The 63,154-nt window shown below is 29.2% G+C and overlaps 12 protein-coding genes across 12 annotated transcripts; 5 read left to right on the top strand and 7 right to left on the bottom strand.

Annotated features, from left to right (window-relative positions):
- Window positions 1-21,874: 21,874 nt before the first annotated feature.
- OCT59_000003 (uncharacterized protein) lies at window positions 21,875-23,316 on the top strand (the record flags this gene model as incomplete). Its single annotated transcript, XM_066138527.1, has 2 exons — window positions 21,875-22,139; window positions 22,259-23,316. The coding sequence occupies 2 exons, from the start codon at window positions 21,875-21,877 to the stop codon at window positions 23,314-23,316; spliced, it is 1,323 nt and encodes a 440-aa protein (XP_065988012.1).
- A 330-nt stretch (window positions 23,317-23,646) lies between these two features.
- On the top strand, window positions 23,647-23,979 carry OCT59_000004 (uncharacterized protein; the record flags this gene model as incomplete). Its single annotated transcript, XM_066138528.1, has 1 exon — window positions 23,647-23,979. The coding sequence occupies one exon, from the start codon at window positions 23,647-23,649 to the stop codon at window positions 23,977-23,979; it is 333 nt and encodes a 110-aa protein (XP_065988013.1).
- A 189-nt stretch (window positions 23,980-24,168) lies between these two features.
- Window positions 24,169-25,514, top strand: OCT59_000005 (uncharacterized protein; the record flags this gene model as incomplete). Its single annotated transcript, XM_066138529.1, has 5 exons — window positions 24,169-24,664; window positions 24,732-24,786; window positions 24,880-24,949; window positions 25,019-25,111; window positions 25,167-25,514. 5 exons carry the CDS (start codon window positions 24,169-24,171, stop codon window positions 25,512-25,514), a joined length of 1,062 nt encoding a protein of 353 aa, XP_065988014.1.
- A 5,362-nt stretch (window positions 25,515-30,876) lies between these two features.
- OCT59_000006 (uncharacterized protein) lies at window positions 30,877-31,846 on the bottom strand. The gene has a single exon (XM_025321902.2). It carries the CDS (start codon window positions 31,785-31,787, stop codon window positions 31,350-31,352), a length of 438 nt encoding a protein of 145 aa, XP_025167678.1. The 5' UTR covers window positions 31,788-31,846; the 3' UTR covers window positions 30,877-31,349.
- A 642-nt stretch (window positions 31,847-32,488) lies between these two features.
- On the top strand, window positions 32,489-36,116 carry OCT59_000007 (uncharacterized protein; the record flags this gene model as incomplete). Its single annotated transcript, XM_066138530.1, has 9 exons — window positions 32,489-32,970; window positions 33,047-33,202; window positions 33,287-33,969; window positions 34,036-34,404; window positions 34,476-34,901; window positions 34,987-35,168; window positions 35,231-35,340; window positions 35,425-35,911; window positions 35,991-36,116. The coding sequence occupies 9 exons, from the start codon at window positions 32,489-32,491 to the stop codon at window positions 36,114-36,116; spliced, it is 3,021 nt and encodes a 1,006-aa protein (XP_065988015.1).
- Window positions 36,117-41,511: 5,395 nt separating this feature from the next.
- OCT59_000008 (uncharacterized protein) lies at window positions 41,512-44,077 on the bottom strand (the record flags this gene model as incomplete). Its single annotated transcript, XM_066138531.1, has 6 exons — window positions 41,512-42,582; window positions 42,747-43,299; window positions 43,362-43,425; window positions 43,503-43,706; window positions 43,781-43,804; window positions 43,900-44,077. 6 exons carry the CDS (start codon window positions 44,075-44,077, stop codon window positions 41,512-41,514), a joined length of 2,094 nt encoding a protein of 697 aa, XP_065988016.1.
- A 1,546-nt stretch (window positions 44,078-45,623) lies between these two features.
- OCT59_000009 (uncharacterized protein) lies at window positions 45,624-46,689 on the bottom strand (the record flags this gene model as incomplete). Its single annotated transcript, XM_066138532.1, has 3 exons — window positions 45,624-45,951; window positions 46,045-46,051; window positions 46,215-46,689. The coding sequence occupies 3 exons, from the start codon at window positions 46,687-46,689 to the stop codon at window positions 45,624-45,626; spliced, it is 810 nt and encodes a 269-aa protein (XP_065988017.1).
- Window positions 46,690-46,757: 68 nt separating this feature from the next.
- OCT59_000010 (uncharacterized protein) lies at window positions 46,758-47,089 on the bottom strand (the record flags this gene model as incomplete). The annotated part of the gene is made up of 2 exons (XM_066138533.1): window positions 46,758-46,977; window positions 47,046-47,089. The coding sequence occupies 2 exons, from the start codon at window positions 47,087-47,089 to the stop codon at window positions 46,758-46,760; spliced, it is 264 nt and encodes an 87-aa protein (XP_065988018.1).
- Window positions 47,090-47,420: 331 nt separating this feature from the next.
- OCT59_000011 (uncharacterized protein) lies at window positions 47,421-48,735 on the bottom strand (the record flags this gene model as incomplete). The annotated part of the gene is made up of 4 exons (XM_066138534.1): window positions 47,421-47,587; window positions 47,663-47,833; window positions 47,927-48,452; window positions 48,538-48,735. The coding sequence occupies 4 exons, from the start codon at window positions 48,733-48,735 to the stop codon at window positions 47,421-47,423; spliced, it is 1,062 nt and encodes a 353-aa protein (XP_065988019.1).
- Window positions 48,736-48,859: 124 nt separating this feature from the next.
- OCT59_000012 (uncharacterized protein) lies at window positions 48,860-49,863 on the bottom strand (the record flags this gene model as incomplete). The annotated part of the gene is made up of 6 exons (XM_025328195.2): window positions 48,860-48,876; window positions 48,965-49,091; window positions 49,174-49,182; window positions 49,281-49,300; window positions 49,360-49,578; window positions 49,668-49,863. 6 exons carry the CDS (start codon window positions 49,861-49,863, stop codon window positions 48,860-48,862), a joined length of 588 nt encoding a protein of 195 aa, XP_025167671.2.
- A 645-nt stretch (window positions 49,864-50,508) lies between these two features.
- On the top strand, window positions 50,509-52,297 carry OCT59_000013 (uncharacterized protein). Its single transcript, XM_025321896.2, has 3 exons — window positions 50,509-51,637; window positions 51,721-52,070; window positions 52,150-52,297. The coding sequence occupies exons 1-3, from the start codon at window positions 50,617-50,619 to the stop codon at window positions 52,177-52,179; spliced, it is 1,401 nt and encodes a 466-aa protein (XP_025167670.2). The 5' UTR covers window positions 50,509-50,616; the 3' UTR covers window positions 52,180-52,297.
- Window positions 52,298-53,116: 819 nt separating this feature from the next.
- Window positions 53,117-56,951, bottom strand: OCT59_000014 (uncharacterized protein; the record flags this gene model as incomplete). Its single annotated transcript, XM_066138536.1, has 2 exons — window positions 53,117-53,985; window positions 56,933-56,951. 2 exons carry the CDS (start codon window positions 56,949-56,951, stop codon window positions 53,117-53,119), a joined length of 888 nt encoding a protein of 295 aa, XP_065988020.1.
- Between the last annotated feature and the right edge of the window lie 6,203 nt (window positions 56,952-63,154).

Raw genomic sequence — 63,154 nt, forward strand, 5'->3', positions numbered from 1 at the left:
CAAAGATAATATGTAAAAAGAACATAAAAGATAGTATATAGATAGAATAGAAAGTAGCATAAAAATTGTATATATAGAGAGCGGAATTCAAGGTGATTCCATAGTTCTCATCCACAGAACTCAATAAAAATATAAGTTTTATTTTTTTAATTATTTGTTAGTAAAGTTTAATGTTAATTAAAGGTAATAGGTTCGCCCTAAACTTTAATTAATGTTGGCTTAATTAATTTTAATTGAGTAAATGGAAATTTTAAGGTGAATTAAATATACACTTTTGGAAAGTAATAATTCGTAGCGAGAGCTATCGAAGTTTGAAATTAAAGGTAAAAGTGGATATAATTTGGGGAAAATTTAGAGAAGTTAAATTTTATTTTATTTCGTTTGACGTTTTATATTACTAACGTTATCTATGTCGTGAACCAAGAATGTTGTATGTTGTTTGTTGATTATGTTGTTTGTTAATTATGTCATTGATTATTTGCTTGTTCGTTTAATTGTTCGTTCGTTCGTTTATTCGTTCGTTCGACCATGGGAATGCCCGTTCGATGTGGCAACTCTGTAAATTGATGACAGAGGGAATTGGGGGATCTCATCGCATATACAAGAAGTTTACGTTAAAAAATGAACTTTTTTTGAGATCCTTTTAAAAGTTTGGACAAATATATAGTTTTAATAGTAAAAATATATGTAATTTTGCAAGAGAAAAAAGATTTTCTAAGGGTTTAATGGTAGTTATTCGGGTAGTTTTTGTATAAACACAAAAAAATTGATTTTTTAATAAAAAAAAGAATTTTTACTTCAATAAATTTTAATGAGAATCCTTTAACTAATAATAAATATTTTATTTTTAGGTGTAACTTTTCAAAAGAAACAGCTTTATTAAGTTAATAAGGTCGGTCACCCAATAAGAATTTTGTTTATTATTGAATTTATCAAATTTTCTCTATTTTTTTAATATGAAATAATGATAAAATTTTATTTATTATAGGAAAAAAAGAAGGGAAGAGTATTATTAGATTTATTTTTGAATAATATATTTGTTTTAAATTAAAAAAAAACTACAAAATTTTCATTATTTTTAGTAAATCCACTTTTGTCCAATCATGTTTTAATATTAGATTCCTATTTATTTCATCACGAAATTTTTTTATTTTAATATTCAAATTGTTTTTTAAATTAGAAAATAGTTTGTTTTGTAATTAAAACCATTGAAATAATAAAGAATTTATAATACTATTATACAAATATAATGAAAAAAAGGGAAATTTTTCTTTATAGATTCTGGGTTTATTTGAAAATTTATTTGAGTTAATATATTTTTTAGCTTTTTTTTGTTATAAAATTATATAAAATACTTTCTGTCTTAATTTGGAGTTTAAATTATTTACTATATTTGACAAATTTCAAGTTTTTCTCATTATTCCTTATTTTTAGCAAATAAAATGTACCAACTTTTAGTTAAGATCCACCTTAAAAAACAAAAAGTATTTGAAGAAATTTTTCAACACACTCTTAGATGTTATCAAGAAGTATTATTTTCTATATTTAGTTTGAAAGTTATTTTATATAAATGTGATGTTACATTTGAACTGCATTTTTCAATTTTTATAAAATTTAGGCCGGCATTATAAAATTGGCCGGAATTAAGCAAAATTTGGCCAGAATTATGGATTCGAAAATCATCAATTTTAACCAATAAAATTTATTTTAGCCGATTTTGATCTACATACATAAGTCTATATAATTAATAACTATACGGCACCATAATTTTTAATATGGCTATCATAATAAGAAAAATTTGCCCTTAAATTTTATTACATGCGCAGTGATTGCTAATATAAAATAAAAATTAAATAGAATTCAATACTAAATGATTGCTTGAATTAAAAAAAAGAGCGAAAAAAAATATTTATTTATAATATGATCTGACTCTATATCACTATTTTCAAAATAGTGTGAGACTAAAATCGGGTGAAAAACTGGATGAAAACTGGTATTTAAATATACAGATGATCAAGTATTTTTTTTTAATATGTCAGAGTGGCACAAAACCAACCAATTCGTATAATTACTAGAAAAAACGGGAAACTGATTAAGCCCATCATAAAAAAATTTTTATCTGAATATTTCCATTATTCCTCCGTAATTCCATAAAAATTCTGTGATAACATGAAACGATAAAACACGGATCAACATTTTTTTTTACATGGGGCTTCTTTAATGAGATTAGATAGATTGGTTTATATAAATTTATATAATTCTGTGATACTGCTTTAGCTAATTTAGTATTAATTAAGGTTTTAATTTAAAAATTAAGCAGTATCAAGGAAAATTCTCGCGAATTTTTCTTGATACTGCTTATTTTTAAAGTTTAAAGACCGATTAGTAACGAATTTAAGAAAAATTCTTGCGAATTTTTCTTGATACCGCTTATTTTTAAAGTTTAAATAAATTGAAATCACGATTTTTTAAGAAAAATTCTCGCGAATTTTTCTTGATGCTGCTTATTTTAAAGTTTAAAGACCGATTAGCAAACCGAAATCACGATTTCAAGAAAAATTCTCGCGAATTTTTCTTGATACCGCTTATTTTTTAAATAAATTGAAATTACGATTTTTTAAGAAAAATTCTCACGAATTTTTCTTGATACCGCTTATTTTTAAAGTTTAAAGACCGTAAAAAACTAAATATAGTGCATGTGATATTTAACCTCATTCCTTTTTTACATCAGCTCATGATTTAAACTTATTATAAATAGCAAAGCGTGATACTGTTAAGAATTTGGTCGATTTATTATTATACGATTGAGGTTGTGAACGGGATCTCAGCCATCTTTTATGAATCAATTAAATTCAAATCTTTTGACGCCACCAGTTCATTTGATTAGATTTTATAAAAAATTTGTTTATTATTATTTATTGTATATTTTATGCTGTACATATCCGGATGTAAACTAAAAATATTTGTTTTAATATTTTAAAATAATAACGGATTAATTAATTAACAATAATAAAAAATTTAATCAAATTATTTAATTTAATGATCAAGGCTTTTAATAATCAAGGCTTTTTAATGATCAAGGCTTTTTAACGGTCAAAGCTTTTAATAAACACGGCTTAATTTTAATTAAACATCCTTATTAGATTACAGATTTCTTCTTTTCGATGATACATATGGTACCTTCAGATATTGTTTTTCGAATGTTAAAGCTAAGAAATCCAGATCTCAGCCCATCATCTATCTATCTATCTAATTAAAAAAATTTTATCATATTTAGATTACCCGGTATAAATAATTTGAATTGTGTAACATTGAAAAGTGTGATATTCTTGCGTTCAAACTATTTCGTAATTATCATATCATAATTAACTAACTACGATAGCCAATCTTTAAACTAATACATTTATAGTTAATTAAAATTTTAACTGGATTTTAATACTAACAAAAAAAAAGTATAATTTCTCTTATGCGGTCATTTCCACTCTTTTAGTTACCACGAACCATTTCTATAATAATAATTTTTACTAAAAAACCGAAACTACCTTTTTAGTCTTTTTTTTATTAATTTTTTATCCCTCTTTTTATCATTATTGTTTCTTTTGGTTAACTTAACCAAAATTTTTTTATTCTTATTGGATTTTTTTTTAGGGGTTTTTTTTTAATCGGAATTTATCAAAATTTTGGATTTTTTTTTTAACCCAAAAAATATACCCTGTAAAAAATCTGATCCGTGTTTTATCTTTCCATATTTTTTTCCGTGAATGCATCATTTTAATGGAATTTATAGCCTTAAATTATGGAAATTTTCATCTCGCTAACACGGATATCCGTGAATGTATCATTTTCACAGAATTTTTATGGAAGACACGGAGAAATAATGGAAATATTCGGATAAAAATTTTTTATAGGGATAGTTTATTCTTTTTTTTGGTTTGGGTTAAGACTATAGAACTATGTCCTACGGCTTTTTGTGAGATTTTTTTTAGTCAATGATATTGTTCTGACTAATAAATTCGTGTGAAAATTTTTTTTTTAGTGAAAATTTTTGATTTAGTGAGAACTTTTTCTGTTTATTGAGATTTTTTTTTCGATTTAATGAGAATTTTTTTTATGAGATTGATTTTTTCAATATTATTTCCGACTAATAAATTTGTGAAAAATTTTTTTGATATTAACGAATTTTTTTGTGAGATTGTTTATAATTATATAGATATTTTATATTAAATCAATAATAAATTTTTTGATAAATCTATATAACTAAAAAAACTATATAACTAAAAAAATTTGTCTGACGTTTGGACTAGTTTTATTTGATTATATATAGATTGAAATTCGAAGAAAATAGTACCAACAAAACTTTTTTATTAAAAGACCAAAATACATATATATTTTATTAATTAGTATGCCTTTGTGTACGTGTACTCACTGTAAAGCTTTAACAAATGGTATTGGAAAAGAAATTCATAGAACAACAGTAATTCGTCATATGAAAAAAGAACAAGAGGAGCAAGAACTAGAAAATGCATACCAAAGTCTTCATTCTGAAGAAAATTATTTTGAAGAAAATGAAGAAAATGAAGAAGAAAACTCATATGAAGAACGCTCATCTCCTATGGAAATATTGGAAATATCTGACAATGAAGAAATTCTTATAGAGGAAGAAAATCTTACTACCTTACATAATGATGAGGCTTCTATGGAAATTCTCTCCAGTTTTCAAGATGAGGATGAGGAAATTGATGATTACTATCATAAAAGCGATGACCTAAACCATTATGATTCTCAAAGTGAATTAGAGTTTGATACCTCTGATGATAAAGAAGGTGAATTTCGAAATAATTATAATAATATTTTAAATTAGTAATTTACCAACTTTTTTTAGATAATACGACTTTTTCTAATGAATTGTTCGAAGGATTAAGGCTTTTATATGTGAAATCGAATTTTAATTTTTCTGAAGCAGCATTTAATAATATATATAAAGCCTTCAATAGAAATAAAATAAGTTTTAATAAAGTAAAAAGAAAGCTTGGTTCAATAGTAGGAATTGAACCAAAAATATATAATATGTGCGTTAATTCATGTTGTGCATTCGTAGGAGTTTTAGAAAATGAAACAAAATGTAAATTTTGTAAGGAGGATCGATATTATAGTAATGGTAAAGCGAGAAAAAATCTACCTTTTATTTCTATAATTGAGCGTTTAAAGCTTCAATTTAAAAACCCTGAAAGATCTAAAGAACTATTATATAGGCACAATTATACTTGTAATAAAGGAGAATTTGCTCATAATAACATAGGTGACATCTTTGATGGACAGATTTATCAAGAATTATTAAATGACGAATATTTTCCTGATCCTAGAGACATCGCATTTACTGCTTCTTGCGACGGCTACCAAATATTTCGTCAAAAGACCGATGATTGTTGGGTGTTCCTGTTTCTAAATAATAATTTACCTCAAGAATTAAGAGTAAAGAAAGAAAATTTAATGGTAACTTTAATAATCCCGGGGCCAAAACAACCTCAAGATTTTAATTCATTTCTCTATCCATTAATTCAAGAAATGAAATCCTTACAAGGTATATTTTAAATAAATGGTACGTAATAAATGTAATATTTATTAATAATATTTTTAATATTTACAGATGGAATCTCTTGTTACGATGGTAACAAAGAGGAACAGTTTACTCTACGTGCTCACATTCTGGCTTGGACTGGCGATATCCCTGCTTTTTCAAAGGTTCTATGTTTAACAGGACATAATTCATACTCAGGTTGCAGATTTTGTAATCTTCGAGGGACTTTAAATGAAACGAATAGACATGTGTATTATCCATTGCAACAAAATATTGATCCTAAACGATTACCAATTCGAACACATGATGAAATACTGAATAGCACAAATCAAATAGAACGTCTGGAGGGAGATCGTAGAGAAACTTATATACGTGACTGCGGTTGGTCCAATATTTTAAAATAAAAATAATTTCTTAGTAATTAATATTAATATATTTTCTCAATTTTAAAAATTTTTTGTTTAATAAAAAAAATTAGGAATTAAAGGAAAGAGTATTTTATTTGAGTTATCTTCTATAAATTTTCCACGTTCATTTCCAGTAGATATAATGCACCTTTTTTTCGAAAATGTTGCACCCCATATGTTTCGACATTGGATAGGAAAATTCTATCCAAAAAATAATGAATGGAACTCAAATGAATATACAATAAGTTCTAAAACATGGGTTGAAATTGGTGAAATCATGGAACGAAGTAGATCTCATATGCCACCTGATATTGGATGTCCTCCACGCAATATCGTTAAACATTCAGCTGGGTTTAAAGCTGTAGAGTGGGCTAATTGGATCATTTTATTCTCTTTACCATTACTAAAAGGGCGATTGTCGCAAAGGTAATAAAAAAAATCAAATTGTTGGCAGATAAAATAATAAAAAGTCTGCTGATAACATTATTTAACTTAAAATAATAGTAACCTCTTAGGATGGTCAAGATTTGTTGAAGCTGTCAAGTTATGCATTCAACCTCTAATAGAATTTGAAGAGCTAGATTTAATTCGAAATTTATTAATAGAATTTTACAATCATTATGCAAAGTAATTTTCTTATGAAATTTATATATGCCTTTTTCTTTAAACGATATTTTAATTGATCGCGTGAATTTTTTTGTGCAATAGTTCATATGGCGTTGGAGGAGAAAGATTACCGGCATTTTTAATTTCTTTTCATTATTTATTACATGTAATAGATTCGATTGAAGACTTTGGCCCTTGTCGTGGATTTTGGCAGTTTCCGATGGAGAGGTTTTGTGGAATGTTAATTCCACTTGTTAGCTCTCGAAAACTACCATATGTGAATTTGTTTAATAATGTGTTGATGCAAGAAAGATTTAAGTATCTGCAACTTTTACCAATATATAATGAAAAAGTTTTTTCCAATTTTAAAGAAAAAGAAAAAAAAACATGGCCGGTGCATAGAGTATATTCTAATGAATTATATGTTCACGAATACGAATTTTATTCACCATTTGTTAATTGTGTATTAACAAAAAATGAAGTCATAAAGTTAAAGCAATGTTATGCAGCTATATTTCAAAAGAATACTAGCGAAATTACGGTGATTTTATATTATAACTCACATAATAATATGTATAAGAATATTCTTTTTTAAAAAAAATAATATATAATTTTTTTTTATATAGGACATTAAAGAAAACTATGCTAAGTATGGAAAACTTCGTACAAAGGATGGTAACATTATATCATCTAAGTGGTGGAAAAAAGAAAATGATAGTAGTCGAAATGATTTTTGCATCGCTGTAAGAAATAAATATATTAATTATTATTATTGTTTCATTATATATTCAAAATTCAAAATATTAATAAGATAATTTTATTATATAGATTAATTTAACTGTTGACTTACAAGAAAGAAATTACCGTGCTCCTCTAAATTTGAGAGAAGAAGAAATTTTTGGACAAATTGAATATTTTATGGTTCATGAATTTCAAAATCAAGAGCGAATGTTTGCATATATTCGAAAAATCAAAAAATTAGAGAAAAATAGTAGTGTGAATTTAAAATTTTTTGATAGTTTTGGTCCTTTACAATATGTGGAAGTAATTGGTATTGATAGAAATGTCAGATTTTTTGAAGTACTCCTTGAAAAAAAAAATATTATTATATAATAGATAAATATGAAAATTGGTAATAAAAACCTTTACCTTGAAAATTCATATTATTAATTCTCTAATAAATAAGAAATATTTGCTTAAATTTTTTTTCTTTGAATTTACATAAATAAGAAATTCTCGCGAATTTTTCTTAGTGATCGCGATTAGTAAATTCACGAATTTTTCTTAGTGATCGCGATTTAAATTTACTAATCGGTCTTTAAACTTTAAAATAAGAAGTATCAAGAAAAATTCGCAAGAATTTTTCTTAAAAAATCGTGATTTCAATTTATTTAAACTTTAAAAATAAGCAGTATCAAGAAAAATTCGCAAGAATTTTTCTTAAAAAATCATGATTTCAATTTATTTAAACTTTAAAAATAAGCAGTATCAAGAAAAATTTGCAAGAATTTTTCTTAAAAAATCGTGATTTCAATTTATTTAAACTTTAAAATAAGCGGTATCAAGAAAAATTCGCAAGAATTTTTCTTAAAATCGTAATTTTAGTTTACTAATCAGTCTTTAAACTTTAAAAATAAGCGTATCAAGAAAAATTCGCAAGAATTTTTCTTGAAATCGTGATTTCAATTTATTTAAACTTTAAAATAAGCGGTATCAAGAAAAATTCGCAAGAATTTTTCTTAAAATCGTGATTTTAGTTTACTAATCGGTCTTTAAACTTTAAAAATAAGCAGTATCAAGAAAAATTTGCAAGAATTTTTCTTGAAATCATGATTTTTAGTTTACCGTATATGGAATTTATTTTTATTTTTATTTTTTTACCGTATACGGAATTTAATACGGAATTTATTTATTTTTTTTTTTAATACGGAATTTATAAAAACGTATATCAAATATATATAAAACGTATCATTTCCATATACAGATTTCTTATAGTTTGAACTTAAAATAAAAATTCAACGATATTAAGGAAAATACTCGCGAATTTTTCTTAAATTAAGCAGTAGATCGGTTGAACCTTAAAAAATAAGCGGTATTAAGGAAAATTCTCGCGAATTTTTCTTAAATTAAGCAGTAGATGTAGATCGGACTTTGAACATTAAAATTAAGCAGTATTTTGCGCTTTAAAGATTAAATACTATTAAGAAAATTTCGCGTGAATTTTTATTGATGATCGTAATTTAAATTGGACGTTAAAAATAAGCAGTAATAAGAAAATTTTACTGATCAGGGTTTGTACTTTAAAAAAAATTTATTAAGGAAATTGTCCCGAATTTTTATTAATGAATGCGATGTGGTATATGACGAAAGATCATATTCATGCCTTCCGAGCGTGTTTTTTCTTTAAAATATTTTTCGGTGACGTATTGTATCTGTTTAAATATTATGGAATTGAATTTTTTACCATTTTTATATTGGCGTCCATGTAACAAGAAGGGTTTAAGTTGATTCGAAAAATCTTCCTGATTTAAAATACTATGCGATAGTCTATTCTATCGTTTCACTTGATTTGGCGTTCGTTTGATATCAAATCGCAATTTGGAATATTCTTTATAATATACCCGTTTTGGTGTATCACTGAGTGATCGTAAGCAATATTAGCAGGATTTTCCATAACCTTCATTTTTTCTGTATGGTATTTTCGTAGTGTGACTTTATAACTGACATCTAACCTACTGGAGTGTATTCTTTTAAGTTGGGCATGGGGTCTACCGTATGTAGGGTTGACAACGCCGTATCTAGTATAAAGTTGTAAAGTTAATAAAAACAATAAAAACAAATACAATATCCAGTACAACTATAGAAAATATGTTATAAACGTATGAATTTAATATAGTATACACAGTCTTTAGAATAATACATTATATACGTATGGATTAAATATACCGTATCCTTCATTTATAATATTTTTTGTGAACAGTATACAAAATACTGATATACAGTAGAAATAGTATACGTTTCAAACGTATGAATTTAGATATCATATCACACAGTATGTTTACCGTATACTTTATTGTATTTTTTGCTAAACACATTTTGCGAACAGTATACATTATACTGTTATACAGTATATAAAAATACGAACCGTATCAAAGATACATGTATACAGTGTAAAAACTGTATGCATATTTTTTATAGGGCTGGGACACATTTTCTAATGAAGTAAATTCACGTCTCGAGTTGTATTTGGCCACACACCATCCCTCCGTATCTTCACTTTTAGCTCTTTTTTTAGACAAACTTTGGCATGCTCTTAAACGCTCTATTCTTGGAGGTGCCATTGATTCTCTTCCATTTCAACATGTATCCAATACTCATCACCATAAATATTCTCCGGAACTTACAATGCTTATTGCTATCAACAAATTCTTGGATAGATTATTGTTTAAATTGACCACATCTCGGACTAGTCGTCCTGCTCAAATCTCACAAATGATTAATTCTCTACCTACACAATTGATTCTATTGAAATCCCTTTTAACGGATTATACTATACCTATTTATAGTACATCACCACTTCCTGCTTTTGTAAAATTTTTGCGTTCACAAAAAGCTTTGGTCTCTGCTTATCTTTCCACGCAATTTCATCAACATCGTGTGGATTCCATTGAATATTATACTGCTCTTAGAGACGAACATTTCTCTATATCGCCAGGCTCCTTTATTTCTTCAGCCCTGTCAGTGGAACATCGCTCTATCGTTCTTGATAGAGTCTTGGTTGTAATTGACTCCAAACCCACATTACTTACCGAGCCTTCTGATATCAAACAAGCTGCCATCAAACATTTCCAATCGGTTGTTACTCCTCCTTTGATCCAATATTCCTTTATTGACGAATTTCCTCCGCGTTGGCAAAGAGCATATACTCCTATTTCTGATATCGACTCATCTCTATATAACTCGGTTATGTCTCCTATTCTGGATGAAGAATGGATGATTATTCTTCAGTCTATGCCCAATAACAAAGCCTCTGGCCCCTCTAAAATTTCTTATGAAATGCTCAAACATTTAACTGGAGAAGCTTTCAATTTGTCTTTTGTTTTAGCCAATGCCTGCCTTATTCATGGTGATATTCCTGCAGATTGGCGTGAAGCGCTTGTTTATCCCATTCCGAAGCCTCATGAATTTGATGCTCAATTAAAGAATACACGACCTATCACTTTATTAGAAACTGTTCGGAAATGTGTGGTCAAGGTCATTACAACTCGTCTTTCAAAAATCCTAGCTGATAACCAAATACTTCAGGGTGGTAATTTTGCTGGATTACCAGGTGGATCCACTGACATTCCTTCAAAATGCTTGACGCGATTATTCATCAACGCCGCTTTGATAAAACTGATGACCAAGAGTTATGGATTATTTCCCAAGACATTTCTAAGGCCTTTGACTCGATTGATTTAAATATGCTCAAGTTGGCTTTAATCCGTTTACATATCCTGCCTTTGTTGATAAAATTTATTATCAATCTTTTCACAAGACGCAATAACAAAATTATTACTCATTATGGTAATACTTCCGGTTATAGAGTTAGAATCGATATTGATCAGGGTGAAATTATTTCCCCGTTATTATGGGTGATTTATTTGGATCCTTTACTTACAACGCTTAATCGAGAAGCTTGTGATCCTTTTATTTTGAAATCCTCTGCTATATTGGATTATTCCCCGATTGAATATAAACAACATAACCTTCCTATTTCACATATCACATTTATGGATGACTCTACTTTGATTGCTTCATCTAAACAAGGAATTGAAGATCGCCTTTCCATTACAGCCAAATTTTATACTTTAAATAATACTCAAGCTAATTCAGCTAAATATATCCTTCTTTCTTCTGAACAATTTTCTCAAACTGTAGTGTTTGATCTTTTCCCATCTCCTTTAATCCCGACTTGTACCCTTACTTTAAAAGCTTTAGCTTTATCCAAGTCTTTTCATTTTTTAGGTGTCTGGTTTTGCCTCTCAGCTTCCTCTCGCTTTGTTCATGATCAAAGTACTTCCATGGTCAAAGACATGGCTGCTCTACTCAGTCCTAAAAAACTTTTGGCACAACATGTGGCATATCTTTATAACGTTGTCTTACTTCCAAGGCTAGAATTTCGCCTACAAACCACATTATTTGCTGAATCTACCATTAATCGCATGGTTTCTCCAATGCTTTCTCTTATTCGACAAAAGGCTGGTTTGGCCTCAGTCACTCCTCTTTCCGCGCTTTTCACATTGTTGCTGTTCTCTATTCAACAAGCATTTGGTCGATTTCTATCTTCTCATGTGGCTTCATGGCAAAAAATTTTTTCTCACCCTTTGCATAAAACCTTTGCCAATTATATGATTACTTATCTCCAAAGCTTCCTAGATTGTGATGCCTGTCCTTCTACTATTGACTTGGAACCATGGTCCCATACATTTTCCTTGCGAACACATTCTTTGTTTAATTCTTTATTATTCTTTTCTCGATTTAATATCACGTGGTCTTTATTGTTCCGACCTCTGAGAAAAGATCTACGTCTGGCAATTCCACTCTGGTCGATTTTACCGAAAGACTTATTCACTTCCATGAAAAATGTTCAGAAAAATTTTTGTACTCGTTTCCTTGCCCAATTGGTTACTCCGTGTGGCTCTCGGCTTCTTCCATGGAAAGATTTACGCTTTCTTAAACGAGTTTCAAACAAAGGATCTGTGCCTGCTTGGTTTACTTATTTATTTAATTTAGTTGTTATTTCTAATTCTTCTTCCTTTTTTCTTTTACCGCAATTTAGAATACCTAATTTCTATACTGTCACTTCTATCTGTTCTATAGATATTAGTCAAAATTATTTGTTTAATCCACAATGGGCTATTTCTTTTAATCGTGATACTAACTCTTTCCTTGTTGGCCGTGTGATCATTACCTATCCTGCTCCGCAAAATGAAGCTCTTATTTCACATTAAATTGCGTCATCTGTCGATGACTTATTATCAGAATTCATTGCATGCCAAGGTTGTGCCTCTGCTATTCCGCGATCCTCTACTTCTAAAACATTGCTTAAACGATGTCCCTCTGAAAAATGCTTCTCTTATGTGCCTTTATCAAGTCTTATCCATTACCCTACGAAGCCTCGTACTTATATACATGCGGATACTCATTCGGTCTCACTTTCCGCTTCGTTAGGCTATGCCAAATCTCTTTTACTATTTCATCTTTTTGCTCTAGTTCAGCTACCTCCTATGCTTAACCAAGTGTCTAGGATTTCTGATATCCAACTTCCTTCTTCGGTGTCTACACTGTATATTGATGGATCTTTCTTTCCTCCTTCTAGTCATCTGACACCTTCGATGGCTTATGCATGGACTGCTATCGATTCTGATAGTTTCATTTTTGAATCTCATTATAATACCATTCCTTCCCTCTTTCCCTCTGCATTGCGTTCCGAAATTTTTGCTTTATTGCATGGATTGGACTCCCTCCTTAAGTATTCCAAGATTACTGTCGCTACTGATTGTGCTCAATTAATTTCCTTATGGTCTACGTATGTGGATGCTCTGTTCATTTCTAAAATGCTTAAAGAATTCAACCACCTTCTATGGTCTTCGGCACGAGCTATTATCTCACAAAAGAATCTGGAAGTTACTTTAATCAAGGTTCCTGCTCACGCTGACGATTCTTTGAATAACCATGTTGATGACTTAGCGAAAGCTGCTCATACAGACTCACGTCTTTCTTCTATTTCGCCTGCATTTTTGGCTCCTTGCATTTTACAATTTAATTCTTTACCTGTGGACATGAATATCCGGAAATTCATTGGAGATATTTTTGACGCCAAGAGTCTTTTGACTCTTGCTTTATTACCAAGATTCAACCTTAATTCCTCTATTCCAGATATTGATTGGGCTTGTACCAAATTTTGATTTAATAATAAACAATTACAATCCTCCCATCGAAATGGCCGGTCTGAATTTTGTGCTTTCTGTATCAAGATTTTATTGGATATGCTTCCGACACTCACAACTCTTCGAAGATGAAAGCCTCATATTTATGATCCAAGTTGGCTCTATCCTCAGTGCAACTCCTCTGCTGAGACTTTAGACCACTTATGGACTTGTCCTTATATTTTACCTGAATTTAGTCCTTTTAATACTTTTAAAACACTTCTGCTGGACCTTAGAACCGTTTGTCTTGGAAAATTTCTCTCCGTGACTCCTTTGAAATCTTTACCGGACTCCTTTGCTGTGGTATTTATGGCTATGGATTGTTGGGAATGTGACCCTCCTTTAAATTCTTGTCTGCGACTTGCACGTGGACTTATACCGATGTCTCTTACTAGTTTTCTTGAAACATATTTTTCATCATCCACTATTTGTTCTATTTTTGATACACCTTTACATGATTTTCATTTTGATCTTTACGTACAAATCTGGCTGTGCCGTTCTGTTTTCTTTCATTATTGGGAATCAGCTCAAGGCATTACCAATAAAATGAAATCGTCCGCTATTGGACCTTCTTCTACTTCTCATCCTTTCTCGCAAATTTCTCCTGTAATTTCGACACCTTCCTTGGCGACAGCTTCCTTGGATTCCTGGGTTTCTTGGGTTTCCTCTTACATAATCCATGGGGGATCTTGGATTTCGCATTTGGATTTTTGGCGCCGCTTAATAGTTCAGCCTCTACTTAGGATTTCTTTTTGGTAACGGATTGGATCTTCGGATATGCTGGATAGTTGACTCACACTGGCCTTCGGGTAAAGTTGGGGTATGCGTTTCTGTAATAGTTTAGTTTTTCTTTACTTAATTTATTTTGTTTAGATTTCTTTACTTGTATGAATCGTGAAGCTAGTTTTTTTTATTTTTTATGTTTAATTTTCTATATTTTATTTGTAATATTGTTCGATTTGAGTTTTGTACTTTTCGTTTAAAAATTTATAATAAAAGATAAAGTCATAAGACTGTTTGCTCATAATCACCAGATATGGACTGTCCCAAATGTGTGACTATAAAAAGAGTTGACTGTATTTGAGCTGTGTAAAATTTAGCATTTTTATTAATAAAATTTTGCCTTTCAACCCTTCGTCTACTAAAACCTAAGGTCCAGTACTTGTTTTAACTTCAACTTGTATATTGTAGTGAGAATATTTTTCAGAAGTTAATGAATCGAATAAATTTGAAAATAAATCATTCTCATCTACTTCTTTGGCTAAAGGTCCAGTTAAAATTTTAACGTCTTCATTAACTTGAACAACTATAAAAATCATTTTTATATTCTTTTTAAGCAATGTCGTGTCATGTAAAACAAAGCTGCAAGTACATACCTTGATAAACGTGACTTGAATTTTTATATCAATATAAAAATTAAAGTTTGAGTATTATTACAATTTAGAAGTAATGTGAAAATTGAAATCATATGTTATATTACCGCATTTTTATTGGTCAGTTATTTTATCACATGATTTTATTTTTTTCTGATTTTTCCAAAAAATTGGGGAGGAAGGTGATGTAAAACAGATAATTAAATTGGTTCAGCCTTATTGCCAATAAATCAAAGTATAATTTTTATTTTTATACTTTAGTTTTAAATGATAAATTTTTCTTTTCTTCATTTGGATTTATATTGTCTTATTGATCTAATAATATGTGGTTATCCTGGTTGTTCCTTAAGAAATATTGAATGTAATTTAGTAAAATCAAATTTAATGTAGGAGTTTTATTGAGGCAATTAATAAAAGTATCAAAAATTTTACATCTACGTCCATCTATTGAAATTTAAGCGAATGCTATCATTATGTAAACAAGAATATATTTCGAAGTGAGTAGGATTTTTTAAATGTATTATTAGCGTTAACGTTAGTAAAATTTTTTTTCTGATGACTTTTATAAATTTGCGTTACTTTTTTTTGAAATTAATGCATCACAACATTTTATCCTTTTTTCTTGCAATTATTTTTGGGACATATATCTTTTTGAAATTTAAGTTGCCAGTCCTTGTTGCATAACTTGCATTTATTTTTAAATTTAATTTCTTCAGATGCTAAATATTTGTGACCAATTTGCATAGTTTTTCCTCAATTTGAAAATTGCTTAATATTTGATTATTTATAAAAGATTATTAATAATACAATGATACAAATAATGCAATAAACTTAATTTGTAACATTTCGTAAATTACAATATTATGTATTATTTAAAATGTATTTATAAAATCATGTTTTATATTATATTATTAAATTATTTTTAATAATACATTATGCAAGCGCTGATCACATTTCGGAAATTTACTCGCCCGGCAATTTTTTTATCTGCAAAAATGAGCGCTATAGCATTTATAATGACATTCTAAAACCTACTGAAGAGTGTAGTGAAAATATTTAAGAATCTAATGCTATGCTCTGCGAAAGTTCCAAGATGAATTGATTTTGAAAAGATCAAGCTTGCAATTAATTTCTATGATTCTTTGATTATTGATCGAAAATCTATTAACCAATCTAATATGTGATCAAAAATTAAGTACTTTAATCAATTTATTGAACAATTAACCTTAGTCACCTTATTTTTCTTTTTTAAAAATGTCAAATAGTAAACCTTTTAAGGGCGCATATTAAAACTTTACTAAGCACCAGGCATGTTGTAATTTAGTAATAAACTAATAATAGGACCCCGAACAATATATATAAAGGTAGGTTTTGAGTTTGCTTAACCAACATATAAAAATTTTTCCTATGTGAGATTTATTATTGCTTATTTGATAACATAATTTTTAAATAGTCAGATATAATTATGCGTAGCAGAGTATTAAATTATTAATAGTCAGATATATATTTGCGTAGCAGAATAGATTTTTTTAATATATATATATAATAATATAATATATATTTACATTTTTCACATTAAAAAAATTTAATAAAATATGTAAACAAAGTTATAAACATGTTTGTGTAAAAAAAATTTACTATTTTTAATACAAAAAATAAGTTAATTGTATACATAATACAGGAATCATTTTTAGACGTGATTGTGTAATGTGTTTTTGATAAAACAAATACGCATCTGTGTAACATTAAAATTATAAATCATATATGTGTCTATAACTCTATGTAACAGTAAAAAAATATATATTGAAAATGAGAGCAAGAAAAATAAGTGTTTTTCTGTTTTTTTATAATTTTACACTATAATTTTTGTAATAATCAATAAGTTATTTCATTTTTACTTAGAAAATTTTTTAAAAATATTTTTTTTGACAAATTTTACAGTAAATTTTAAAAATAAAAATTCCGCGTATTGGTAGTATTACAAAAAACATGAATAAATCCATAAATATCTATTCAATCATGATAAATATTTATATATAAGTAGATTCGAACCTGCTTAACAACTTTACTTAAGAAGATTTTAGATGTTTCCTTTGACTAAAGTACCTAAATTACGCTCTGAAGTTACAGAACAGATATACGAAATATTAATAAGAAACATTTATAAGTTGTAATATTACAAAAAAATAATAATAGCTTTATCCATACATTATTTCAAAAATTTTTGTTTTTTTAGTTTTTTTTATATACATATTTTATAAAAAAAATTATATATAAATATATATCACTGGTCAAAAACTAGGATAAACATAGCATGAGCTTGAATTTTATTAATTAATGCCGAAGTAACTTTAGAGAAACACAGAGTGATCTATAAAGTACCGCAACAAGTGCAGAACTAATAGAAAAACAAAGAACAAATAATCTTCCGAAATTACAAATATGTAAGAAAAGCTAAGATTAAAAACCCCACCCTCTCTATATAAATAACTACGGCTACTCCCCCCAAATATATTTCAAAATGAGTAAAGTCGACTATGCTATACGTAACCCATCCAGCGCCGTACCCACTCCTAGAATCGGTAAAGAACCTCCGAGCTACCATTAGCACTATCAGAAATACCTAAAATTCAATTTCCCCTATTTGACTACATACTATGGATAACAAACCTATTTCACAAAGACTCAGAACTTTTTAGGCCGTCAGGAAATACCCAGCCCGATGGGGAACTTTTTAGTGTCGTGCAATCCCCTAAGGGACACCCACCTCATTACGAACGATCCCAAACGGAGGACACCCACCTCATTGCGAACGATCCTTCGACCTAAGATCTACCTAGATAAGTCAATCCAATGATAGTCCAACATGTGACCACCATGATCGGCATATCACAAAAACTGCGGTACCCAACCTGTCACCCCCCTTATCACCCGAATGATGATCGATTTTGAAAATTAGTAACACCAAGCCACCATGACGATCAAATTTTCCAGTATCCCCCACCCCCCAAAGAAAATAAGGTTACACCGAAAAAAGCGACCAAGAAAAACAAAAAGCAAAAAATAAAAACATAAACCTCAGGAAAACTCGAAGTGCAATGAGAAAAACCTGAGTAAAAAACACCAAGCATACACCTCATCTCCGTCTCCTTATTTTAGAAAACTAACTCCCCAGTTAACAACATCAACTAGCAAGAAATACGTTGGTCAAGAGCTCCTTCCAAAAAATACCAGTCCGGCCTGCGAACCACTTGGCCAGTTAGACTTTAAAGGCGTAGGAACCAAGACGCACTACTTTTCAACCTTTCAGAAAGCCCAGGGGAACGTTCGTATGGAACTGCCATCTTACAGTATTATTGGTAACTCCAAGACTCATGATAACGGTCCTAACTCAATATAAGTCATAAGAAGTCCGGGCGAAACTAAAGACCTCGGTAATAACTTCATATAACGTCGAAAAGTCCTTTTACTATCACTCAAGGCAAAAAATCCTCATATTTTTCATCCATAACTTCATGGGAAAAAATGGGCAGAGCCCAACGGGGGAGAAAGTACGATCATCACTACTACTGGTCAAAAACTAATATATCGGGTAGCAGATATATATCAGATATGTACCTGATATATGTAGTATTAATGCTGAAAATCGGGTACCCGATATGTGTAAAATATGTGTAAATATATATATCGTCTACATATCATTTACATATCATATACATATCAGTACCCGATATGTATACGATATATATATTTACACATATCTTACACATATCAGGTACCCGATTTTCAGCATTAATACTACACATATCAGGTACATATCTGATATATATCTGCTACCTAATATATTAGTTTTTGACCAGTGTATATGTCATAAAATAAATTGCTTAGCAGTGTAAAAAATTTATGGGTTAGATAAAAGTTTGCTTAGCAGACATGAAAAATATTTGCTTATTGACCTTAGTAAATTTTGAATTTTTTATCTGATTTATATATATATTGTTCGGGATCCTCTAATAATGCATACAGTAGAATCACACAGATAAATACATTACTGCGCCAATCAGGTGAACATTCACTAATAAAGTATTTTATTTGGATCATTTATTCATTTTTATACCATTTATCATATTATGTCGACTAAAGATAAGCACTAAAATAAATACGATTTTGCAGGTCAAAGTTAAAAGCGAAAGTGAACCGAAAAAGTCAATAAGAATTAGATGTTAAATGAAATATCTACATTTAATCTAGTTATTGAGTAAAAAATGGTTCTCTTTTAAATAATATATTAATCATAAATGGAGTCAAATCCCAGCTCATTTGATTAAGTTCAGATACTATATTATTAGCAAAGTAACGCCTGATTGCAGCGATATTTTTCTTCCAAATAAGTACTTTAATCAAATTTTCACTTTTATGATTTTTATTAACAAAATAAATAAATCTATTTAGAGTTTCCTTTAAATAAAAATAGAACTTATCGAGAATACGTGCAGCTTGCTTTAATTCTTCTGTATTAAATTTCAAAAATGGGCAAATTTCTTGTTGTTCAACAACTGATTCGATGCAAATTAATTTTCTAAATCATCGGTAGTTAGATCTTCATGAAACAATTCATTAAAGTCAGGAATTTCTTTATTACAAAAATTTTTTGCCAATTTGGCTAAATTTGTTTTAAGTTATTCATAATTTCTGTAAAGCACTAATTAAAAATTTTTTTCTATACCGACTAAATTTTTTTTAACTATTTTTTAATCATGAATTTTTTGAATTGATCTTTATAAATAATTTTTTTAAATTGTTACATGATTAATTTGGTAATGTTACTTTTAATTATGGTATTATGTTATTTTAAAAACAATTCTATTAATTTCGATTGAAAACATTTTTTTCTGAGTCAATTAGATAATGAGAAAATTTCAAAATTTGAATGTTCTAGTTTCATATTTCAAGCAAACTTAAATTTTATTTCTAAACTTGAATTATTTGATCGCATTCAAATTTTATTTGTTTCACTAATGCAAGTAGTATTGCATAAAGTATGCTTGTGACAATATTTAAATTTGCAGTTTAATAAAAAACAAAAGCCATAAAATTCAATTTCATTTTCCTTTATTTCATGATTTTCCAAAATACAGTCACAAGCACTACACCTTTTGAGTTTATTTTCACTTAGTATTCTCCTATAATTGTGATGTTTTGCTTCTTTCATATTTCATATGTTTCTTTATACTTTTTTTTTCCTTAAATAATTTATCATGCATTGTGTATTAGTATTACTAATTACGAGTGATGAGAAATTTATTTCTTTAAAAACTTTTATTTTATGTCACTAAATATAATGAGTTGTATAATCAAATAATACAAATATAAATATTATTACTAATACTTTCATTGAAATCTTTGAATTTCAACTCAATGTATTATTTTTTTAACATGTATTATTATAATTATTATAGCATTATCTTAAATAAACATAAAATTATGATCAGTCAAAATTTTATCATGCATTGTGTATCAATATTACTAACTACGAGTGATAAGAAATCTATTTCTTTAAAAACTTTTGAGAGATTTATTTTATGTCACTGAATATAATGAGTTATATAATCATAAATAATACGAATATAAAATATTATTACTAATAATACTTTCATTAAAATCTTTGAATTTCAACTCAATGTATTATTTTTTTAACATGTATTATTATAGTTATTTTAGCATTATCTTAAATGAACATAAAATTATGATCAGTCAAAATTTTTATTAGTATTTTCATTAAATTCATTGAATTTTTTAAAAATTATAATATGTATTATGCAATGGAATTATAATTAACTCACTAATTATTTAGTCGCTAAAGCAATAACATGAATTATTGTAATTATTTTAGCATTGTCATTAAAAGGAATTAACAATAAAACTGTAGATTTATGATCAATCAAAATATTTTATTAGTATTTTCATTAAATTCATTGAATTTTAAATAATTATAATGTGTATTATGTAATAAAATTATAATTAATTCACTAATTATTTAGTCGCTAAAGCAACATCATGTATTATTGTAATTATTTTGGCATTATCAATAAAAAATTAAATTTGATTCCAATAAAAAACGTAAATTTATGGTCAATCAAAATATTTTATTAGTATTTTCATTAAATTCATTGAATTTTCTAAAAAACTATAAAGTGTATTATTTAATAAAATTATAAATAACTCACTAATTCTTTGGTTGCTAGATCAATATAAAATGCAAAATAATTCGATTTATCTAATACCAAACGGGTACATTCCAATTTTGATTGAAAAATCTTTATTAAAAAATCACGAAAAAGCAGTAAAATCGGTCGATAAATTTATGATGCCTTTATATGTATGGGATAGATTTAAAGTAAATAGTATAAAGAAAACACCAAATGCGTTTATTTTATTTAGAAATGAAAAATTTAAAACTGTGAGGATGAGTAATTCAAATTGTTCATCACGCGAAATTTCAAAAATAATTGGAAATATGTGGAAACAAATGTCAGAAGAAAATAAATTACCATATCAACGAAAAGCAAATGAAATAAAACACAACCATGCATCAATTTGTAAATATAATAAATTTTTTAATAATTTAAAACGACGTGATTACAAAAATTATAAAGAAAATATCTCATCGATAAAAAAATTGCTTTATTTAATTTAAAAGTCATTTCACTATTGTTTCAATAATGCAATTGATATATAATTGATGACTGGAACACATAATCTTTAGTAATTATCACTTAAGAATCATTATTCTTGTGTATAAAATTTGTATAAATACATAATTTGTGTTTCATTCTAAGAAAGTTCTTTAACAATTCATATAATACATTAATACGACATTGCATCAAAATCTATAAATATTTAAATAAATCATAAATTGTCGAAACTAAATTTAAAAAGATGACTTTAACACCGCCTCCCGAAAAATTTTTTGCAACAATTAATGATATTCCTGATGAAACGACAGCAACAATTAATGAGCTTCTTAATGATATTGATGCACGTCAATTCTTTAATACTGTAGTTACTACATTAAATAAATATAGTATAGGTTCGAATAATTATCGTATTGTACCTTCGGTATCAGCGTCTTCTTATTATGCATTGCAAAATCATGGTTACATACTTCCTAAAAGCTCTTTAGATATCAAAATTAAGTTTGGAGGTAAAATGAAAAAGTACAAAATAATGTTTGATGACAAGAAAAAAAATGAAAAAATAACTCAAGATAAGGAAGATGATCCGATTGCAAAAACTATTATGTACCGATGTACGATATTGAAGGTCTACCTGTACTTGCAGAACTATTAGCTAATGCCGTCATGCTAACTGATGATACAGTCAAGCAACGATTAACTTGGTTAGAATCAAATGAAACTACATTTAAAACTAACAAAAGAAATGAACAACAAACAACAATTGAAGGTCAAATAAAATGCTTGATTGAAGATCTGACAGATTATTGGAAAAATGATCAAACAATTGGATGGCAAAAATTAATACGAAATTTTATACTTGGATTTGAAATGCACTCGTATTACGAAAATATAGTATCCAAAAAAAGCAATAAAAAAAATAAAAGAAAAAATGCATCTGACACTAATGAATCTAATTCTGTTAAACCAAAGGAATGGGATTTTGTCAAAAAAAACGTTGAAATTTACTCCAAATGCATAAACACAATAATGAAAAGTAATCAAATAATTGACGTAATCAATAAGACCGCAAAGGATTTGAATCCTGATACAGAGGATTATAATTTTCAAAATGCTGTCAGGGAAATAACATCAAAAATTAAAGATAGCATGAAATTTTCGTATTTATTGTATTATTTTGTATTGATGTTCAGTTACGTTGCATTAATTTCTCCACCAACAACAGATCAAGCCAAACTACTTAAATATCTAAAATTAAAAGATTTTAATGAAATAATCGAAAAATTTAATCATTTAAAAAGCAAACCTTTAGGAAAAGATATTATTCAAGTTAATAATGTTCATGGAAAAAATATATTGAACGTTATTTTAAATTGTGCCAAAAGACTTAATATAAATAATGAAAAATTAAAGAATGGTTTGATTATGATTAATAATAATTATTTGTTCAGAGTCTATAGTGATCCTATAAAAAATAGCAATGACAAAAGTGCTAAAAAAGCAAGATTAGCCTTTAATGCATTCGGGACAGATACTGAATCAGCGACATCCAGTTCGACAAATAATAGTAGAAATGATCGATGGAGGAGAAATGGAAATCAACGTCAGAACGAATTAGAACATTATAAAAGTCAATTCGAGGCACTCCAAAGCGAGTTGAATAATATAAAAGCTGATAAGAACTAATCGCGGAAGAATTGCAAAACCGGAGAGGAAAGCAAATAAGTATTTGAATCGTGTAAATCATGACGAAGATGAATTATTGCATTATCCGCTTGAAGAGTATAACTCAGAATACGATAGCAGAAATATAATAGGTCGACACGAGGCGCAGCATGCTGTATCAAATATTTATGGTGTGCAATTAGAGGATTATTCATTTGGTGGAGAATTCAATCCAGATCAAAAGAGTGATATGCATAATAAAATAGTAACGAACTAACGATTATTAATGGTTTAAATCAGGAAACAATCGAAGAAATAAATAATGCAGCAAATCATATGATACAAAATGAAATGGCACAGTTAAGCATTCCACACGAAGACAAATCAATTATTTCCAATTATCAAGTTTTATTTAAATTTGTAAAAGATAATAATTTTGAAATAGTTAGTAATAAATATAAAGAAAATTATAGCTCAGCAATCACAGATTTCCGTGAAAATATAACTGATCAGCAAAAGAAGATTTACGATGATACGGTAGAACTTTTGAAGAGTAAATCAGATGAAAATCCTTATTTAAGATTCCGTAGTGAATCAGATATAGATCTTATATTAGGCAATGAAACTATAGAATTGTGTACAAATCAGAGGCATTTTACAAAGATTCAAAATCAGATGACATGAGTGAATCGGATTAGGCATGATCTGCAAAGTACAATTCAACAATACTTCTGAAAAAACAATACGTTTAAATTTATAAATAGAATATTTTTTCACTTCCTTTTTTACAAATTTTTTTCTGAATTTTATACAAATATTATATTTATTTATTTCAGTATATTGAATAAATTTATTTAAATAAAAAAAATAACTATGGATACTGAAATTTTTAATTTGTTAAATGATTTCAACGATCTAACTATAAGTAATGACGATGATGAAGACTTTGGAGATGTAGAATTAAATGAAATTTATGATGAGACCCTGAGTAATCTGCCGGATAAGTACAATGACTTAGTAGAGGCAGTTTTCGAAATTATCAATAAAGTTCCCACATTTACTGCAGAAATAGTCGATAACGTTATTATTCTTGATAATATTTTATTTGGATTAAATCCACAATTAGACGATGACAATGTATCAATTAAGGCAATACTCCGATTATCCGAATTTCACAAAAGAAAAATCCCACAAAGAAGTGATCCAAGTTGGTGGGAAGAGAAATGTTCCAAATTCGAAGATTTAATGATCCATTTGTGCTCTACAAGCAATGACTTCAAAAATTATGATAAAAATGATGAAAGTTTAATTAGGAACGAAATTGTTGATTTTGCGAGTAAAATAGTACAGAAAGAATACGAATTTAAGGGTAAATAAATATCTCATTATTACTTTTTCTTGTTATTTTATAATCATGGATATTCTCGCGAATTCAGAAATTAGTTATGAGGATTATGATAAACTAAGATCCAAATTATTTGAGTTCGCAAAGTATAACAACTATCATGTTGAAAGAAAAGATGAGGAAATGTAGGGATTAACTTTTTTATATTATTTTAAATTACTTACTTAATTCTTTTATAGTGAACATTTATGTAAGGAAATTGAAAATTTGCAAGAAGATATCATTGATTATGACAATAAAATGAAATCGGTTAGCAAGTTAGCAAGTTTTCATGTTTTTTTTATTGAATAAATTTGCAATTACTAATTGTTTTTATAGGCTTTAAATGATGTCAAAACAACAAGTACTATGTACAATAATCTTTTATTGCAATATAACGATCTCGAGAATTCCTATCTTACTCTAGATAAGGTACAGTATACAAAGCAAATCATCTAAAAGCATTTTTTTCATTATTTATATTTAGGAAGCGATTGAAAGGCAAGCGAAAATAATGCAAGATTTAAAAGATAAAAAAGATAAAATTTCAGGCTTAGAGAAAAAATTAAATGATAGTTTGAAAGAAAAAAAAGTAATTCAAAGTGAATGTAATCGGCTTAAAATTTTGAATTGTAATTCCAAACTAATAAGTGAAAAAAATGCTCGAATTCAACAACAACAATATGAAGACATAGTTAAAATTTATCAATCTGAAATAAAGAATCTTGAAAATATTCTAGGTAAGAAGAGTAATGATTATGAAGATATATTGTCTCGATATAACATACTTATTGATGACTACGAGCAGTTGAAAATGCATAAAGTAATCAGTTAATCACTTGAGTATAGCTTTTTTAACAAAAAATTTTAGGAAAGTTATAGTTATATTGGAATAAATACCAAATCCTTGCATGGCGAATTGCAAAACAATTACTTCACGTAAGTTTAATAAAAATTACGATTATTAAAATAACAAATTTATTGATTTATTTTTTATTAAAGTTGAAAACCAAAAGTTGATTAAAAAAATCAACTTGTTACAAACGAAAAATAATGAAATGAAAAGTAAGTTATTTTATCAGAATTTCATTTAAATTTAGCATTCTAATTTTATGGATTGAAACCTATTTTTAGATACAATTGAAAGAAATACTAGCCGTTTAAATAAAATTGAAATTTTAATTTCAAACATTTATAAAGATTTGAATAATAAAAAATAAGTAACTATTTGGGAGGGTTAAATATGCTTAATTGACCTCAATCAGCATGTTGTAATTACTAAAAAATGCAGTAAAAGTGAAGATAATAAAATGCATTGCAGTATAATAATAATAGAAATCAAGACATACGTTACCGTTAACGTTAAGGAACAAATCCCATAACTTTCAATATTTCCATCACCTGGTTACCATAGGCAACGGCTTACTTATCGATGAAGACGGTTAACTTTACCACTTGAAAAAATCTATTAACCTACTGACATGTCTATGAATCATATTTTTTGCTTACTAGGCTATGATTATAATGAATATTTTTGACTAAATATATTTCACAGCACAATACAATCAATACAGTAGATTCGCAAACAATACTGAGATCAATAATACCGCCGACATAATCGGTTATATAAAAATATTTGCTAGTTACGTATAGCACTCAAATAAAATGAATAATTTATCAATCATACTGCTTCCTTTTTCTTTTTTACCCTTCAGTGAGGCATTAACACACTATAGCAAAGTAAAGATAAACTGCGGAAATTACTGTTATTTAGTAATAATCGCAATATTGGTTGTATCAGCAATATTATTATATGCCTGTTGTTATGCTTGCCTAAGACAATTTTTTATAAAACATAAAGTAATCATCAATCAGTGATCATAATAGAAATTTATGCATGGCTCGATGAACTAAACACATTACACATTTGATCATCATCAAAAAGTATCGATTTAGTTTCAGGAAACTTTAAAAAGAGTTATTTTATCAATTGATGTATTAAACCCAAAGTGTGGATTTAATCATTGTCTTACAATACTTTAATTAAAAAAGTAAATTTTGTTTTTCATATTTTATTTATTTTTAAAATGTAATGGTTGTTTCAAATTGACCCAAAGCGTGGATTTCCATGGATTGTTAATCATTCTATTTTTAGTCTAAAATTTTAAAAGCGTGGAAATGTTGATCATTTTGAATTTATAAATCACGTAATATAATGCTATAAAGGTACTACCATTAAAAGCCTTCACTGTCTGTGAAGTCTAGATTGGAGTAGACACATACACGCGCATCATTACCACTTTGACAACAAGAACACGGTTCAGTTAATGAACTTAAGTCTATTGTACTGAAAACATATGTGAATAAAATGTCTATATAACAATTCGGTGACAATTGTTATTATTCCAAAACAAAACAGTATGTTTCTATTTTAAACTTTACTTTGAACCCAATATTTAATTTGACTCAGATGGGATGCAACATCTAGCAAAAACAGAGTATTAGAATCAAAAATCAATAATTTTAAGTTTCGAAATTATAACTTCAAACCGCTTTTTTTTTAAAAAAAAAGAAACGTTAACGTTTCACTTCTTTTGAGAAATGATTATCATATCCTTGACTTGAATCGCATCTTCATTATGAAAATACTAAAATATATACAGAATGGATTACGTTAAGGGTGGCGCAAATGTTAGGCCGTGTTTTCTTGAAGGGTTCAGCATTAGATTTTTGAAACTGTGTACTTTGGATATTTTGATGCACTATAAAGGAGTGCTATTTTTATTCTTTGTTATTGTTTAATCGAAACGTTTTCTTTAATCTTTTTATTATTCTCTTTTTTAGATGATCAGCTCTCTATACGCGTAGAATTTCAACGGGAACCGGTCTCTCTTAATTTTTATGGGAATCTCGTAGGAGTTTTTACTTAAAATTTATTCGTTTAAAATTAACTTTATAATATAAGAATATTTCTTTGAAGAAACGTTTATTAATTTATTAACGCTTCTATTTTAATCCTTTTTTTAGATGGACCTATGATATCGATGGAGAGAGAGTAAAAGTATCTTACTAAAATGGAATCGGATGATGTTATCGTAAGACCGTTAAACAGAAGAAGATAATCGACCAGGGAAGCGACCGGACAATTCAAGGTGGATATCGATTTTTATATTATTTTTTTTTTAACGACGAAACAATCGTTATTTTTCTTTTCTTTTTAGGCGATCTATACATCGGATCTCTGGAGGTGGATATTTTTTTTTAAAAAAATAAAGATTTCTTTTTAACGAATCGATTATTAACGTTTCGTTACTTTTCTTTTTTTAGGTGGTCGGTAGAAGTGTGTTAACGAACTATTTCTTTTATTGAAACGTCGTTTCATTTTCTTTTATTTTAGTAGTAGTTCGGACTTTTGATAGATTTAATATAGATTTTTCAAATGTATTTTATTAATTATTATTGATGTAATAAAACCACATTTAATAATAAGTAATCTAACTTTATATAATTATCATTTTTTAACAATACCGATGATGATTGTTAATTTATCCATCGATACTACTCGACGAGTCCGATTATTATCGATATATATTATGTAACCCTCCCGATATTGGCTAAGCACCTTACGACATTTTTAGCCTTTCTTATTATTATTACCAAAAGAATCATTGTAACTGTTGTATCATGACCATAATTCATTTGAATGCACAAAATTATAAACCGGTTTTTAAAAATATGTAAAAAAAAAAAAAAAAAAAATTTTATTGAATATTTTTTATTGGGTTAGTTTAAATATTTAATATGTAAAATTAAAACATTTTAAAAAAATTTGGAAAGTTTGGCCAATCAAATTTCAAATTTTAATCATGTGGTGGTGGTCAAGAACGAAAAAATGCAAATTATTTTTAAACTTAAAAGTAGGAATAGGGAATGACAAAGAACCAAGAAATCATAAGAATTTTTGTTTTTATGTTTAAAAAAAGTATTCATTGATGTCATTTAAAAATATAAAAATAGTTAGATCCTGTCCTGTAACACTAATAATAAATCATGCCTATCATGTCATGATTGTTGATCAATGATATGTCAAAAATTTTTAATTCATTTAAAAGAAATAAAAGAAATAACACTATTTACTCTTTGTCGGACTTAATGAGATATTTAGTCCGAGAACTTAAACCAATTTTATCTACTGTAATAAGTTTACACCTTTTCATATTATGCAAGAATATAAATAAATATTAAATTATATATTACATAAGGTAGGATCTTATCGATATCATTTTTACATTATCCATTCGGTAATCAAGAAAGAATTTTAGAATTCTCATTTGGCTTTGTTGCATAACTAGCAATAAGACTGCCAAGAATTCTTGTTTAACCAACAAAAAAAAATCATATCTTTTTTTTTATAAGATTTTTGTAATTTATTGGTTCAAATTAATTGATTATAAAGTTCAATACATTATGAATCTTTTTTTGGTTGCTATTGTTTTTTTCTTTTTTTGCTCTCTATAAATATTAAGTGTTGCTAATTTTGTTACTAAATTTTATTTCTGTCTTTTCAGATTATGGTTCCGGTGATATTTTTATTATCATTAAAGAATTGTTATTAATGTTACACGTGCATCTGACACAATACATTAACAAGAGGGCCTTAAGTAATCCTTGTTTCTATACTTAAATCGCAAAAAATATATATTTAAAGGATTTAGTTATCATTGTTCGACATATGAAGATCACATGACAATATGCGCGTTGCGTCATTGAAATTTTTGCAAATAACAAGATAAAGATAAAAAAAGGGAAATTTTTTTTTTCTTTTCGCTCCGGATTCCATTTCCTAGTTATTTAGACTATATATGTTTATGAATATAGGGTTTCCGGTTATTGTCATGGCTATACAAAAAAAACTTTTTTCGATGAAATAGTTTTTCATTGATTGATTAAGAGAACCTACATTGATTAAAAATCTTTCAAATTTCAAAATGATTGTCTAAAAAAGTTCTTTTACTTTAATAATTTCACCTGTATATGCATTAAAACATTTTATCCACTCTATTTTTTTTCATTAGGCTTTGTTGCATATCTAACATTGAAAATTGTGTTTACAATGATACCAAAAACGTTATGCAAAATGACAAAATGACGAAATTAGAAATGATGTAGATCGGAATGAAATACAGTATATATCCGTATCACATATGGCAGCAATGGCACAGTCGCGTTTTTAGGAATAACTCGAAGAAAAAAAAATATATATATCAATAAAAGTGATTTAAAAATTCTAAAAGAGTTATCATATTTAGTTCTTTACATATAAAAAAGTAATGATATAGAAAAAAAAAAATTTTTTATTTATATTTTAAAAATAAAACAATTAAGTTTAATGTCATTATTTATTTTTAAGTTTTTGAACAAATAATAAAAAGAAAAAACGATTGAAACTTCTAAAAAAGTTAAAAATCCTTTCATTTCGGAGTTCACGTTAAAAGAACTCCACAACATTGTTACAAAAATAGAATTAAAAGGTGTTATTTTTTTTTCTTTTCTATTCGAATGTCCAAAAAAATCTTGATTAAATAAATTCGGAATATACCCTAAAAAAAATGTGATATAAGATTGTTTTCATTCCCCTATTTTTTAAAATTCTAACACAATAAAATAAACCAGTGACACATGAAATCTTGTGAAATTGAACTAATAAACGGGAATTCCGTCAAGAATGCAACCTTGGAAAAAAGAATTTTTTTTTTATCGTCTCATTCTTTATGTATAGATAAAACATAAAATAATTTTATTAGTGGATACGAATTTTATATAATGAATTAATGGTACAGCATATTTGTAATACGATCAACATCATTTACGGTAAATGACGTTTTTGGTATCATTAACTATAAACATAAATAATTTCTATTGTTTCATTCCTTCGGTGTTATTGATGCAGCATTATTATTAGTTGTGCAAATGAAATTTCTAAATTCAAATTTTTCCTTGATTACTAAAATATTGATATTTATAATATTATTAAAATGAGATTGTAAATATACAAAAATGTTTAAATTTACGGCCCAAATATCCGAAAGAACATAATCTTATTAATGTATCACATCAAATTACGTACATAAATGGGATTTAACAAAAATCAATGAGTTTACTTTTTCAAAAGAAAAAAAATGCATGTATTTTAATTTTCAATTTTATTTTTTATTTTTGAATCTTCAATGTAATTTTGTAATAAATAAAATTAGACAATTATGTTTTTCAAATTATAAAATTCAAATTTTAATTGTAACGGTTTCTCTTAATTATGAATGTTTTAAATAATTTTACTTGTTTAAATTGACCTGACACAATTTTAAAATTAACATGTGGTTAACAGGGACATAATTTTATTTTATTTCATTATAAATTCCATTAAGTACGAGACTTTTTTAATATAAATTCTGCTACAGTACACATTACAAGTAGAAAAATTTTCATAATGTAGAAGATAGAATTAAAAATTCGTGGTAATAAAAGATCCGTCCTCGATAATAAAATTAAAATGTATTTTTGTTATTGCATTATATTCTCGAATTTGTTAGGGGGATATTAAGGCATGCTCTATGTAACAAATAAATCATCTATACCCCAACAAACAAACCAACGTTGTACAATAGTATATTTAAAAGTTTGCCGCACCATTTTCACCGTTACCCTGAACCATTGTATATGGGTCAAGAACAGGATGGCTGCCACAAGTAAGTTGAAGATCGCTAAATGTATGATTGAAAGGACGAGTAGAACCATCCTTATTAATTTGTACATTTAATCCCTTTGTGAGATCAAAGATGACTTTATTGTTTTTAACAATCGTAAAATTGTAATGACAACCATGTCGGAAACCTTTAGAGAAAGCGCCAAAAACGGTAGTTCTGCCGTCTTCGTGTTGAAAATACGTAACGGTACCTCTGAAAGGACCTGAGAGGTGAGTACTGTTAAAATTCGCAAACGCCGTTGTGCACTCACACCACCTTTTATTAAGGGTGGGTGAGGCGGAAGAGATGGTAACAGTGAATAAGAAAATATAGGCTAAAAAAGTCAAATACAAAAGTTTGTTCATTATGAAATGATTTTTTTGAAGAAGAAATTTTATTCTTTAAAATAAATATTTTGTTCGATGAGGATATGAAGATGAAAATTTTCACCCTTTTTATATCTTCAAACAATCCGTGAGATCATTAATGATAATGCATAATATGCGTCTTGCGTCCTTAATTCTTTTATTGAATCTTTTACTTTTAGCAATTGGTCTAGAAATTTGGGGTCCATAAATATATTTAATAATAATAGGGAAGGAAATTCTAAAAATAACGATTGTAGGTTCCACTTTTGCTTTACCCGCATAAAATGTGATTATATCGAACTGGTTTGAGCAACACATGTCGATCCTACTATCACATACATGATTTGCATTTCCAGATATGTTTGTAAGGTAAAAATTGTCAAAAACCGGTTTAAACCCAGTTCCAAACTATGCCAAGAAAACTTTTGCCAGAATAAATCTATAATATTAAATCAATGAAAGTCCTTTTTCTTTATTTTAGGGTCTTTTAATGTTTGCATCCCATGGGAGGACACAATATAACCACTTTTGGAGGAAATTAAACCATATCACGATTAGTAAAAAATTTTTTTATTCATTGCTTTCACGGACGGAATACAGGTAAAATTACCGAAATTTCCATTTGATTTGAATTTAAGATTATATAAATTCATGCATCATCTCAAGCCCTCACTGAGTTGTCAAGGCATTCCTCCAATATGAAATTAAATTTACTTTTATCAATTTTATCAATAATTTTATTTTCAACCTTAGTAACTTCAGATTCTAATATAACATATACGGAAAATGTAAATAACACTCAACTTCTAGTATATAAGTTAATAAATTATGAAGATAATACGGTAGTTGCTCAAATACTTCGTATAAATAATAAAATTGATACAAGTTATGGGAGACTTGGATACTTAGATAATTATTTATCACTACGCATTTTTTATCCCAATGGAACTATTAAACCAATCGATCTTTCGATCGATGATTTGAAAATACAGCCTTTGAATTTTCATATTTTCTCATATAATAAGGTTGAACCTGGCCTTGGAATTCGATGCCCTATTGAAATTTACGCCGTGAAAAGTAATTTTATATTAGTAACTTATATAGTGGCTGAGGATGCAAACAATTCTTCAACGTATTATGAATGGGCATTGACACTCGACTTTAATGGAAATATCCGCAGGTTAGGGAAAACTGATATAACCTTTTGGAAGGAAATGAAGCATATAATGTACTTTCTTTTATTTTTCTTTTTATAGTAATTTTAAACTGGGTCCTAGTTTCCTTGACGCGAAATATGGTAATATATGGCTACCAAACGTTGCTCAATATATACCAAATGCTGATAATGAGAAGGGATTTCTACGTTCAGCATCTAAGGGTATTAGCGATGTTAACTTGCAGCAATTGATAATGTAATTTACCATGTTAATAAGAATAAAATAAAAAATTTTAATGTGTAGTTTTAATTTGTAATTTTTTTTTTCTTTTTTATGAAGAACTGAAGATGGGATAATTAACCAGCTTGCGGAATTGGATATACCTTTTCCAGCAACGAATAATTTAGTTTCAACAATTGCGACATTGGACGGAAATTACGCGATTATTTATTCTAATAATACGAATTCAACAACAGACCCTCAGAATCCTCTTCCGACACAAGGAGGAATTTATGCTCAATTCATAGAAATTAAAGAAAATATAGTAAAATATGAACCGGTTGTCCTTTATCAAACTACAATTCCATTAGTTTTTAATTATCTCATCTGTAGTATCAATTATGCAGGAACTGGTCATGTTTGTGTATCAACTTTTACTCTAAACAATCAAGACAATTCAACCATTTATTATTTAACAGTACAATTTCTTTCAAGAGGGTCTGTGTTTATTGCCACTGCTTCTAAAACTGGTCAAATCCAAGGAATCTTACAATATAACGTTAGATCATTACGTTACGGAGGCTTTTTCTTTTGTGGTATACAACAATTAGTTCAAACTAATATTTATGGTTATGTTTTGGAGGACAACGGTAATCAGATTCCTTGGAACCTTATAAATCCCACTGTATCAAATATTCGATTCACTCATGTAATTTTACCAAACAACACACTTGTGTTTCCTCAACCGGAGGGAGGTCAATCTTGGAATTTGATCTTTACTGATTTACCTAAACTTCAAAAAGGTAAAATAACAACTAAAAAAAATTTTTTTTAGCTTTTCTAACTTTACAAATACTACAAATATCTAGATGCTGGTTATGAGAATATAGTTATCAATGCCACAATTCCAACAATTGGTCAGCTGATTGATGCAACCACAACTAACTTCCTTATAATCACGTATAATCAACAAATTGATTTAACAAATGGCACAATCACCATTTTCCAAAGTAATGGTTCTGGTCCTGGGATTATACGTCAAATCGTTAATGGCATAGAAAATTCAAAATATGTATCATTTATTGATAGTAATACTGTTAATATTACAGTAATTGATAGTACATTTAATAATCTTGGTGCAACATACTATGTTAAGATTACAAACGCTTTTGTATCGAGCCACTTCTATTCTGAGCCTCTTTTTGGCTTAAGTCATGATACTTGGCATTTCACAACACGTAAGCAGTTTTTCTTCTATGTAAAATGACAATCGAATTTCATTATACAAAATTAATTAATTTTTAATTAGTCGCAAATGAACAAGAAGAAGAAAGTAAAATAAGTAAAATTAAAGGAAAAATTCAATGGTATATGGATGACATTAGTGGACAAGTCAGACTGAGCCAAGACGGAACCGCTTTTTTTGACGGACTTAATCGTAACCAACGAATAGAATTTTTTAATAATTTAACACAAGAAATAGCCAATGCACTTGCTATTACACCGGGACGAATAACTACCTCTTGGAAATTTCAAATTGACACCTCACTTCCTAACGATCAAAAAAAATATCTTTTATCCATTAATATTAAAAAAGGTAGCCATCCGACGGATAGACGAGTTGATCTCGTCGTTAAGGATTTAGACACTATGATTAAGAATATGGAGATCACTACTTTAATGTCTGGATATTCTTCAAAATACTTGGATCCAAATTTTGGATATGAAGGCTTTCGTAAATATTCACTTTTTTTTTTGAAAAAGATTTCTGACGATAATTGATCAAATTAAACATTTTTTTTTTATTAACTTGTAAACAGCTAGATGGATTGACGAAAATAGAAATAAAATCATCATAACATTTGCGGGCTTTGTGTTTTTGACTCTGCTTGTCTTTTTGTCTATAATTTATGATAAAAAAAGAGGTCAAAGTTTTTGTAGTATATTTAGTATATTTCTTTCTGATTTAAAAGATTTAAGAAATGATAAGAATGATCATAAGGTAAAATAAAGTCACTACATTTTAATCGAGAAAATGAAATGCTAACATGTAACTTAATCTAGGCAAACCATTTAAAAATTTATAAGTATGGACACATTATTGCATCATTTGTGACGGACCTTCTTTTCGCTACAGTCGACTCTAAAAGTATCCAAAATATTTTTTATGTGAGGTAATTAATTTTTGAACAAAATTAATTCTTATTTTTTAAAAAAATAGAGTTCAAAATACTTACGATAATAAATTTTTTTCCAAGTGTTTTCTTTATAACATTTCCATATATTGTAAGGTTAATATTTTGTATTAGATTTATACTTGAGGAGACAGTCTCAGAAGTAGTAGTTCCGGTCGATTCAGAAAGAGGAGTACCGACCAATTCAGGAAATGAAGATTCGACCAGTTCAGAAAAAGATTGCATTCAGAAAAATTCAGGAAATGAAGTTTTGATCAGTTCAGAAATAGATCCAAAACAGAAAAATTCAGGAAATGAAGTAGTTCCGATTAGAATTTGGTTAAAAAATGAAAATGATGATAGGTCGAAATATAGAGTTAGAAAAATCATATTAACAGCAATAATAATAATAGCAGGAGTTGATTTTGCAGCTTTAGATATACTTGAATCAAAACATGAATGGTTTGGATTTAAATTTAATGCGAAGAAATCTGAAAAATCTCAACGTATAATCGATAAGGGAGATTCATTTGTTAACTTTATTGAAGAAATTCCTAAACTCGTTATTAAGGTATGTATTTTTTTTTTTGCATAACTTTTTTTTTAAAATCAAAATTCAAATAAATTTATTACTTTTTTTTTATTAATAGGCTTACCTTTTGAGTCAGGTGGTTAAATTTAGTTACATAACAGTACTTAGTTTAACATTTTCTACTTTTTCTATTATAAAACTCTTTAGAGAATTTCTTATAAAAATATTTTATAAGACAGTGTAGGAATTTTGAAATGAGAGAAATAAAAAAATAATGCAAGTTAATAAAAGAGTTTTTACGTTTTTTATTTAACGCCATCCAATTACATTTTCTAAATGTTTTCACAAATAAAAATTCTGGGATTGTTGTTATATTTGCCTTTTAAATATTATCATAAAACTACATTAGTGTTTCAAGAATCTTTCGTAATCATTTAATGAATCACATCTAATATGAAAATTTGAAAACTTTATTTCAAATATGAAAGTGTCACTGAAAATTCGCTGCGTCACACTGCACCGTCAACCTGAGACATGAATTTGAATGTTATGTGTGCTACTGGATATAACGAATCGTCTGTTCTAGAGGATTTAGTTCGGTATATAGTGAATTCGTTATCTAAAATACCGAACCTGTCCTAGATAATTCTGGCCGACTTTATAAGTACCGGCCAGAATTATAATTTCGTATAACATAAAACCAATCATAAATGATAATTCTGGAAAGCACTATAAATTTGGCCCAAATTAATTTAATATCACATGACCGTTCGGTATAAATAATATCTAGGGTTAGATAAATAAACGGGGGGTCCAACTCAAATGTTACACAGACTGATCAGTGATCGCCATTCGCCAGAACTGAAGCCATATGTAAATTACTATGTGTTACTATTAAAATTAAATATTACCCCATGTTTAAATTGAAAGATCTGCCGATAATCAATATAATCTATGAAAAAAAATGATAAATCGGTAATGACGAAATGTGAAACTACACGAAAATATATTTTTTTTTTTGAAATATTCTGTCTATATTTTTTAAAATTTTGGATCGGCTGTTTGAAATACCTCAAAAACATATAAAAGTTTATTACACACTTGAAAATAATACATAATAAAAGAAGAAAAAGCTATTTTAAAATGTTTTACGTAAAAATATTTAGTATATACTTGTTGAAATCTCGAAAAAAAAGGATATAATTTTAACTTTCTATCATAAAAGAGCAAAAAACATATAAAATTAAGAACAAAGCAACCAGTGATCTAATTTTAATGAAAAAACTTCGCCTATATAGAGCTAGCATATACAATCTTGGCTTCTGGGATCGGCTGCTTTTCTATGTGTACGTGTTGAAAAAATAAAAAAAAAGTGAAATTTTAATATGAAAATTCGTTTGTGTAACCAATTTATGAGAGTGACAGTTCTGGTGGTCAATGATTTCAATCAGGAACCTTAATAGATATTCTGATTTACAAATGACAAATGTATAAAATAAAACTTAGATGTTGAATAATATCTTCGATTCTTGATTGAGTACTTTAATATTTCCATTTTTTAGTTTCTATTTTACCTTCTTTTGCCACGTCACCTATTTTTGCAATAAAAATAAAAATTAAATAAACGTTTAAACAAAAAATTCTTTTTATTTTTAAGTGTCTTTTCTTCTATGATATTATCACTTCAGTTTAACATTCAAATAACTTCATTTCCTGAAAACATTTATTCAGTAAAAAATGATTATTATAAGCAACAAGACAACTTTACTAATAAAAATTAGCTAATTTAAAAAATAAAAACAATAAATAAACAAATGTAATAAATAATATTTCGGCAAATGTTCATATGACGAAATGGCTTCGGTGAAATGTCCATTCGGCGAAATGCCCTGATACCGCTGAAAGGTAAAAGTTTCAGCCTAAACTAACCTCCCTTACCTAACCCAAGATACTCCAACGTCTACGTTATCTTTAAGGATAAGTATTTCTGCCTAAACCAACTTCCCTTACCCTAACCCTAATATACTCTAACGTCAATGTTATCTTCAAAGATAAGTATTTCAGCCTAAATTAACTTTCCTTACCCTAAGATACCCTACTCCAAAGATGATTGCTTGAGAATATAAGGAATTTATAGATGTTAATTCAAATTAATAAATCCTGTGCGTGATCATCATTAGATATGTAGATTTTATATGAAAAGTCTAAATGAAAAATTTTAAGGAAGTAAATTAGTACATATTTAAAATAAAACTAATAAAACTAAAAATTTACACAAATCTATATAAAATTATTTTACACATAAAATTAGATTCACATGAAATCCATATTGGATCTTTAAAACTATATCCAATATAGATTTTTACGGTTACGGTACATTTCGCCGAAGCCATTTCGCCGATAGGCATTGATAGTAAAGTACTATTAGTTCCGAAGCAAGAGAAATAACGAAAGAATTGGAAACTGACAATACTGTATGTCGTGTCAAATTAGGAATCACTAGGATTCATATTCGCTTTCAGCTTTTCCTATCTGGTCGAGAGTTTACAATTGTAATTTTTTTACTTTTATTTTATTAATATATAAAAATTTAAATAAGATCACCATTTTCATTTCGGCGATGCATTACTTTTGACTATCATTGTATACACGAGTCAAGAAAGTAAATCGTATAAGGTCAAGAATGCAATATTTGCATGATAGAAATATTTATTAATTAAAAAAAATTATAGATGTAATTTCTTTACAGCGAAAAAATAAAATAACTAATACATTCACTAATAAATAATTTAACTCAAAAATTCAAAGTGACCAAACTTCATTAGTCAATAGCATGAGTCAGTAAGGGCACTACAATAAAGACCATACGCGCAATCAAAATCAGTTTCACATACTTCATCATAACCACAATCTCTATTGAAGCCACCAGGTGTACAACGTTTCATGAGAAGACTAGATCTAACTACAAATGAAAATGTTAAATGCATGAGAAAATAGAAAGATAAAAAAACTATAAATAAAAATAATTAATCTCTTACCCTCATGGAGAGGCAATGCATGAACTGTCAGACCATGGATGGTACAAATAAGAATGATAAACAAGAAAATATATTTCATTGCAAAATATTGAGAATTTTTGTTCTGTAATATTTTTTTTTGTTCGGTAATATTTTGTTCGGTAATATTTTGTTCGGTAATATTTTGTTCGGTAATTTTTTTTTGTTCTGTGTTTTTTTTAATCAGTCCCTGTATATATAAGAAAAAGCAGAATATGAAGACTATATCATTTACAGAAATAAAATGAAATTTTTTATGAGAAAGCCAATTTAAAAATTATTATGAACAAAGATCAACTAATTTTTCTACATTTTACAAATGACCAATTTAATACCTAGATAAGTAATTATTTAATTATTATGAACTAATTTTTCTCCATTTTACAAATGATCAATTACATGTGATATTTTACAACGTGTTTCGGATTTCAAAAATTATTACGGATCCGTAGATAAGGAAAAAAAAGTAATTATTAATTTATTTTCCTTAAAACATGTTCAATATTTCAAGATTTTACCTTCCATGGCCGGTATAAGAACCGTAGCAAAAAAAATGATAGTGAGCGTTAAAAAGATAGGAAATTTCATTATGCGTGAAATATTTCGATTAAAAGTTTAAAATTGTATTTAATCATTTACTAATATTACAATCTTTTTAAATGGGATATATATATACATATTTTTGGGGATCACTTAAAAATCCTGACACCCATAATATCAACAGTCTATAATCTCGTCACCCAAAATCCCAATAAATGCAAATCCCGATTGAATCAAAATCCTGACCCTGTCTGAGATTCGATCAGATGAATTTGAGATTATTAGCAACAATAATAATGGTATTTATAGTGATGTTAATGAACAAGCATTGGATTTAACAGAGACCGGCAAGTATAACCTTTATGGTAATCGGGATGGACCAGTTAATCCAAACTATTGATATATTCACATGGTACACATATGTATAAGATGTATGAGAAATGGTGCTTTGATATACGTTAATATGTACAATCTCGTAAATCCATTGGATTCCTATTTTTATACTTCATCAATCACCTATGGTACAATTTCGCAAATCCCTGTTTAAACGGATAGATTGAGAGTTGACGTGTCTTATGAGCCAATTCCAAAAAATGAAAATCTAACAAGTGCATCCGGGAACTTAAATACCTAGAAAGGTAATATGACATCCATTTATATCAAATGTTAAAATGAAATTATATGTTTATTAACTTGTATACTCCACGTAAACTTTAGATACAAAAAATAAACTTATCTAGGTAAAGGAGTTATTCGTAATTGTCTTTCTTATTTTGGAGAATATATTGCGTCCAAGAAATTTCTAAATATGTTAACACTACGTCATTACTTTTATACTACCATCTTATTTGCCGGATACTTAGTCATACCGAAATTATTGTACAATAAGTTTGAGCATTCAACTTACGATCATTGATTTGTAATTACAAATTCTCAACTACGAGACCATGACCTGAAGGTCACGATTGCTCTATTTCATTGTTTTCGACGATATAGTGAACACATATATACAGATGGATTATATTATCAATAATACTACTATTACTAGTGTCTTATTTCCTGCACTTAAACGAATCACTTTGGAATCCCATCTAAAACTGGATTCATTCCTAAAGAATTTTGTAACATATGATATTTTTTGGAAATACATAATTCATGTTTACAAAAAAAAATGTGTACGATTTTCTGGATATCACACCCCCTCGAAGAGGTGAACGAAGAAAAATAGGGGTTTCTATCAAAGAGGCGGTTTACTTTTCATTTCAATAATAGTAAGTATTTATTGATTCGATAGTTAGTTGGGTATGTGTCCAAGAAATTTTCAAATGCGCTAACATTATGTCTATTATTCTACGCCAAAAGCAAGAAGCGAAAAAATAATTAACATACTTTTATTGCAAAACAGAAATAACCAAAGGAGGACCACCAGCTAATGACCATTAAACACAGAAAGAAGATAATATATTGGGAGAAGTGGGTTTATATTGATGTGGGAAGGAAACGTAGTACAGTGACACCTCTCTAAGTGCACCCCCCTTGGGACCATAGTAAAAAAATAGTAGAATGTGCACTTAGAGAGGGTGTGCATTTATAGAGAGTAAAATATTAAGAGCTCTTATAAGTTGGGACCAGGTCCACCGTGCACTTAAAGAGAATTTATATAGTGCGTGCACTTATAGAGGGTGCACTTATAGAGGTGTCACTGTAGTATTGACAAATCTGTTTGTTATATTTGATGATGGGAAGAAAATAATTGTAAATGCCCATGTGCCAAATAAAACTTATATCTCAGTTCAAGTTATGCAAGTGAACAAAAAAAAACCCGATAATTATAAGCGCAACCATAATTTAATGCAAACGTACATAACATTTTATACTTTACACATAAATTAAAATTAATACTTGTATTATAGCAATAAAACTAATCATTCTTACATTAAAAGATTTTTTTTTTTGTTCTACTTTAAAACATTGATATAAAGCCTAAAGCAAACATAACACACCTACAAGAAGACTAAAGCTTGATTCTTTCAGAGCATATCCCTAATTTTCGATTAAATGATCGGGTGCATATATTTCAGTGCCTTGTACATCAAATGGGAAAAAGTCTAATTTTTGCCTTTTATCCGCCCCTGGGTTCACATTATGAAAATGATCCTCACTAATATATGGCCGTTTTGCAATAACAGTATCCATAGAAACATCACCAATACCCTTAATAGTATTTTTTAACCTATTTATATCCCAAAAATTGGGATTGATATCCCTAGTAAGAGAAAATGTGGCTCGTGCTGAAAAAACGGGGCCAAAGTAGCTCTTAAAATTGTCTTTTGAGACGATCAGAATTTCTGGTAAATTTTCACTCCCCTCGTATGGTTGTGTAGTAAATATGATCGTTATGTCTCTATACTCTTGAAGCTCAGAATGTTCGACGCTATTAAAATTCTTCTCGTCTTCATCACTAACATTTTTCTCAGTCATCTTCTTTGAGCCATAATCCCATTGGTTTTGACCCATTATGAGATAAAAAACTCCAGATACATCTTCCATAACATAAAATATGTCTGAAGATTCAGCAGAAGTACCATTAACAACAACACAATGCCCATTATTCCAGGGGATCTCTGAACCATGCGTCAAATTTAAATTTAATGGAAATTGCTCTCTCGACTTATATATACCGAGCTCTTTCAATTTCATAACAATATCCAAGTTTTCTTTCGTTCCATAAGCACCAGGATGTAGATTTCGAAGGGATAGCTCATTTTTCCCCATTTTAATGGCCAGATTGACGTAAAAGGAAATGTGATGTGCTACAAATAATTCCCATTCTTGCCAATACATATTATTATTTACATCAACAATCTTTAAGATATCATTATAAATGCAAACAAAAAAAAATGGCATTTCAATAAGGAACAAATTTTGACCGCCATATGGAGAGAGAGAAAAATGCCCGTCGGTTTGCAGATCTCTGACTGTTGTCCCTTTATTATCTAAGCACTTATTTTTTTTAACAGGGATCCCCTCAACGCAATGATACAAAAGATTCATGAAAAGTTCCTTTTCACCGTAAACCTTTCTATTAATGGCGTACATTTCTTGAAGATCACTCTTAACGATTGAGAAAATTTCATCACAATCATAATTTAGTTTCTCAAAGAATTCTTTTCCATTATCACATAATGTTTTAAAACATACGTCAAGGAGTCGTTCAAGTGCACGAGGCAAACCTCCAGTATCTATCAGAAGTTGTAAAAGTGGAGCCACTTAAATACGTGTTTTGTTATTGGTGGTGCTACGCCTTTTGTTTTGGGTGCTGCGTCTTTTTTAATTGGTGCTTCAAAGTTTAATAATGTTGTTGGTGCTTTAAATTTTGTCGCAAAATGGTCCATAATTAGAATCATCGATTTAATGTCCAATAATGGACAATCAACAAACTGAAATGAGATACCCGTAACTTCTCTTTGTTTAGCAATAGCTCGTGGTGCTGTTCCTGAGAGGAATGGTTGTATAAAAGTAGAATATTCTTCAGTCGTGAATTTTGTAATGCAACGGATCATATTCCCAAAGAATTGGTTTGTTTTATTTTGTGCACCCCATTTATCAATCATTTGAAATTCATCAATATGAAGATACAAGAATAATTTTTGATTGTTGGAGAACTTCAAAGATTCATAGTAATAATAAATGACGGAATCAAAAATGAAAATATCTTTGCCGTACTGAAGAGCTCTAGAGCGGAACACTTGGAATGTGGTGTCGTATTTTTTTTCAATGAAGAATGCATAAGCAATCCACAATCCAAGAATTACCTCTAATTTAAGTTCGCTGTCATATCCACTAAGGTAAAAACCATTCCCGAAATTCATATAGAGATATTCAAAATGTACATCGCCCCATTCTTCTGGAGGTTTTTGATGTAATCAAAAAGTTCTATTCCAAATCGAGTTTTTCCTATTCAAGGAATTTCAGATACAGATGGCAATCTATATAAATCATTTAGAAAAGACATAAGAAACTAAGAAACTTACCTATCCCGGGGGCTCCTGCGCTGACGATACACCAATAATTCGAATTGCTTCTCTTTCTCCTAACATTAGCTACTGCGGTTTCTTTAATTTTAACCGTCGCCTCTCTAAAGTCACGTTGTTGCAGTGGCATGTCATTTGATTCGTAAGATGATTTAGGCTTACGCTCTTTCAAATCCTTCGTAATTTCTTTAATAATTTCTCCAACTAAAGAGAGGCGGTAAATTTACATTAAAATCGGTATTAGAATAGTTCAAGCAATAAAGATTGTGCGCGCTTACTGGTTTTCCCGGTTTTCAAAGAACCTAATTGTTTGAAAAAAAAAAATCATGATTGGGAATGTGATGTAAACAATAAAATCGATTTTTGTTTGAGAGGTAAAACGTTGAGAAGCACTTACCAGTGATGATGGAGGTGATGGCGATGATGTGAATGTTAGACGGTTTAAAATTTTTATGATCTAATTCATCTTGAAAATATTCTTCAAACAGTTCTTGGAGTCCCATTTCTTTTCCACCAAGTTTTTGTACAATGTCTTCTTCGGTAGAAACATTTTTATCTTTGATCTCTCTTTTCATGACATTAACTTTCCAAAGTTTCCCTTACTACAAATATCATTTTTGAGAAGTACACCTGTAAGTTCGCTTAAGTAGACTTTTTGTTGATGATCACCTTGTTGAAGAAAGGTGCACTTTTCAGTATTATCATTGAAAAAGGAAACCGGAATTAGAATATCAGAGTTTAGAAGTAAACAATTGAACGACTGTGCCATTTCGATGATATTGCTAATAAGAGTGAACAAATGTAAGTCAAAAAGAAGTAAGTTGAAGTAAGTTAAAAAAAGTTGAAAGAGTTTTTTGGAGGTATATATACTTGTAAAAACTTCATTTTGACTAGACGCGGTGGCTTGTTATAAGTTTATCAGGCGAAAGAAATGAATCGCATCTCATGAGTAATTATCACGAGTATTTATTAATTACTATTACGCAATTTTTCGGTTGTACAGTTGACTATATTTGACTAATGTGGCTTTTTGTATAAAAAAAATAAAACGCAGTAACTCTCTTACTCCGACGCAAAAGTATCGGACTTGTCCTCGTGGTATTTTCTTGACCTGATCAAAAATGCAGATCTATGCATAACAATAAATGTATTTTTCTTGACCCGATCCAAATAATGGAATTTTCTTGACCCATAAATATAATCAAGTATTTTCCCGAAAAAAAAATCCGAATTTTTCGGAATTCTATGTACACTTCCGAAGATAAAAAAATTTGCCACTGAGAATTACCCTTTTAGGCTGATCTGTGGCTTGTGCTTAAACCATAATCATGTGTTTTTCAGAAAGAATATTCCGAAAGTTTATATTAACTATATCTGGTATATTATCATAGTTTACTCCTGAACGCTAAAAAAAAAAATATTTTCGATTTTAATTTCATATAAACGAGCAATTATAATGTGTGTACTTGGTCTTTGATATTTTTCGTGGACTTGTAACTTGTGTATGACCTTTTATTTTAATTTATTTGATCTTAATACATGGGCAATAATATGGTCTTTCGCGTCTAATGAGCAATTTAATTCATGTATAGCGGCCTCTTATTTTAATTTTTAATGGGTAATGTTAATTCATATTCTTATTTGATTTTAATACTTTTTCATGGACAATTTTAATTTATGTCTTTCCATTTGATCTCTAATATTTTTCGTAGGAATTTTTATTTATGGTGATGGTCTGATTTCTAATGAGCAATTATAATTCATATATAGTGGTCTTTCTATTTGATCTTTAATATTTTTATGAGTAATTTTAATTTATATATGGCGGCTTTCATATTTTGATCTTTAATACCTACCCTTTCGTGAATTTAATTTATGTATGATGGTCTTATTATTATTTGATCTTTAATATTTTTTTTGTGAGCGTGCGATAGTCTTTTCATTTAATTATTCACAGATTTTTAATTTATATGTAATAAATGCAATTTTTTTTTTGGAAAATATCATTTATTATATAAAAATATGCACAATTTAATATTTTACGTAGTTGAAAATAAAATGTTTATTTTGTATCACTAATATCAAAATATACAATTCACCAACCTGATACATATATTATTTCTAGTCTAGATTTTCATGTTTGTCCTTTCTTTCCAATTCTTTATTAATCCAATTTTTAATCACTGTTAATGTTGTATCACATTTAGGTATATCAATATTATTGTACATACGAGATACCATTGATTGATTAAAACCAATATCATTAAGAGAAATATCCCTTATTTCTCGAGCTATTCTATATTGACTTGGAACATCAAGGGTTTTCCTATAATCTAAAATTATTTTAAATTCTTTAAGTATCTTTGATTCTTTGCTTGTAAAAACTCGTGTTCTTTTAGGTTTCCATTGTTCATTTAATTTATCTTGATCTTGGGATTTGTGATTAGAACTAGAATTATAAAATGTATTAGTATTATCGGCAATATGCTATTATTGTTAATTTAATAATAATAATTAATATAAATAAATAATTATCTCCTACGCATTAACTTTTCAGCAATTAAATTTTGTGTTGATTTTAAGGTTTGAGTACGAATTCCAATATATTCATCAATAGGCAAATTCTTTTTACCAATATCCAAATTTTTGACAATATTATTTTCTACTTCTACTGTCGCCTGGTTCTATTCTTAATAGCCGGTACCAAATTACTCCATAAAACAATCGTCTTCCACCAAACTTTTTCTAAGTAGTTTTTTAAATTGACACTATAAAAAGGATTTATAATTGATTTTCCTGTGGTATCTAATTGTACTTCAATTTTAATATCTAATTGTAATATTAATAACTCGTAATTACTATGATGGTTTTGTAAAATCTTCAATAAAAAATTACCATCTTCCATAGTATATGTCCAAGCATTTAATTCATTACATTGTAACAAATTTGATATATATATTAAATCTTCGTTCTCATCTTCAAGATTTTGATTAGATTCAAAATTTAATTCCGGCAAATCATACAAATTATCATTATTAAAATTATTAAATCTATTTTTTCTAACCAAAATTACTTTTTCGTTAATTAAATTTAATTTTTTTTGTAGCATTAACCACTCCCATTTATCTATTTCATTTTCTACATCTTGAATATTTTCCTTTACTCTTACTGAATTCCACACTCGCATCACAAATTTTGCCAAAATTTCTCGATTATTACCATTTCAATTATAAATTTTTTTGATCTAATATGGTATCATATTGCTCTTATAGCATGTCCAAAGCACCAAGCAACTAAAATTTTAGAATTATCAAACTCTTGATTTGCTACAATATTTCCAACTATTCTTTTAAAATACTGATCTGGTGTCTTATTATTATATTCTTTCAACACTGCCACCAATATATTACGTGCACAATCAGTATTAATTAAGTAAGGAATAGAATTAACATTAAACAATTGTAATTCTTTTTGTCTATAAATATTCAAATAATGGCAAAGATTATTAGATTTGTTATAAGTTCAAATACATCTATAGGCGACGCATCTGATCCTTTACCTAATGAATAATGATGAGCCAGTTCCATGACACACCGAGTTGTTTCTCAAAATCACGAGATGATCGGCTAATCAGATTTCGGAAAAAATTCATAGATTTGCGATCATCCTTTTTTTCCCATATTCATATCAGGGCAAGCTATTAGGATAGGTTATCTCCCGCAGATCAAAGGAGTTTTTTATTCACATGCATGTAGATTAATTTACACAGTATTGCATATCAATTTCGCAGATGTAGTTAAAAAAAGGACAAAGTTCACTATGTGGACAAACTAATACTTTTTATTTATTTATGCATAATCAAAAATGAAAAATCTGGACACGCGTGTCCGGGCGCAGTAATGTGGCGCAGTAAACAAATTATTGATTTGCTCTCAAGACACCAGCTATTACATGATAAACATTATTATCAGATAAATTTAATATAAATCTAGCGGGAAAAGTTCTAATTCGTGCTATTTTCGATTTACCAATACCATTAAAAAGCTTATAGAGCTTCTCGGCCCTTTCCATCCTCTTTCGCAAAGCTTCATCAGAAAGTTCTGTTACGGAGATTTGTTTCCTAACTTCATCTTTAACGAGAGCTTCAGCTCCATACTTACCATGACTGGGTTTTAATTCCTTATATCGCAAGTGTAAAGCTTCTCCAAAGTCGAAATATCGATTGATGACATTCCGTGTTGCATCTTTATTTTTTTCTTCGGCTTGGTCTATCATACTGGATAGATGAAAAAAATTACCAGAGTTTAGTGACGCATTCGATTCTTCCAAATCTTCATTATTGGAATTATCGGTTAATAACTCTTCGATAAGTTTTTTCAGCATAGAAGGGACGCCTTCCTTATTAGATGTCTTCTGCTTCTTACTTGACGATTTTTCGGGTAAATCACTAGAGCGTTTCTGGGCGGTACTCGAAGCCTGTTCTACTGGAAACGATTCCATATCATCGGCTGAAGTACAGGTAGGACATCTTTTGTGTAGATCGTTAATACAATCTAAATGCACAGCATGTTTACAGGATAAAAAGACGGTATCTTTCTGGAAATCTATGGAGATTTCTTCGGAACATTTCTCACATATAGGGCGTTGGATTTGACCGCTAGAGAGTTCCTTTGAAATCGAGTCATCCACATTTTTGGAATTGCCAGGCGTAGTACTAACAACTTCAATAGGGCTGGTTGCCTGGTCAGAAGTTTCTTTAGTGGCCTCAATAGAACTTGATGCCTGGTCAGTAGTCTTGGACGAACTTTGTTCCTCTCCGCCTAATATCCCTAGTTCGTTCATAAGAATTACATCAGCGTCCTCATCCACGGGAGTTTGATCTCCTGAATCCACTTGCTTGGAGGTAGTATCTGTAGTCGGGGTTGTAGCCTTGTCTTGCGATCCCTTTTCCTTAAAAAGATCCGGAGAGAGAAAAGTTTCAATATCTCTATTACAATCCTTATTCGGGCATCGCACTTCTCCATTCACCAGATACTTTTCGAGACACTTCTGGTGAAATATGTGTCCACATGAAGCTAGGGTAAATTCTTTGTATGGCGGGTTCGATGCAGAATAAATCCCTTTTCCATATAATGAGCATGGATTCACATCCGGGATACTGATATGCCATAGCAAGAGTGCTAGTATAGCGGAGGATATTTTTTGCGAGCGCTACGATGTGTGTTCTATCCATACCTCTTCGTATACGGCTGAAGAGCCTTGAGCAAAAAAAGATCATTTTGTTTTATATTACTTGCTAAATTTCGCAGGAGAAAACATTCCCCGGATCCTCACTAGCAATTACGCATTGCATTTCGTCATTCCGTTAATCTCCCTGCAAATCGATAAAAATAACGAAGGATTAGCATATTTATCTCCAAACCCCATATGCGAAATATTGATTGCTGGAAAAATATCCATACCTGAATATTGTTTTGTTAATATGATACTAGCGTGGCCAAAGACAGCCAGAGGAGCTTTTGTGCCCCAGTTCGCAATTTGCCCCAAATTGAAATAATTACTATATAAAGGGTATAGTGCTGGTACTGCCTTAAGGCATTATAAAAATGGGTCAGTAATGGGTCGATAATTTAGGCCGAATTGCGATTTGGGGTACAACAGTCTTCCGCACATACCCTATCTTTTAACAACACACATGTTAAAAATACGTACTCGAGTTACGGGCGAAACTTTATTAATATTTATGTGAGAATACAAGGCGAAAAACTACATATTTACTTGTGACGTAATAACATAATCTATTTCGGTTTATAATCTTTTGAATTATCCTTGTAACCTTCGTCAGTGTCATACGAACCGCCCATGTATGAAGCGGATCTTATGGGTGGTCTTTCATCAAAATATGGGTTTTCGTTGTATTCACGGGCATTAGGAATTAATGGTTCACCACTAGTACCAACAGCTCTGGAACAGGATTGAATGCAGTTCGCCGTAAATAAGTTATACGGTGTATTCCCGCCGGCGGATTCGAAGATATCTTCGACTGTAGTGTTTGGATTGGCCGTATGAAGACTCACTACATGAAAATTATCCTTATTTTCGACATCCTCCCATGGAACAATCTGGGTGGAATTTCCATTCTTATCCCGGTCAAAAAAACCTTACCCTGGTCAATAAAATATTGGTTAGTTCCGTCATCGTAGTCACCACTAGTAGTTCCCACAGTAGTAACTAAAAGCCCTTGATGAGGAACTCCTAATGCTGATAAACTCTGGGAAAAAATTTCATCTCCAGGTTCGATTGGGCGTTGAAGTACTTGCACAAATTCAACTTCTTGCTTATATGGATTGTTTTGTTCCATAATAAGTGTTGGAGGATAGAAATCAGAAGTCTCTAAGCTTCCAAATGAAAAAGGTTGGCGCATGACCTATGAAGTTGGCAATAATTTTTTTTAAAGTTATTTTTGATCAATATTATTATTGCTAAACTATAACCTTTATGAATGAAGAGTGAATGTGTATTTGTCAAGAGTACGTTTGGTTAATACAAGTCCCCGACTACTATCTCCACCTACGAAACATGTTTTTCGGTTTCGATTTCGTCCATTCCCACCTACAAAACATGCGTTGCACGTTTTTTCGGCTTCGACCAGTTATCCGCCTACGAAACACATATTGCATGTGCTTTTTCGGCTTCTCCTGGAACCGCCCAGATCCACCTACTGAAACATACGAAATGTTTCTCGGTTTCACAACACCTACGAAACACAAGAAAATGTTTCGAGGCCTATCCCACCTACCAAAACACAAGGAGTGTTTCTCGGCTTCGCGGATGGGAACTTGTATTATTGCAAAAGTACTAGAGAAAAGTAGTGAGAAAAAATGTTCTATTTTGAGATATTTATATATTGAAGTATCATCATTTTAAGGGGAAAAATCATTATTACTTTGATCACGTGACGGATATCACATAAGTTGAATCGCGTTCGATCAGCAGTAAGAATTACGCGTTAACTTGACTTCGTACTTTGTACTTCACAACAAGTTTCTTTTAAAGTCACCTTTTCTTTCTGTTTCATCACATTCTTAAATAAATTACGCGTTACATTTTTACAATGGCTAAGTTGTTAAAGTGGCTCAAAAGGAATCTTAAGGGCAATATTAAAGGAACACTAGAGGAAACGATCAAACATTTGATTTCGTTAAAACCTCCAAAATGTAATAGTGAGGCGTTGAAGTCTTCCTTACGAGATCTGATGAAAAACGATAAAGTGATACGTAATGAATACGAATCACTAAACATGTGGCTTAACGCTGATGTTCCTGAGAAAGTGAAAAATAAAAGACTAAGAGTTATTGATAAAGATAATCGAGCTGTTTTCAAGAAAGTAAGAGTTGTACAGTACAATATTTCTTACGGAACACAAACACAAACACAAAATTCAAATAGTACAGCAAAAGAAGTACAAGTAGTTCCTACAAATGATAAAGAATTGCAGGAAAGTGATGAAGAACAAGCAGTCCCTACAAATGATAAAGAATCGCAGGAAAGTGAAGAAGTACATGCAGTTCCTGCAAATGATAAAGAATCGCAGGAAAGTGACGAAGAACAAGCAGTTTCTACAAATGATAAAGAATCGCAGGAAATAGATATACGAAGTTGGGAAGTAAAAGAAGAAGAGGGGGAAGTTTTAGTTCATCCATCATTTTCACGAATTCCGCAAAAGTTCTCATTCTCGCCATCGAAGCAAGGTTCGTATGTTGAGCCAATACTAGAACACGTTGAGAGAGCACTCTTTAGATTCCTTGTGAAAAATCAGGAATATATACCGTCCAATATTGTGAAAGAATTCGCAATTAAATGCCACCCTCCGCGAAATGTTGATTTCTCGGACGCCGATTTACTTTGTCTCTTGAACTTTATCATAAAAAATAGTTCTTTGTTTACGGTTCCTAATTCTGATCAAACGCTGTTCCATGGAGAATATAAACTGAAACCGTTAGATATTCTTAAATCATTCAAAACTGAAGCAAGAAATCACCATGCACACGGAATAACGCAAATTGAAGGAAGGTGGTGCGACGAAAAACTTCAAAGACTGTCGACTTTGTCATTAGAATTAGTCAATTGCCTTGGTAAGTTTTGTATGGATATCATTCATACAGTATTTTAAATATTTATTAAGAACAATTTTTTTGTGTAATCTATTTTATAATAGGAGACGAAAACGCATATGAGTTATTATTGAGAATTAAACTGGAGCTTAATTCTGAACTCGAGGAACAATGTGTTTCATCAATGAAAAGGAAATATGAAGAAAATGAAGATAAATTTCATGAAAAAAAGAAAAGGATGGTAGAAATAGAACTCGGAGAGTTGGTTGATTTCGCTCTTGATATAGTAAATAAACTTAATTCAACAAATGAAGGACATCTAAGTCAAATAGTGCGACTAGCTGTCGATGAAGACAAGGTATTTTTAAAGATTTGGAAATCTTTAGCAACCCGAAAGGACGAGAATGAAAGGATTCAAAAGTTTATTTCTCTGATGAATGTCCTTTTTGATATGGTGAGTATTTCAGACGTATCTCGAATGCTTAGTATAATATCCGATTTTACAACTGATTTCATAATATTATACTCAACAGAATTTAAAGACCAAGAGTGAAACAATTTGAGAATATTAAAAATTTGACTTTCCTTTTCCGATAATTATCAGCAAGAGCTTTAATTTGTTAGTACAACAGTTTATATTACTTAATAAAGTATTATGCATAACTTATCGAATAATTATATAAGTAAATCTTGATCATACATATTTGGTTAGGTAGCATAGTTTTATGCGAAGTTAAAAAAAAAATAACATGCGCAAATAATTTATATTTTTCCAATGCACTGGTTAAAAAACAAAGCCGATATGGGCAAAAATCCGCCTTCTTGGTTGAAGCCAGAGAAAAATATATCACAATAAGTTAGAATCATTTACTGTTAACTGCTTTCTGGGCATGAACTTTACTGGCAATTATGCACTGCATTTCGCCATTCATTAGCTCCTTGCAAATCGATAAAAATGACTTCATGATTTGCATACGACTCTCGTTAGGTGAAATAACCAGAAAATGTTCAAATGGAATTAGCTCGTAATTTTGGAGGAATAGAATTTAATGCTAAAATATTTTGGCGATTTTCTTAAAACATTGAATAATAATAATCCATGGTTCTATAAACCAATTCCAACAGAACAATTATTCGATTCAAATTTAAATAATTCTGATGATATCCCAAACCCCATATGCGAAATATTGATTACCAAAATATATTCGAATATTGTTTTGTTAGTATGATTCTAGCGTGAACTGGAAACATGACACGAAATAAATGCGAGATATATATGTGAATCTCACCTGCCCCCTTGATCCATCGATCTGCGGGGTGAGAATGAAATAACTCAAATTAATTTTGCAGAAAATCAAGTGATAGATTATTTCTGAGCTATACGAAGAAAAAAAGAGAATTTCTCTGATATCGACTACTGCGCATAATACAGTATATAAGCCACCCACGGATAATTCAGTCTATGCAAATATGTGATTCACTTGATAATCTCCTAGGCGGTTACCGGAGAGATGATTGGAGAGGTTTTTCTTTCATATTTTCCGTCAGATAATAATAACCTCTATCACATTCACCATATTCATTATATCCACCGTATCCATTATATCCATCATCATCCGAATCGTCTGGCATCTCATCTCCAGAATTACTATCGGGATCAGAGTCATCATTACATGAATTGGAGCCACCATCTTGCGTATTATCTGGATCTGGCCGAAGGCGCTGAAGCAAAGGGACCTCTTCATTCGCCTCATCGAAATACACATCGTCATCATCTGAAGTGGTGGTGTTCACTTTAGTGGGATTCGTCTCATTGAAAAACATATCTTTATCAAACCACGCCTCTTCCTTGGAATTATCAGAAGAATTAGAGACATTGACTAATGGAATAGGTGCAGTTGATTCTTTTGGAGGCGAGACCTCCAATACATTAATTTGATCGGATCCCTCTGGGACCTCGTTATCTTGTTCTACGTCCTCGGAATCATCAGTGAATTCCATATCGGGATTTTTGGTAAAGTGATCCATGACTCTTTGAATTTCTTCGTTGGTAAATTTTGAAATACTGTTCGCACTGTATGATTTAATATATATGACCTTATCTAACCCTATTGTTTCAGTCAACCTGTAAATCTTCCTAGCTCTTTCGATTTTCTTATACAGAGCGGGACGCTTAGTGTCGGGATTCTGCGCAAGTATGAAATCATAAATTAGTCCTTTGGCTTTTTTCATGCCTACTCTATCTCTAGCCATGATTTCGTCAATGGTTTTATCAAATGCTATAATAAAAATTCTCCAGCATAAAATTTCCGCCTGGTTAGCTTTTATCGATACATCTTCTGCATCACAAGCTTTTTCATATAAGTTAGCTATATTTTGTAAGATATCCGATTTTTCCTGACCCGAGGTCAGCGAAATTTGCCAAGAAAAATTTTTTATTATTACATGCGAAAAATAAATACAAAGTTCGGGACTGTGCCCGTGATACATGACGTTTCTATGCTAATGATGGCGGACTATTTTACATGATTATTTTTTCGAGCGATACTCCTCTATTCTAGCCTTTTTCTTTGAGGGGGAATCGTCTTCTGCACATGCCCTATCCTACTACTACACCCAACACCTTTTTCACGCCACTTCGCAACGTTTGATATTCCTCGGAGTCTTTATCCAAGGCCTTCTTGTTAAATTCGATAGTAACGGGGACTTCACTCGCCTGAGAAATTTCACCCGGAGAATATAGCAAAAAATGCCAATCCCTGGCCGAGGTGATGATACCATAGAGATAATCGAAATCATCATCACCATCTCGTTTTCTTTTTCTCTTATTCGTTTCGTACGAACTTTCGAGTTGCTTTATATTTTGGGCGAAGCCTTCGAGAATACTACGCTGGACCTTGTCCTCTGTCACACAAATAAGGTTCTCAGCCTCCTGGAAGGGAAATAACATTAGCTTATTTCGGGAAAATGCCAAGAAAAAAACATACCTTTATTGCATAATCGACTCGCCCGGAACTCTCTTCCCTGATTATTTCAAACTCTGGCCTCATACTAAATTCCTTCTTCGTGAGATCTCCTGCGATATGGAGGGATGTATGAAGTATAGTCGAAACGTATTCATTGCGCATGGATTCCAAGCTATCTAAAACCAAAGAACCATAGTGCTTCATCCTGAACAAAATATTATCCATACAATGTTCGAAATGCTTATCAGTGTCTTGAATTTCGTGGGTTTGTAGGGAAAAAATCGGGATGGTATCCGTGCCCTCACTTTCGAGACCATAATTTTTCAACACTTCTTTCAAACTTTTGTACGAGGAGAACGCACGCTTCGGCTTTTCTTTGAGGGTCTTAGCCTCTTTTGCAAGTTTCATAGCCGGTCCCATTTCCAACCCTGCTTGCATAAAATCTTCCTTGCTCATGTCGATAAAGACCTGTCCATCGATTTCTCTATTGCGGAGAACGTCATAGTGTTTTTTATCGTCAAGCTTGAGGTTCTGTTCTTTCAAAAAATCGATAAGGGTTTCTGTATCCCAGTTCTCAACCAAGTAAGAGTCGTGTTCGGTTGTTGAGGTATTGTAAAAAACGTGTTCAAGATTCTTTTATATGCATCTGTACTACCACCTTTTGTAAGAAAATATGGAACCAGTTTTACTAATTGTCCTGTGTAATCTAAAAAAATACCTGGATTTTCATATACATAATAATGATAATAAACAATTGCAGCTTCATTAAATATTACTATTGATAATGGTTGCGTCTGAATAGGTTCTTGAATAAAACCCATATTTGGCGTTTAGATGCTGATCCTGATCCATTTTTTTCAAGATATTCGCTCTTTTCTTTTTTATTTATATTTAAAATAGCTGCATGAAATTGTTCACATAAATTGTATCCCAATTGTTTATTTGCATAATTTTTAATTGAATTAATAGTCCTTGCTGAATAAGCTGATGGTACATGTTGCCGATTACCAGTATATCTAACTTCACCTTTAACAGTAGACATAATTTTTTTTCACATATCACGAGGTGACTTATAATTAGAATTTATTAAATTCTGTCTGGCTAATCCACAGCATTAACCATATGTTTTTCCATCCAAATGTTTGCATTGTTTTTTATTAATTGAGAATGTAACATTAATAGTTACTAATTCTTTAGAATTAATTAAATCCAATCTGTCAATGATTATTTTAAAAGTTGTTTTTTCATTTTTTTCACATCCTTCACAATAACAATATTTCGTTAAGATTTTATTTGATTTATATGTTTTTTGAATGGATATGGATATCTGAGGAGGAAATTCAGAAATCAGAACGTTTCTTAAGTAATTCAACCAAATAATAATTACTAGTTTGCCATGGTCGCCAATAATAATTAACTTCTTGATTATTATTAACAAAAAATAAAAATAATTTATTTAATGCATTTTCTTGAGTAATATTAAATTGAAAATCTTGAGCTTCCTCATAAATAAGATAACCATCAATATTTTTAACATTAGGAACAAATGCATCATCAATACCTATTAGCAATCCTAACAAAGCTGAATTTTGATCTCTTTCTTGATCATTAAAATGATCTTCATACTCATCTCAATCCTTTATATTATATAACCGGTTTTTTGTACTTTTGATCCTTTACAATATCAACGTTATAATTTTGATCTTTAATAACCAGTTTTTTGTACTCTTCTTGATTCTTTACGATATCAATATTATAATTTTGATCATCATCAATAACCAACTTCGTAATATTATAATCTACAATAATTGGCTTATTGCAATCTTCAGTAATAGATAAATAATCTTGAATGTAAGATAATTTATCATCCGAAAAAGCAGTAAAATCTAGAGCTTTAAAAAAAATTCAGGTCAGGTATGAAGATTGACCTGACCTGATTGACCTGTTGACCTGAAACTATTGATTCTACTATATAATAAAAGTGAATTGCAGTATTGGGATTCACTTTTTTATATGATTTTAATATAAAAATGTTGAATCGCAATATTTCGAGAAAAAATGTTGCGAAAACGTTTTTTCATAATATTAAAAAAATGTTTCGTAACATTTTTTTTTTGATATTTCAATAATAACGTTGCGAAAACATTTTTTTCATAATGTTATTAAAAAAAACGTTTTGCAATATTTTTTTTCAATATTTTAATAAAAAACGTTGCAAAAACGTTTTTTTTCATAATATTATATTAAAAAAAAAGTTTTGTACCATTTTTTTTCAATACTTTAATAAAAATAGTTTTGAAATTTTTCAGGTTTCAGGTCAGGTCAGGTCAAATAGACAACCTGATATAACCTGACCTGACCTGACCCATTCAGAGCTCTAGTGACTATCCAGTTAGTGAAAGAAAGAAACTCTGGAATGTTCTTTCAGCAAATATGCAAGACATTTTATTTTCTCTAGCTCATGCTGTAAATACAGCAACTCCACTATTACCAACTTCTTCTGCAGATGACCCCCTGAAGTAGAACAGAAAGAAGATAAAATACTGAACTATGCAATACGTGCTTATCAGCAGAAAAACCTATACTGGCTAAGACCCTTAGAAATTAACTTTCTCCAGTTAGATGATCCCAATGATGTAGCGACCATTTCCTGTAAAATCAAAAATGTATGCATACCCTATGCTATGATCGATACAGGGTGTCAGGATCTGACTCTTCAGTAATCTCTGAGAATGTAGCTAAGCATCTAGGTCTCAAAATAGTTCGAAAGAATGTACATGCACTTAATGGTGTAGCTGCATCTAAGGATGGGTCCGCAAATGATTTTCAAATTCTGCAATATTGCGGATTTGGAGTTGAATTGCGGTTAGTAGCTCGCAATTCTGCAATTTTAATTGCTGCCTATAACTGTTAGTTTCGTACATTTATAAAAATGCCAGAACTATGGGTTCTGGCATTTTCTTTTGATTTTTTTTATATAAAAATGCCGGAACTATAAGTTCCAGTATTTTCTTTTGATTTTTTTTACATAAAAATGCCAGTACTATAGTTCCGGCATTTTCTTTTGATTTTTTTTACATAAAAATGCCAGAACTATGGTTTCAGCGTTTTCTTTTGATTTTTTTTACATAAAATGCCAGTACTATGATTCTGGCATTTTCTTTTGATTTTTTTCACATAAAAATGCCGGAACTATAATTCTGGCATTTTCTTTGATTTTTTTCGCATAAAAACACGGTCTTATGGTTCCAGCATTTTCTTTTGATTTTTTCGCATAAAAACACTGGTACTATGGTTCTAGCGTTTTCTTTTGATTTTTTTTACATAAAAATGCCAGAACTATGATTCCGGTGTTTTCTTTTAATTTTTTTTACATAAAAACGCCAGAATTATAGTTCTGGCGTTTTCTTTTGATTTTTTTTACATAAAAATGCCAGTACTATGGTTCCAGTATTTTCTTTTGATTTTTTTCACATAAAAACGCCGGAACTATAGTTCCGGCGTTTTCTTTTGATTTTTTTTACATAAAAATGCCAGTACTATAGTTCAGGCATTTTCTTTTGATTTTTTTTTACATAAAAATGCCAAAACTATGATTTCAGCATTTTTTTGATTTTTTTTATGTAAAAACACTGAGACTATAGGTTCCAGCATTTTTTTAAATTATTTTTTATATAAAAATGCCGGGACAATAGGTTCTGGCATTTTTTTTAAATTTTTTTTATATAAAAACGCCGAACTACCATAGTAAATCGACATTTTTATAAATTTTTTATATAAAAACACTGGAACTATAGGTTCTGGCATTTTTTTTATTTTTTTTTATTAAAAATGCCAGAACTATTAGTTCTAGCGTTTCAATTTTTATTTTTTTTTATATAAAAATGCCGGAACTATTTAATTTTAGCGTTTTTTTTTAATTTTTATAAAAACGCCAGAACTATTATTTCCAGCATTTTTTTTTATTTTTTTTTATTAAAATTGCCGGAACTATTAGTTCCGGCATTTTTTTTTGCAGTTATAATAAGAGAAAATGCCATTTCTGTCAGTTTTTCTAAATTACTGATCCATTTTTTTCTAAAAAAATAAAATCATTTTTTTTAAAATTTTGTTAATGAAAAATGATTTTTTTTTGATTAATAATAAGAGGAAATATATTTTTTAGTAGTTAAATTAAAAAATTATATTTCATTAAAAAAAAAATTAGTTTTTTTTGCGGACATTTCGCAAATCTGCAACTATTCTACAATCCCGCAAATATTCTGCAATTAAATTGCGGTACTTTGGATATTTGCAAATTTGTGGAATATTTGCAGGATTGCGGATAATTGCGGATTTGCAGATCTGCAGATTTTAGATTTAAAAATCTGCAATGTTCCGCAATACCATAAATCACAATTATTCCGCAATTACATATTTGCAGCACCATCCTTAATTATGATACCATTTTTTATATAATATTTTTATTATACTTTTATAAACATTTATAGCTACTAAGACTATATAAATTTTTATTTTCTTTATATTTTATTAAAATATACTTACTTTTTAATAATATATGTTAAAAATTCAATATATATGAGAAATGGGTTTTTTATTAGTGAAATGGGTTTTTTCACACCTCTTTTACATTTAATAATTTAAGTTTCACAAATGTAAATTTTTGTTCAACTTATTATTTAGTCAAGTGATCATCAATCAGATGATTTTTTGGTATTACAAAACAATTTTGAGTAACGAAAATTATGAAAATTAATTCAATAATTCTTTTTAATTCAGAGTAGACAAATCAGCCTATATGTTTCAAATTTGTGGTTTCTCATATAGAATAATGATGAGAATGCGTTGATTGCTTCTGCTTGGACTTCCTCTTTAGTGTTTAAGAGGATTTCTTCCTGTGTATCTATGACTATGCGAATTCTATTTAAGTCGATTTTTGAGTATGTTTTATCTAATATATTATTAATCATTCTCCGTTGATCTGTAGTAATCATACTATTCCTTTATTTTCTCTATTCTTTTTTTTATTGTTTTTTCTTTACACTTTTTATCTTTCATTTTGATTACTCTTCTAACTATCTTCAGCCAATTTCTAGTCTCATTTTTCCATATGTGCCAGTCAGTATCTTCTGTTAACTCAGATATGTTTGTTCTGTAATGACCATTGAATGTTTTGATTCCTTTCAATGCCTTGAGCAATTCTGCACCTTTCAGCTCATTCTTATATAATTTTCTCATTATACTTCTTATGTAGAGGAGGTCCTTACGTTCTTTCAAGAAGTCTTCAATTTCTTTATAGTTTCTATTTAGGTTTGTTTTGATGCCTCCTACCTTTCTGTGTGAGATGTATTTAAGTAATACCTGTTGTATACACTTACATATAATATCCTATAATTTGTTTAAGGTATCTTCACTTCTTCTGTGGGTTTCTATATATTTGAAGGCATTATGTTTTTTCAATAGACTTGTGAGATATATTTCATATTCGTTCTATTGTTCATTTGTAGTGTTTTTATAGGACCGGGAAAACTACTAATAAAGGTCACCGGTTTTCTTGGTTCGAACCCATATTTAATTTTCAAAAAGGTCACCGTAAAAATAATTAATAAAAGTCACGTGTTGGTTCGCAAGAATAAGAAAATTTGAGTGAAGATCTTTCCTTTTTCTGTTTTTGGAGCGAAAACATGTGAATAAATAGCCAATTGACCAATCATAAGATGGTTCGCATATATATGATTTTCTGATTTTTTTTCCGGTGACCTTTATATATAGTTTTCCCGGTCCTGTTTTTATAGTCATATACAACGCATTTTGTATTTTTTTCCGCTCTTCTACTTCCTTTGTTATTGGAGACCATTTATCTGTGAAAGATATTTTCATGAATGTGATATTGTGGTTACTATCTGTAATGTCAATTGATTGGTATATACGACTCTTCATTATTCTGAATTCAAGTTTAAGATCCGCCTAGATGTAATCAATTTTTGATGATGTAATTTTATTTGTCCACGTAAACTCGTAAAGCTTATCTTTTTGGGATTTAATTTTCTGAATGTATCCACAAAGAAGGCATTATCTAACCATGTGATAATGTTAGAGGGTTTTTTTCCAAGCTTAGATGGGCTACTGTAATCTAACGATTTATCAATATATGTATTCAAATCACCTATTAAAATATAATGTTTATTTTTTGCTATGATTAATGAATTCGCCTTTGATATGATTGGTTAGTTCACTTTGTTTTTCCATGTCAGATGGTGGCATGTATACTACTCCTATTATAAGTGTGCAATTCTTAAGGAATAGTTAGACTTCTATATAATACGTGCCAATTCTATTAATTTTTCTTATATGGTTTTCCCATTTTTTGTTAATCACAATATACACTCCAGATCCTTTTATTTTGTTGTCTTTATTAGTTCAGAATGAGGTGTATTCTGCGTTCTGTTTATTCCAGAATTTGCTATACTTTCTGTCTCTTTTAGTTTCAACTATTCCTACGATGTCAGCTCTTTTATTCGTGCAGTAATCCATTAAAATATTAAGCTTGAAGTCGCCAGTCCAAGTCCATTAATATTATGTCCCATAAATACTAAATTAAACGCGTTAATTTTACTAATATTGTTATTAGGGCTATGTTCGTTTTGTTCTTTTTGTAAAGGTCTAATGTTCGTGTCTTATTTATATATTACGTTATTGTTTTGAATGTTCTTGAAGGAAGTGTTGGAGGGTTTTCCCTTCTTTTTTTTCTTTGTTTTTAGTGTAACTCTAATGTTATTGTTTGTCATCATTTTGGGCTAGTAAGTTATTTTTTATATTCTATTATTATTTTTGTTTTCTGTTTAGACCAGCTAAGGGAAAGAATTTTCAATTCCATATAAACTTTTTTTTATTTTTTAGCTAAAAAAATTATTACTATTAAATATTAAATATTATATATAATAATTAGTATTATAAAATTGACATGAAACTCCAATTGATTGGAATATAATTTGGAACTTAATTCATAGATATAAAGAGTTTAATTGTATTTCAGTTAAAAAACATTGGCACTTAATATTTTATTGTTAAACTATTTGCTAAACTTCTTCCTATAGGTACTATTCTTCTACAGCGAAAACTAAATCTATACAAAGAGTTTGTCTGTCCAAGGTGTAATACTAATAAAGAAGAAAACAGACATCATTTCATTGAATGTGAGGCCAATAAGAAACTTATGGTCTATAATCATGCAAAATGATATGATTTCCATAATTCAAAAATGAAGTAATATAACAGAGGATACATCTAAGATTATAAACAAGAAATTAAACCAGATACTAGGAACACAACATGATGATAAAAAATTTTTTGATTTTTGCTCACTGGCCTTGGAAGCTAAGATTGACACTAATTTTTCCAAAATATCAAAACAAATATTTGGATTCTTAGAATCAAAAAAATTTTATTTTTGGCTTCACTTTTGGATTCCTTCATCATGCACTTTAAGGAACTAATTTGGTTGTCTAGATGTAATGCTACTAATGCATGGAAAAAGACTAAAAATATTGGAAAAAAAGACAAATTAAATGAATCTGAAAATATGGATCGTTATTTTAAATCCTCTCATCAACAGATCAAGCAATTAAAACAGAATAAACAACAATCAAAGAAGAATAATATAACAAATTCATAGAAAGATCAAATGGTAGAGTTTGGTGATACATCATTGGAATTGAATTCAGTACAGCTTGAAAACTTAAAAAATGAAAATCTCATATTATCAAAATGCTATAGAATGGAAAAAAAAACAAAAGATCAAATGTGTTTATTAATTAATAATAACTGATGGTTTAGTTGGGCTTATAAAAAGACAAAAAATGTTATTAACAATGTTATAATTGATTTAGCAACAGTATAATTAAACTTAAATTGGAGTTATACATAAATTTACCAAATTTGAAAGGAAAAAGGGAGGGAAAAAAAAAAAAAAATATAATAATAATAATATTTATAATAATAACAACAATTTCTATAATATAATCAATAGACATAATATTAATTATTTTTATAATCAATAGATACAACACTAATTATTTTTTATTCTATATTTATTCTTATCCATATTTTAATGATTGCATCCTACTGGGTGGATATAGCTTATGATAATTTGTTTGTATGGTATATAAACTACATATCAATAAAGCATATATAAATCATTAAAAAAAAAAAAAAAAAAAATTAGTATTATAAAATTATTTTGGCTTTTAGTTATTCAATTTGAACAAACTTTTTTTTGTTTTGTAAAGCTAGATTTGTAGAACTAAATGAGTACTATAAAATAAAAAAATTAGACTACTAGAAGTCAAGATAATTGCATTATAATAATTATATAAAAATAATTAAATTACTTATCATATTTATATTTAAATATATAAATATTACATGATATATATAGATCTGATCTGAAGATTGACTCCCCCCACCTTCTTTCAAATTAATTTCTGGTATGCCCCTAACTTTATTAATAAGTGCAGTTTTTTTATTATTATTAAGAACAGATGGCTATCCTAAACATTATAAATTTTCAGTT

The sequence above is a fragment of the Rhizophagus irregularis genome, chromosome 1 (assembly GCF_026210795.1).
Source record: "Rhizophagus irregularis chromosome 1, complete sequence".
NCBI lineage: Eukaryota > Fungi > Glomeromycota > Glomeromycetes > Glomerales > Glomeraceae > Rhizophagus > Rhizophagus irregularis.

Excerpts from the sequence above, each read along its gene's own strand:
- OCT59_000006 (XM_025321902.2), bottom strand. The coding sequence starts at position 31,787 with ATGAACAAACTTTTGTATTTGACTTTTTTAGCCTATATTTTCTTATTC.
- OCT59_000013 (XM_025321896.2), top strand. The coding sequence starts at position 50,617 with ATGGCTAAGTTGTTAAAGTGGCTCAAAAGGAATCTTAAGGGCAATATT. Across the intron at positions 51,638-51,720 it reads AGAATTAGTCAATTGCCTTG|GAGACGAAAACGCATATGAG; the intron begins GTAAGTTTTGTA and ends ATTTTATAATAG. Across the intron at positions 52,071-52,149 it reads TGAATGTCCTTTTTGATATG|AATTTAAAGACCAAGAGTGA; the intron begins GTGAGTATTTCA and ends TATACTCAACAG.